The following is a 60,948-nucleotide window of genomic DNA, read 5'->3' as shown; positions in this document are numbered from 1 at the left end:
GAATGGTACACTGTCTCCCCGTAGCCAGTTATAAAGTGTAACTTACGTGCTATGGCTTATGTGGTAAGGACCTCTGACCACACGGGCTCCAGTCCTTCCAGGGGGCTGGGGCCTGAGAGACAGACTCAAGCAAAGAGGACTAGGAAAGCTCTTCTGGAGAAACTAGATCAGAGAACAGACTGAAAACAACAGAGATCTCCAATGTAAGTAAGGTTGTGAGGAGGAAAGACTCAGTGTACTAGACAATGAGCTTCTAAATACTGACCCTTAACTCTTATAAAGGCACAGAAGAATAGAGAAGATGGGGAGTGGGGTGGGGATGGGAGCTGAGGAGGTGAGGCACTAAGAAGCAGCAGCAGAAGGAAAGAAGGAAAGGCAAGAAGAAAAGACATCGTACACACTAAATTACAAGGAATGAACTCTGGACCAGAAGTCATTCTGACAAAGTAGGTCATCATGAGTTATATCCTCATGTTTCATCCCAGAGCCAAGGTGCCTGGTCCCAGGGCCTGACATCTCTGTCCAACACGAGCTCCAAATTCCTAAACTGCAGACTTTTAGAGCTGGAACAATCCTGAGTTCATCTTTCCCACTCACTGCTGTAGTCCTTCTGCTCTATCCCTCAATCTTTGTGTAAATGTCTCCTGAGATGCACAATCAATACCAGTGCTGTATTCCTTTGCTGGGCTACTCCAAACATTCAGGTCCTTCTTAGTGCTGTACTGAACTAAAATCCACCTCCCTGTGACTTCAGCCAGTTCTGTCCTCTACCAATCGGGGTTCAAATATTTCCTGGGGGTTTGCTGAGCAACAAGAGAGCATGCTAGGTCTCCCACATCTGGACTCTGGGACCTGCTTGCCTTAGTTCTGCAGGTTTAGCAACCTACAAGTTCTGTGACCATTGGCAAATTACTCAATCTCTCTGTGCCTCAGTTTCTCATCTATAAAATGCAGATTAGTAGTAACCACTTCAGTACTATTATTATGAGGATTAAATGAGATAATCTGTGGTGAATTGTACATGGCATGTACATGTACATGGCAAGATCATATTTTAGGTGCTCAATATCAGCTATGGAAATTGTGTAACAGATTATAGACTCCTCTAAGACAAAGACTGGATCTTATTTATCTCTGTAACTTTTTTGCCTAGCACAGGGTCTGGTTGAATATTTGGTGTACAATAACTATTTACTGAATGACCAAATAATTAATTGACAATAGTTCTATTCTGGTATACATCCCTACACTTGATCTTGTGTCTGTGACAACTGTCTTATAAAAACCCATCCCCCAACTCCTTCCCTGCCCCCAGTTTAGCCATTATTTATTATTACTTAATCCAGAAATACCAACTTCTCTTCCTATGGTGGGATGGAGAGCCTTGACTTGAGGTAAAGGTCACAAGAGTCACACTCCAGGCAGTAAGTCCAACCCTGTATAGGAAGTCATTGTTAAGTGCCCTGTACTGTCTCCCTGTAGCAATTATAAAGTGTAACTTATGTGCTATGGCTTATATGGTAAGGACCTGTGACCCCACGGGCTCCAGTCCTTCCAGGGGGCTGGGGCCTGAGAGACAGACTCAAGCAAAGAGGACTAGGAAAGCTCTTCTGGAGGAACCAGATCAGAGAACAGACTGAGAAATGAGATGGGGCAGAGCTGGGGAAGATAAAGCTGGGGAGAAGGAGGATGGGAGATAACCTGGGCCCTGAGTCTCCTGGAGAGATAGAGCCTTCAGGGCAGTCAGCGACCAGCTGGGAGCACATTTGGACTAGGGTACAACCTCCATTCACCAAACAGAAATGGCACAACCTGGGGAATGAAGAAAGGCACTAAGGGAAAATTTTCCTGGAGCAGGAGTAGGCAGCAAAATGTTCTGCTAGGAAATTAGGTATCACAGAACTGCTGTTACAAGTTCACAGCACTTTCCCCACCGATTAACACAGGCCCACCCCAGTCTCACAAAGCCGTAGCTCATGCCTGGTCAGTGCTGGGCCCAGGACTCAGAGTACTCCAGGTCCTTTAGGTAACTCCAACATTTCTTGGGCTGTAAAGGACAAACCAAACACCCACTCTGTTTAAGAAACTCAAGTGCAAAGAGAAAATAAGGTGGGCAAATTTTGACTTAAACACATTTTTTTCTCCTTAAATTCCAAGGTGGGGGTGGGGGGAAGCCCCAGAGTTGGCTACCCGGGAACCCCATTTACTAGGGACCCTCTCCTAACATTTGGTGCCTTTCCTCTCCACCTCTGGCACATGGGGTGAACGGCAGGGCACACCAACAGAGAGAGAACGTTAAGAGCTCCCTCCCCAAGCCACAGCATCCTCGGGGAAAGCACAGAGCAGCCCCACAGCCTTCACTGGAGGGGGCAGAGGGGGCGGAGGGGGAAGAGGATTGCTTATTTATTTGTTTTCTGGAACACCCTGTTAAGAATCTCAGCAATTGCAGTTAGTGCCCGATCGTTTGGCAAGCAGAGTAGCTTCTCTTCGTTCCCAGCTGCACGGGATCTAATTCGCAAATGCACCATCTTGCATTCAACACTTAAATGGAAAACAAGCAGCCCGGAAGGGAGGCAGGCGGTCTAACTCTGCAAGCCTGTTTTAGAGGGATTTATGTTTCTAGGTCGGTTGACTGGTTGGTGCCATCTCTGAAGAGGATTTCTTTGAGCACCGTCCCTCTCTCATCTCGGGTCCAGAACCCACGTCTGCGGATATTATAAACTGCAATTAAACATGGGGAGAAAGGGGGATTTGGCGGGGCCTTAGGCCTTGCCAGTATAAAACAGTGAATAAAATCTGAGAGTTCAGATTTTAAAGGGAGATACAGCCTATCCTTCCCCCTTCGAAACCTGCTTAAAGGAAATTAAGGCCTCTCTTAAAGGTAGCTAAGATTAGAGAGCTCGGTTTCCGTTTTCTGTGTTTCTGTGGGCCGAACGCCCAGGTCGGTCAGCGAGTTTTTCTCTGGGTGAAATGACGAATTCCTCTCGCCTGAATTCTAAAATCATAACTTTGCTTGGTGCTGCAGCTGCGAACGTCTGGCGCCCAGCGGCCCAATCCTGGCGGTGTTTTTGCGAGGGGGACAAGTGGGGCTGAATTGTTAAGAGGGAAGGAACCATCCCTCGGTGAAAAGTTGGGAACGCTGCAAAGGAGTGAAGTTAAGTGCGGCTCTTCCCGGCCTCGGCCCCTTTAAATGCTTCACTGACTCAGCTAAGCTTCCCCATCAGATCGCGTTTTTTATGAATGAAAAACGTCCTTACATTCATTATATAAACAAGCCTGCGCTGATTGGCTAATGGCCCCCGGTGCATAAATTATGTAAAACAACCCCTGAGGGAGTATACTGTTGCCCAATGGGAGCCGGAGTTGATGGGGCGGCTTGCCTGGATTTGCCCGCAGACAGGGTAAACAAGAAGTGAAGGACAGCCGCGGGAGAGGCCTCGAGCCAATAGGAAATAGGGTGGGCTAATGCCGCGGGCCAATGGTGGCGGACAGAGCAGCGGTCCTCTGGAGGCCGGGCCAGCGCTCCAGCCTGGTTGGCAGCTGCAGCGCAGAGTCCAGCCGCTGGTGAGCGGAGCACTTCAGCGTCCCCGGAGCGGTTCGGCCCAGCCATTCGCCTAGGCGCCCAGGCCCGGTGCGCGCGTGCGTGAGCGCGCCTGCGCCCCGGGGCCACTGCAACGGGAGGTGAGCGGCCACCTCAGGTGAGGGGACGTCGAGGGCTCAGGGGAGCATTGGAGAGGGTGTCCAGGAACGAGTCCGAAGGGCCTAGACGGCGAGTGTTCACGGGCTGATTCAGAATCCTCAAAAATCGGGGTGCACTTTTTGTCTGGGCTGAGCACCACCGGGGCTGGCTTCCCCTTCTTCCTGCGGCCCGGTCCGGTTCGGTTCCTGGGAGGCGTCAGGCGGGGGCGGCTAACGGTTCCGGAGCGCGGGGAGAGCGGTTTCCGCATGTAGCGGGGGAGGCGCGCCGGAGCGCGAGGTGCGGGGGCTCCTGGGTGGGGATGCGGTCGCGGGTGGGGGACGCGGAGTTGCGGGCTTTACAGTCTCTGGAGGTCTGAGAGCCCCGAGGGAACTTGGAGGCTCGCGAGAAGAGACGCTCGGCGGAGCTTTGCAGTGAGGAGGAGGGGGCGGGAAGCAGCTTCTGTGGGGATATTTTAGAGGTGATGCTACCCCTTGGAGCACCAGGAGGGGTTAAGTGACTTAGGCATGTGCAGCCTGCGGGGGTGGTGGTCGTCCGGGAACTTATGCAAGTCCAGGCCTTTCAAGTTTCAGGTTGTGTTAAGTGGACACCCAATCCCCCCACTCGCGCCCCCGGCATACTGAGGGCGCCGAGCTGCACGGCGATCCTCGAGAAATCGGGGAGCATCAGAACCGCGGCCTGGGGATGGTGGGGGGAAAAATGGGTGCGGAGGGGCGATGGAGAGATGCTGGAGCCTCGCGCTGGGTTAGGCATCTGACCGCATTTTCGGAGGGGAGGGGTCCTCTGGGGGAAACCGATCTCCTGGGTGAGGATGGGTTCCAGGGAGAGATGTTTGGAGGTTTTTGGTGTTTTTTTTGCGTTGAGGGTATTGGGGGCTGTTGGTACCTCCTGGCACCGCAACTTGGCTTTATGAATGTGAGTGACTTTATGAATGAAGTGGGTTTCTTTCGTTGGCTCGCTGCTCCCTGTGGCTTTTTTTTTCCTACTTTTTGTGAATGAAGCATTGAGCTTTCGTCCTAAAACGCTAGGGTGAGGGGCCTGCGTTGGGTGTGCATTGGGAGTGGGGGCGGGGGTGCATCTGAAGTTTTCATGAATGGGGAAGTCCGGGAATTGGGTGGAAGTGTGTCTTGTTTTGTGAATGGGGCCCAGCGCGAAGGATCCAGTTACAGCCTTTACCTGATGTTGCGGCCGCGGCTCGCTCTCCCATTCATAAAACCAGGACCGCTGCGCGCCGCGGGGGAGGGGCCTCGATCCGACTGCTGAACCGTGTTAAAGTTTTCCTGGGGGCACCGGGAAGGGGGGACCACAAAGGAAGTGGTTTAAACTCCTGGATGAACTCGAGCCTTCGCTTTAGGCTTTAAATATATATATATATTTTTTTGAACTCGATTTTTCTCGCCCTTGAACTCAGGGCTGCTTTAAAGATCTCAATGCTTCTTTTGGTTTTGCCTGTGGCAGCTTCTTTCTTTTATTTTTTAAAAAGATATTTCTCCTCTTCATGGTCAAGTATTCTATTACAACATATTTCATCGTGAAACTCTGAAAATATCTTCCTCTCAGATCTCCTTCCCGTTTTCCCATTTCCCCAACAGATGTTTACAGAATTCCAAGGCCACGATTTAATCTGACAGATTTTTTAAAGGCTACAGAGGACTCGTTATCCTGTCCCTTAACTCACTGATGATATTTCTCAGATTTTTGTGTATGGGTTGGTGATATTTGAGAAAGGTTTTAATTTGGACGTTTCAGTGTTCTTTGCAATGCACGCAGGCAGGCTAAGTGGGAGTGTTTTCCTAGGAAGTTATGAACCGTGTGCGGTTTTGCTCCTCTCCCTCTTTCTCTCTGACTTTGAAAATATCTGATTGCTTGGGCCAAAGTGCTGAGAGGGCTGGCAGTCAAGGGTTTTCTTGTATCCTGCTCACTTAAGAAAATTTGATATGCTCCACATAGTGTGAAAAACAAATAAATGGGGTGGAATTGCCCCCTGAGAAAAAGTTCCCTACTTAAAAATTTTGTTCAAGTTAGACAAAAGAATTATCCTTAAGTACTTTGCATTGCTTAGAGCTGGGGTGAGAAATTAATCTGGTCCTCATTTTGTCGAATTAACTGTGTTTTTATTTGGAAAATAAACCAATGTTCAGGAAAATGGTCCTTCCCTAAAGTAGTTACTTTATTCCTCTCAAAGTAGAAAAAGTTCCCTTCCTCTCCATTTTGATCCCCAACGTCTCTTCTTAGCCTCAAGACTTGACAGTGCTGAAACAAGTTTATTTTTATTTTGGGGGCATATTTGGGAAAAACTGACTTCACTCTAATAAACTGAATTTTCTTTCCATGGATCTTTTGCTTTCAGTGCTTTTTAAAAGATCTGTGGTAGAAACACATTTAAAATATGTGCAGTGGAATTTAGTTTCCTTTATTCATTTCTTTTCATAGTTATTCCTTTAGAAGTTGGAGATATTACTGATATCTCTGTGAGTTGCCAGGGAAATATTTGTGATATTACAGACACTACACCTAGTTGGACAGAAGGTTTAGATTTTAATAAAGAGTTGTGTGAAGATAAGTCTATCTCTGATCAATATAGCCCTGGAACTAACTATATATAGCATTTTACCACTGACCTACAAAATACTTTTAGAAGCACTATGTATGTCACATTCTTAATTGCCAATAATTTGGAATGTTTAAACCTAGTTTCTCTACTTCCTGTCACTGTAGTATCAAAAATTAAATTACCTCTGCAAGAGCCCTGGGGAATCTTCTGTTGGAGGAAATCTTGAAATCACCCATTTATAATAAAAATAAGGTTTTTTGAGGGGGTTAGAGAAAAGATAGTAGTAAACCTATTATCTTGATAAAAAAGAGAGAACAAACCAACAGAAAGAAAAGAATGCATAAATGGATTTGGCACTAAGTACACTATGAACCTTTGATGCCCTTTATCAAGGCCAGTGTTAATCTGTAAAGCTTACACCTCTAGTGGGCTTTAAGTACCTCAGAGAAAGGTAGTGATTTTGCACAGGCCCTAAAGAAAGAGCAGTATAAATTACTTCATTTCTCTTTTTCCGCCCCACCAGTTAAAATCTCCCAAATTCATATTACAGGAGGACCCCTTTACCCCCAGAAATTACTCAATGCTGAAACCTTTCAAAGTGATATTAGAGACGTTGGAAGCACCATGGATGGGTTTTATGATCAGCAAGTCCCTTTTATGGTCCCTGGGGTAAGTTTATGTGGCTTTTGGTTTGTATTGTTCTCCCTCTTCGAATATGACTCTTCTCCTTATTGGTTTAGTGGTACAACCCCCCTTTGGGCTCCTTTATTACACTCAAGTCTTCATTCTGTTGGCTTCTTTCAGAAATCTCGATCAGAGGAATGTAGAGGGCGGCCTGTGATTGACAGAAAGAGGAAGTTTTTGGACACAGATCTGGCTCATGATTCTGAAGGTAGTGAAGCTCTCCTCTGTGTTGTGGCTTCCTCAAATGGCTCCGTGAGAGCCCCGCTGCAGACACTCCTCCCTCTTCTCCCTAGCAGAGGAATTCTCCTCATTCTGGTGTCTTCTGTTTTCAATTCCAGAGTTGTTTCAGGATCTCAGTCAACTTCAAGAAGCTTGGTTAGCTGAAGGCAAGTTTCTTGGCTGTCCTGTTTTCCATATAAAACATTTTACTATGCTTTTTAATAAAACTTAAAGGTCTAAAATAAAAATCTCTTTTCCAGCACAAGTTCCTGATGATGAACAGTTTGTCCCAGATTTTCAGTCTGATAACTGTAAGTACCTTTCTGGTGGTGGCACATTTGTTCTGGGATCACCCATATCTAGAATACTCTTTCAGCTATCACCAGCATATTTGGACAGTGGCATGCTTTTACTTTTCTTTTAATAATTAAAAGTTAATCCCCCCAATTTTTATTCCCTATTGAAATTATTTCTAAAGAGCTTTTATTCTATTGCAGGTAAAACTTACTGGACATAATCTCATCCTAAATTTCTTTTTGCCTGAGAATATTGCAAGGGCCATTGAATATAAGATGTTAGACCAAACTTCCATTAACCAGATATTATCTTACAGTATTTTTTGTTTGATTTGCAAGTTAAGTTCTTGATCATGAAGTTGAGAATCATGAAGTCTCACTTTTTTTTCTTTTAAAGGTGCAGAAAATAGTTAATGGAAGATTCCAGTTAATTGTGGCTTCACCCAACATGTTGTCAATTTTGTTTCTACTTCTAAGTTGACAGAGGGTGAACACAGAGTGATCATTGATTTTCTCTTATTGTCCATGTAGTTGTCAGGATTCTTCAGAGAAGAGTAAAAACATTTTCTTAAAATGGTTATTAAGTGCTCATATCATTGAGATAACAAATGCACTAGGAAGCTCAAAAGATGGCTCTCTGTGTTGGCAGGGGCATGGTTAGCTTTGCACTGATCTTTCAGGGCTGTCCTCCACAGGTTTGGGAGCTTTTATGGCCCAGGCAGAGCTATCAAGGACAAAGCTGGCTGATGAAATTTGAGTAGCACAGGGCAGCTCTAGAGAGCATTAGTCACTGGTGAATGAGCAGGTTTAAGAGGGGCCTGGAGAAAATGCTGCCTCTCTTGAGAGTTGCATCATAGAGAAATTCATGTCTCTTAGTCATAGTTTATAATAGCAAGCACCTGAGCCAGGCAAGAATTCAATTTCTCATTTTGTACCAGCAAATTCTTCCCAGCTTTGTTTTATCTTGTGTGTGTGTGTGTGTAAGTGTGTAAGAATGCCATTTGGAAAGAGGATATCTGGGTCTAAGTAAAAGCTGGGTGTTCTAAATCTTTAATGAAAGAGCAGAGATAACCAGATAAACATTCTTTAATGACAGGCCTCATTCAAGGCACAATGCCATGAAACTTTAAAAGGGAATAAACTAACCCACAGATGCATGGTTTACCTTAGCTTTGTCACAGCTTGCTGTGGATGTTTTCTATAAGAAAGTAAATGAATGTTAATTATTGCCCTTTGATTGCTTTCAAATGATTGGGAAGCTTGCCACTGAAAGGCTAAATAAAGATAACCCAACGTGTGTGTGTGTCTGTGTGTGTGTGTGTGTGTCTGTGTTTGTAAGATAAAAGAGAGGATTTGTAATGCCACTTTGTTCTGTGTTGACAATTTGGCCCAGCCTTTCCAGTTCTTGCTCAGAGCAGCATAAACTGCAGTCTGTTTGGGAGGTGGCTTTCTTGGCAGAGGTTCTTTGAAATGCTTTTATGACACTTTCGTTTGTTTCTCTGTAACCCCGAAAGAGTTAAAAGGGAAGTGAGATGACTGCATTCAAATTGATTTCATGTGCTGAAGTAAAGGTATGTTGTTTAGAGGAAGATGTCAGGATTTATATATGCAGAGAGATTTATCTGCAGCAATAGGCTAACGTGAAAGAATCAATAAATGTGTTTTGGCTCCTTAGAAATAATTTCTGCTCGGTGAATAGAATGTGCTAAGTTCTTTAATTAAATTGCCATACCTAAAATGGAGGTGCTTTGGGAGGTGCTTCTGCTTACCAAGGGTGATGTGTTTTTTAGTTTGTTTTTGCTGTAACTTCTTAAGGTCAAGATTTTCGGTCTTTTAAGGATAAAACAGATGGTTGAATAGCCTTGAAAATTCTTTTAATAATTCTTTGTCCCTCTCTGATTCTTATTTCTGGAGATGAATCTTCGAGGAGGATAAATTCAAACAGATCCACTTGCCTTAAAAGTTAAGCAACACCCTTGTGGGGTGGTATGACCCTGAGCCAGCTGTCCTCACTGTTAGGTGTGACTGCTTTGTCTGCAGTTGAGACTATTGGTAGATGCCAGAGAGCTGGCAGAGAACCCCAGACTGGGCGGAATTTTCTGTGAGTGCCTTCTTGTCTCACAGCCATGGGTTAAGGATCAACTTCCATTCCAGTCACCTTGTAGAAGAGTCCATGATTATTCTAGGAGAGGGAGAAGCTCATTCAAATTTAATGAAACCTTACAAGTTGGTTTGAATCAACCAATCAGTGAGCCATGACCCAGACTTGCCGTTGCAAAGCAAACCTTTTCCCTATAGTGAGCAGCAGAAGCATTTCTAACAAATCCTCTTCTGTGGTCTGCCACTGGTAATAGTTTCTCTTTACTGTCATGATTTGGTTAATTTACATTGTGTGTGTGTGTGTGAGAGAGAGAGAAAGTGTTTAAAAGAAAAAGAAATACTAAATAAGATGGATAATTGTTTATTTAAGAATGTCAGTTTTGAAGTTTCTGATTTACATTTTTTGGTAAACACTATAAACTCAGTTTCTAAAGAGATTATATTTATAAATTTTCCAATTTGGGTACCTACCTATAGGCATCCATCCATAAGTGTGATTTGAATAAGTGAAGCCATTGTTCTCGTAAGTCTCATGTAAATGTCCATTTACTTGTAGCTGTACAGATTTTACCTTACCTCACATACACAGACATCAGCAAAGTATCCCCCATCTGGAAACTCTTAAAGGTTAAAGGTCAGATTCAAGGGAATAGAAAGTACTACCTATAGACCATAGTGGTTCTGCCAGTGCCCCGTATTGTCCATTGGTCCTGAGAAGTAACCCTAGAGATCCCAGGTTGTTTGAGCTGGAAGTCCCACGTAGAGAGAATCTTGTCCAACCCCTTCATTTTACAACAGATTATAAGGTCTGGATTAGCTGGAGAGACTGATTAGTGTTCCAGGCAAATGGGAGGGGTTAGGTGAAATGGGGGGAAAAAATTGTACAATAATATCCTTAAGGAAGTTCTCACAAAGCTGCAGAGCCAGGGGGTATGGGCATTTTAATGTGTCAAGGTTCTCCCTAATTATTTAGATACCTAGAGCCCATGCTGGGGAGATCACCAGCCTAGTCCCTACCTCAATTCTCTTCAATCCATGATCCTGAGAAATTCACTAAATATCTTGGTGCTTTGAATTTTTCTATCTAGGATTTGGGAGAGAGAGAGAAATTATAAAATGAGCGTTTTCTAGTAGACATACTTAGTATGTGTACAGATAAAACTGCATGTGTGTGTGTGTGTGTATGTGTATATGTATCTCGAACATTATAAATGTGTGTATGTCTATATAAATGTGTGTGTAGCTAACTATGTGTATTAACATAGAAAGCTACCAAACCAGGAAATCTGGGTCAGTAGATAGATGTGTACACATTTTTACTACACGTTTTCACAAAATTTACTGTAAATCAAAACCATGGATAAGATTGGAATTCAAAGTGCTTATGTTCGGGTGGAGGGGTTTGCATTTCTGAGCCAACTGGGCACTTAAGGGTATTATTACTGAATTTTAGCATACATAAATAGTCATTTTTCAAAAAACATTTCAGTTATGCTTTCTTACAATCTCATTTGTTTTCGATTGTGATATTATGAATGTTTACCTGTCAGCATCTGAATAACTAAAATATTTTATGCTGGGAGAAGGCATGATAAAATCTTATTTTAAAACCATGGTCTCCATTCCAAATATAATTTAGAGAATTGTTTAAAATCTAAATGACCTTATTTTCCCTTTGATCTGTGTTTCAAAAAGAATGGACCGACTGAAGGAAGTATGAGTAATTTCCTAAGGACTAGTTAATGAACTGCTAAAATTGATTTTTTCATAAATACATTGCAGGAGGCCGGGGAAATAGGATTAACATATGACAATCCTTGCGCCTAAAACACATGGATCTTAATCCTGTTTCAATATGAGATTATTCAGCTACATTTTCTTAACTATATATGAGGTTGATACAGTAAAGACAGTGTCTTCCTTTTGGAGAGGGCCCATCATTTTTGGACCAAGAGGTGGTGTAGCAAAACTCTAGCTTCACTTGCTCTGTGGTCTTGGGCCTTTTCTTTTGAAAGCATCATCCTAAAGCCTTTGTTATGCAAGGTAAGAAAGAAGACAGTAGGCATTTTAAAAATAAGAGGCTGGAGGGAGTCAAGGCTGTCAGCTTATCCTTTTCAAGAGCCAGTAGTTCTGAGGGTAGAAAAAGGAAAGAGGAGTCCTGAAGAAAGCTGGGAGGCTGGGGGTTGGGGGGTCAGGGGAGGTGCTGACTCAGGGTACTGGGCTGCCTTCCAAGCCTTTGTCAGCTAGCCCACCGCCTTACTACTGAGAAGGTGCTAAATGATTTGAAATCCTTCCCGTTTGGTAGCCTCCAAGAAGAGCCTTAGACCCAGGATTCTTAAGGACCCAAGGCCTACAGTTCTCATTTACCTAAAAGAGCCATAATTTTACACAAAATCTGTTTTCATCTAACTGTAATACAGTTAGGCTTATCGAAAACAATGGATTTTTCTCTTCCTCTTCAATGTCTCTCTACTCTTAGTTCTCTAATAAAACCCTTTGCAGTAACCTTTCCAGTACTTTGTGTTTGATGAGAAAGACGGGATAGGGATTACATCTGTGTCTGCTAGGCAGATCGCTTGTGTAGGTATCAGAGGTAACAAAATCCTGACATGATTCAAGAAATTACCATCTAGCCCCTGTTTTTCAGCATTCCATTGACAGGATTAAGACATGGATAGCATAAAAAAGCTGTAAATTTGTATTATGTGCCATTTCTACCATCTTGCAGTTATAATTTCCGTCCCAGAAAAATTGTTACTGGTGGTGGGGTTGGGTGGGGTGTCTGATTATCTACCAAGAGAATGTTCCTTCCACATTTTTCTCAGGTTTTAATGGTGGTGAAGTACATCCAGGCTCAGAGGCTGACAGCCCCCTCTCAGGCGCATGGCTGCCCTTGAGGCAGCTTGGGCCCCATCTGTGCCCTGGCACACAGTGCTTCTCCACTTGGAATCCAGGGAGCTCAGAGTCTTGTCATGTTGCAGCTCCCAGCTCTTGGACAAGTGCCAGGCATGCTGATGCCAGTACCGGATTAGGTTGCTTTTTTAAAAATTCATTTTGTGAACTCATCAGGCTCATTTAACAGAGGCTTTGGTCGTCAGTTTCTATCATTGTCCCATCCCCCTAAGCGGCTCAGCTTAAAGGAGGAGCAAAATACTAGGCTTCTAGTGTGTATGCAGGTGGGTGGGTGTGAATGTGTGTGTAAAACCGTAATGTAAGTACACCTTTGGGTTTGGCATGTAGATGACAGAAGACTAGCAACTCTTCTCAGGGGCAAGAGCTCCCACACTGAAGGACCCTGCATAGCAAATAAAGGAGGCTTCCCTGCCTAGAAAGAGGAAGCATGTAAGAGAAAGTTGCAGCAGAGAGTGCAAGATTCCAGGGAGCAGAATAAGACCCAGCTATTTAAAGCCCTGGAGTTTTGAGACTGATCTGCAGAGCACGCAGGGCGTTGAATGGGGATTCTGTGATCAGAAAGGCTTCAGAGAAATGCGTCCCGAGGCACCGTCTGAGTTCACTGGCAGTAGTATCAGGAGCAGGCAGTGAGAAGAGGTGAAATATAAGACATTTGAAAATAGCCGAATATGTTATGAAAAAGAGGAAAAAAAACATGATCTAAAATATCTCTCTTATTCGATTTTCATAAAGTAGCAGCTTCTCCTTAAAATATAGTCTGGTTGTCAGACGGTCTTCATTTGATCTCCTTGGGGTAATTATGGAAGGTTTGAAAAACATCTCTAAGAAACCCTATGAGTTTTCAGCCTTGTACTTTGCATTGTCCTCAGAGTAGATTTCACCCTGCAACCCCAGATCTCCATGCTCTTCCCTTTTGATGTTTCAGGGGCATTCAGGGTGGTATTATAAACCATTCAGGCCGGATGCGAAGCCAGGAAAAGGAGCTGTGAAACTGTTCATAATAGGTAGCTCACTTCCTCCCCGTCTGCAGCCCGAGAACCTTCAGAGATCTCCCTTGGGGAGGAAGCCAGGTGGCTCCCGACACAGCTATTGGCAATGAATGGAAAAGGAAAGAGTCTGGAAAGGCTGGCTTCCACGGAAAGCTGTCCTCTAACACAAACCAGCCTGCCCTGAGGGCAGGAGAAATACCAAGTTTGTTTCTTTCAGATTCTGAACAGGGCAGCACAAGATAGTTTTCTTTTGCCTTTCCCGTTTTGCCAGAGGGCACTTGCCGACCTCACTTGGAACTGACTTGTACACCCTTGCAGATTTCAGCCCTGCTCTTGGCCTTCTGAATCTGAGGGTGGGTGCCGAGTGCAGGCAGGCGCCTGCAGTGTCTGAATTTCTTACATAAACACAGCGTGCTGGGCAAGCAAGCCTCCCTGTGGAGACAGCTGGGCTCTGCTCTGTCTGCCCCAGCGGGCTGAGCTGCAGAGTCCCCCTCTTGTCTGAATGGAGCATTCCAAATTGGTTGTGAATGGAGGGCGGGGCTCCCTTGCAGACTTTTTCAATGAATAACCAGACCCCATTGTGCAGCCTGTGGAAAAACAACCAACTCAAACAACACTGGGACTGTTAGAAATATGCTTGTGATTGGCAGCTTGGAGAACCTCCAAAATTAGTTTCCTTTGGCTTCCCTGCTGCTCCCTGTTCTCCAAGCTTGGGCTTAATGAGCCTGGGCTTAATGGGGTTTGCGTTTTCTTTTAAGTGCTGACTTTAACTCTCCAACTACCAGGCTGATGGCTGGGCTTATTGGGGAAGGGCTGCTTCTGACCAATGAGCATGCCAGCCCTTTCTTTGTCTCCCATTTTAGACTGTAGCTGTCTAAGGGGGAGTGATAACCAGAGAGGGTAGTTTAGCTTCCCTGGAGAGAGAGGTGTTGAGACTTGATCTAAGGATATTACCCTTTTATCTTCTTCCCAGGGGGCTGTGGCTTTAGCTCCCCATTGAAGATTCCTGCCTGCTCTTCTATTCCAAGTTCCAGTCTCCTTCAGGTCTAAAGAATGGATGTTTGCCTGTCACAACGCAGATATTTCTTGCTTAGGCTTACATATTAACATGAGAGCAACGATGCTGTACCTGTTAAATTTCCCACTGTGGTCAGAAACATGTCATTTTTAAATGACACTTCCCAGACTGGTACTCAGCTATGGGGATGCCTCACTATGGCTGCAACCCTTTGACAAATCAAAAACTCTAGAGACTGAGATATCTTTGAAATAAAGGGTTTATTGAGCCATTATAGATGCAGCCAGAAAAAGGACTCTATCCTGTTTCACCAGCAGCAAGGTCAGTTAACAGAGAACAGCTTGCAGACTCAAGGGTCTCAAGGAAAGAAAGTTCTTTAAATTCCCAGTGGCTGTAGTTAAGGAAGGCGGGCTAGTGCAAAGTGGGGAAAATCCAGGGATAGGTGGTTAGTCCGGAGAGAAGGCTCATGGACTGGTTGTTGATGATGGTCAGGGACTGCTCAAGTACAAGAGGGATTCAATGGTTCTGGGGACCTTTTAAATAATTGATGAAATGACTTCATCCAGGAATGTGGAGTTTCTGGTTAGCTACAGCCCACGGCTATTGACTGATTACCTTATCTTGTCTGTCTCTCTCCCATTCTTCAGGTCTTATGCCACTTAATTTTAGAACATCTCAGGATTTTTCCTTATCACCCTCCACTGAGCACCCATCAGATGCCTTGCCTTCTTATGTGAACATCCCGGGAAATGCCAGAGAGAACCCAGCCCTGGAGCAACCCCAATACCAGAGTGGCCTCCTCACCCCAGAACAAGGGCAGGTTCTAGGGATATACTTGCCTCAGGAGCACCCACCCTAGACAGCTTCCAACATCTTGGCTGACAGCTCACAGACACACTCCCAAAGGGCTGTGTGGGTGAGAGCAGGGTTGTATGATAAACATAGAAAGGACACTCAGTTAAAAAGCAAAACAAAACTTAAGAGTAGGGATCCAGTGCAGTTTTCTTGGGGTTTTAACGAGCTCTTCTTTGTTCCTACTCCTCATTGTCACAGCTGAACCGAGGCTGCTCGCGTTTGGGTTTTGCTGTAAGGATTTTTTTTTTTCTTCTGAAATATTTCCCTTGCTATAAATTGGTCCTGCAAGAATGTCTTCCCTTCCCTATTAAAAAAAGAACAGGTCTGGGCAGATTGTCCTTTTGTGAAAGAGTCTGAAATCTCTCAGGAGGTAACCCCAGATATCAGCTGTGTTTGAAGATGCTGATATTCGTGCTTCTCCAGAGGAGCTGAGGAAGACCAGCTTACATAAACACTTTTCAGCTGAGTGCCTGGAAATGCTTTGTAATTGCTTAAAAGGGCACTTAATGAGGGTCTTTTATACTTTTCCCATAGAAAAGGTAGACTAGAAGAAGGGGGGTGGCTCTCCTCCAAGGCCGCCTGCAGTAAAGACCAGATCCTGGAATGCCTATGCCAAGTTCCCTAGTCCGAATCGTATCAGTGGAGATAAATTCCCTGTGCTGAGGGGTCCCTGAGTCAGAACATTTCTACTCCCCCTCAACCCCGTTTTCACTCCTTTCTTCTCCAGGAGTCATGGCATCTTATTTCTTGAGGAATAAGGGGAAAATAGCCTCAGGTTTTAATGTATTCTGATTTTGACAAATATTAACTTAGTTCCTGCTACCCAATATCCATTCTTGTTGAAATAGGAAGCAGTTTCTCTTCAGTTTTAAGTGTCTCCAGAAGCAGAGAACCCGTGTCTTCTGTTTCTTTGTAAATGCCCACCCAGGGCACCTGCTCTATACACAGCCAAAACTTAGTGAATATATTTGCACACCCCACATTTTCTGCCATCTGTCAACAACATCCAACAACAGCCTGTAGCTGGTAGAGAAGTAACTCTGGAGAGGATCTCAAAACCTGAGGTCTGAGCGTCCTTGGAATGGCCTTAGAGATAGAAAAAAACTAGTTAGGGCTAGTTCTCATTTTCTGATTCCTCCTTCAAGCCCGTAGACTAGCCAAGTCTTCTAGGCTACATTTAGACCTTGTGCAGCTAATGCTATGTTTCCCAGTCAGACTGCATGTGCTAGAGAACAAGTCACAGTTTAGGAAAACACACTCACTGAGTTTCTGCTTTTAGGAGGAGGAGGGCTATAGATAGAAGGAATGGTTCTCGGGAGAAGCCGATTTCTCTAGAGCTTGGATTTTCTGCTGTCAGATTTTAAAGATGAATTTTAAACTTGAAGTCAAAGATAAAATTTTCCATAGTGCTTAAATCCTATTTCCAGTATTGTTAATGATTCTCTTAAATGCCAGTTTAGATGAGAATTACGTAAATTGGGAATAATTTATAGGAGAGATGTTAAAGAAGGTTTAGTTTTACATTTTCTTCCCATTGAAGAAAAATGGCCTGTTTCCCTTCTCCTGACGGTGTGTTCCACCATAAGCAGCCCTTTGTGATAAAATCTGTGGTTAACGGAAGGTCCTCAGTTGGTAGAGGAAGCCCTTCTGTCATCTCTTACAGAAGTTGAATTGGGAGAATGCTCTCTTTAGACCTCTTTCTCAACTGTGAAAATTAAATAATTGTCTATCATTGGTAGAGATTGAATATTAGAATTCTTTGAACAGCTATCCCAGGAAAACAGATGGTATGAATAATACTCAAGTCCTCCTTTTGGTGTAATCAGGCCAATCTCTTTCATCTTGAAAGTAACGGGGTGCCCGAGGTGGAATCTGGCTCTCTAAGCTATAGGTCTAAAAAGACCTATCTGGTGGTAGTCAAAAGTGGGTGGTGCATTCAAAGCCAGAGGAACCACTGATTTTTATCTTGATTCTCCTCTGAGTCAGCTCTGTACACTCGGATAAACCTTTCATTTGACTGTCAAATGCATTGGTTTCTCTGTGACCCACGAGTTTAGGGATGTGACACTTTTTAGGCAATTAGAAATATTCATTCTATACAAAATATTTCATGGACAAGCCCCATATCTATTAATAGACAAGCCGTACCTCAGTCAAAGTGGAGCCAACTCTTTTCTAAACTCCTTTTTCTCCCTTTAATTTCTGGCTTGAATATGAAATAGTCAAGGCCTCTGGGTTTCCATGTTCAGAATTCTAAAGTAACAACAATCCTATATTGTTAGGATAAATGAGTCCTTTGAAGAAAAAGAACTGAACAAATTCCAGCTGTTTCAAAAATAATTCTGAAGTGTGGAGAAAGTGTGAATTTAAAGGAAGTAAATCTAAAACTAGTTCATCTGGGTAAAAAAAAAAAACAAAAAACAGCTCTACTATCATTGGCATTAAATTATCTTCTTTATTTGATAATAGAGGTTTTCTGTTTGGAAAAGATTATTCGACAGATTTGCGGTTTTATACCAAAAGCGAGAGGCAGCTATTCAGTGATAGATGCTCGTTCTTACCCCCAGGTCCCCATCTGTGAGTCAGGACATTCCTGATTCAGTACAGGCATCCCAAGTGAGCTCCTCTTACTAAGATGACCGCTTCCTTTGGGAGGACAAGAGAAGGAGCATTAATGCAAAGATTGTCTTTCCTTCTATTTTAGCCAGACTTAGAATAGAAACCTTTAAAAATCACCTGAGTCATTATTGTTAGTACTGACAGAGGTGTTGAAAGGACAAGGCTGTAATTCTGAATTCCATTTAGCCACCGAGCCTCCTAGTTGATGACCAAGGACATGACCAGACAACTTCTTTACCCTGGCAAACTTGCCCCTGGGCCATAGGTCAGCCTTGAGGACTCTGTTGCCCTGAAGGCCTACAACAGTCAAGTCTGTGCCTTGTACATATGTGTGTTACTACCCTGAGCTTTTTCCAGGGCCCTCACAGCCTTTGGAAAGCAGAAGCAGCTTCCAGCCCCTTGCAACAGAAGAGGCAAATACCCATGAGGACCACTTCTGTTCTTCCTAGCCAAAGCCCTCCCCTCACTGTCCTTTAGGACCTATGTGTCATCCTTGACTTGGATCATGATTTTCTCTTTTCTGAAGGGGGAGTGAAAAGGTATGGAAGCTTGAGCACCTGTGGAGCCTAGGGTAACCCCCCCATATTTTGAAAAGTCATCCTGAGTGGTACTATCCCACCTTTAGGTTAAAGTTGTACCTTATACAATGACTTTCCAAACTGACTTTCATGGACAAAATTTAGTTTTTCATCTTCTGACCAATAATATTTCAGCTGTTGATTTGATTTTGAGATGTCATGTGCTGGTTCTGTTGACCACCTGCTGCCATGCTGGAAGAGGCAATAGAAGAGAGGGGAAGGGAGGAGGAAATTTTTTGTGGAATGTAGTAATCATTGTGCTGGGCCTAGCAGAAGCAAATCACCCCCCTCCCCTTCCTATTGTGAAATCACTAGATAATAAAAACATTACAGTTGAAATAATACGATCCCAAGAGTGTAGGAATGCCCCCAACAAAGCCCTTTCCTATAAAGTATAACCTGTCAGGTCAATTCTCCCTTTCTCACTGAGAAATTACTCTTTTGTAAGTATAAAACCACCATTTTCATCATTTCCTGCCTTTACCCAACCAAGAAAGGCTTTGTTTGGGGGTCTACTGGAAGCTACAACCTGGGGCCCCCTAAGCTGGAACCAGTGATGTGCTTTGGCATTTTTGGAGCTGGGTTTCTCCATTGTTGAATCTGTCTTGTATCGTATAATCCACACCCCAGGGCGGGTAAGGGCATGAAATAACCACAACACTGGCCCTAAACAAAGCAAAATTAAGGAACACATCACTCTCCAGAGCCAGTGTGAGTGTCTTGTCATCACAGCACCATCCTATGTACAGCCAGCATTTCCCCAGAGAACGCAATGCTCTGCAAGCACAGTACATCATCTGTGCCGTCATCTCAACCCCTTTTGCTGTTGTCAGCTCACACAGCAGAGATTTAGGGCTATCTGAGGTAAACAGAAAATGGAAGAGGCTTACAGAGCATGTCCTCATGACTTTAAGTTCTTCATAGTTTTGATTCTGTTTTCTAGTTTTAATCCCAGGTAGAGGAGATTCTATCAATAACTCAAATTCCTGTATCCTGGGAGAAAGTACACTGCCTTCACAGGTGGCCTGTCAGAGATGTTTCAGATACCACTCTCTACTAATGTTTCTTACACATTTTCAAAGTTGGACCACTTCTGTTCTAAATGCCTTTTCTTTCCTTTAATTTCCAACTTGTACTCAAAATCTCTGGGTTTCCATTTTCAGAATTCTGAAGATAGGCTTCTGCTGTCACTGTCCTATATCTTCTGCTACCCCATTTGTGAATTGAGGGTGGGCTCTCTGGAGGCATAACCTCTGTACTATCTTTCAAGTAAGTATAGAGAACTCACTGACAGAGTTCCTGGGCTTGCTTCCCAAAAAAGGTTCCAGTTTCCGGATTTCCAAATACTTCAGGCAGCTTCGTCTATTCTTACGGGCAAGAAAGGTGTCTTTTTCCTTCACCTCTTTCCCACTGTAGCAAGACCTGGCTCTAGTTTCATTGGTTATGATTTCAATCTGGTATTCCCCAGCCATTTTCATGCAGGGTCATGAAGTCTTGAGTCTCGCTCTCAAGCTGCTCTTATTCCTGTACCAAAGTAAACTCTAGCCCTGTTTGTTGGATCTGGCTGTCTTTTCCCATAGTCCATGTCATGAAAATAAGTTCAAAGCCTTTTTTCTTGAGCTGATTATATTACCCCAAATTTCTAGGTCTAAATCATGAAAAATTAGTGGTTTTTTTTTTTTTTGTCCACACACCAATTCCTGAAGCTGCTCTTCTGCTGACTGTAGGTTTTCCCCACTGCATAGGAGAAATCTGATTCCTGGAGCCAGATGTTCCAGGAACTAGCATTATCAGTTCCCAATTTGGCTCTTGCGTTATTTATTGTACAGAAGATGATACTGGCTGTATAGGAAGAGCTTCTATAATTGTTAATTGATGAGTTCTGCTACCTTATGATGATCCTATACCCTGGGGCCCTGAAATACACCACCAGGGTGATAATCACTCCTTTGGTCCTTGCTGAGAAACAGGACAAGTAGGAAAAAAATAACCTGGAGCAATCCACACCATGACCCCGCCACCACCATGATTAATCACCATTCTGAAATCCTGAATACTGCTGCTATGCAAATCCTGAAGAGATCTTTCCCTGTATCTACTGAGGGCAAATTCTATACCAGAGCAGTTTTTCTTTCCTCATGTAGGACTTTTCCTAGGACAAATGCAGCCATTCTTGAAGAATGATCCTGCCCCAAAATCTCAGCTGCTGTGTGTGGAATGCTCACCTGGGTGGACGCTGCATCAGACGTTTGTTGTACTTCCCATGAGTTACGTTGAGAGCATAGCAAAGTCCTGCTGCCACCCTTGATTCCTAAGACATAAATATGTGGGAGATTTCTCCAAGCCAGAATACTTTCTTTAACACAATTTAGGTCCATAGCACCACATTCCTTTCTGGTCTCCTAACTGATAAGCTAAGTTGGACCAGTTGGAGTCTTCAGAAACTCATGCCTGTATTCCCTAAGCCTCAGAGCACCAAAAACCCAGACTACCCATTTCAAAATTCTTCTCATGTCCCTTGCCCTACTCAGCCTTTATGGGCAGAAGGAGCCAAATGTACTTGGGAAGAAAGAATGAAAGAAAACGTCAAGAAAGAGAGTTTAACTTACTTTTAATTCTGACAGTCTGCACAGGTTGGCAGTGGCTATGTTGTACCCTCTTGAAGACTGGGGATGAAATCTAAGGAGTTGTCTGGCTGTTCGGGTAATATTCTAAACCTGTTGTGCATGCAGATTCACAAGGAGTGAATGAACATTATCCATTTTTTTCCCAAGAATTCCTTGTGGTATTGAGTTGAACATATGTTTTAGTTCCTGTTATATGTACATTACTGATAGATTTTACTTTTGTTAATACTTTGTGCCTGTGTAATTCCTGTCTTTTTACCCAGGCAGGGGTAGAGGTGGCAATGAGCAAGGAGTCACGGGGATAGTATTGGCAGTTTTCATTTTGCCCTCTCCTGGGTATTGCCCATCTCCTTTCTAAGTGGGTCAGGGCCAAAAAATTATTTGAGAAGCACTTGTGGAGACTAGAGTATGATCAACACTTGTCCTTATATAATTTTAGATTCCTGGAGCTATATTATTCCAAACTATATTTACCATATTTACCATAGTAAAGGTAAAGGATAAACAGGACAGTATCCTTCCAATTTGATAGCAGGCCAGGAATGATTTCCATCATGTGTGAATGCATGTTTTTGAGGTTCCTCGCATGTCTCGTTTCAACCCGGCATTTTTTTTTCTCCAAGTATCTCAGATGAGATGAGATCTATTATCTATTTTAGATGGAGTAATATATATTTTACTGATTTATTTTTAAACCATATTGCTTATATTCTTCATTTCTCTGTGCATAGATTATTTTTTCTTTCTGAACCATTTGAAAGCAAGTAGTAGACATTATGACATTTTATCCCAAAATACTTCAGTGTGCATCTCCAAAGATTAAAGATATTCTTCTGCATAGCTTAAGAAAATTACCTTTACTCAGTAATATTCACACTTCCCTAGTTGTCTTCCAAATGTCCTTTATAGCTGATAGTGATACTATCTTTGATCTAGGATTCAGTTAAGATGACACATTGCATTTTTTGTTATGACTCTTTATCTTCTTCAATATACAACAATCTGCCTACATTACATTTTTTCTTTTTTCATAACATTGACTTAGAAGTTTTGTAGTCACTGACTTTTTAGGGGACTTTTTTTTTTTGAACACTAGTTCACCATGCTTTACTGTCTCACTCTACCCTCACAAAATTCCAGTGTTTGGGGGTAAGGTAAACATTATAAACTTTTTTTTTGTATTGAAGAAACTCTCCCCAGGATCACATGCTAGGAAGGAGTCAAGTGCAGATCTCATGAACCTAATCTTTAGGGGACATTTTTAAAGGATGAGTCGAAATGCAAACAGCATACAGAAATGCTGCTGACTTGAGGCCTGGAAATCTCTTATGTCAGTCTTCTCACCTCTCATATCCTTGTCACACTGTATTGGCCTTAAAACACTGGTAAAAACAGTGTGAGTCAAATGGAGATATTTGTGTGGGAGATAGTCCGTGCATAATTTAAAGGGAGCACTTTTGAGGGACTCACTAAAATTTCTTAGCATAATTTATTAAATAGTTGATTTTACTATTTATGGATGAATTTCACTATATTCACACTCTGAATTTGTGCTCACAAGATCAGCTGTGTCAGATGTTAAAACAGCACATTCTCCCATACCTCCTCCGATTCTGCTTTTAGAACTTGTGCTCCCTAACTAAATTTGATAGCATTTCAAATTTTTATTTTTGGAAACTGTTGCCAGGCAGAATTCATGTTAACCATTCAGGCAGGTTTGAGCATGTCTCTTACTTGGTTTGGAAATCCAAAAGGCATCTCTTTTCAGATACTCTTTTTTTAAGTGCCAGAACCTTTCCACTTATTTATCTTCCTTGAACCTTTTTCATTCCCAGAACAGCATATTATCTCCTGGCTTTGTCATTCACTGGTGCTGCTATAGCAATTACAGAGAATATTGAGATATTAGGAATATATTTTATGCTTGAAATGAATTTTTAATCTATTCAGCCCTAAAATAGAGACATACTTCTGACCACTTCTGGTAATATGGTAGAACTTAAAAAATAAGTTTCATCCTATGTACCTCTTTTTTCTTACTGTTTGTCTCAAAATTTGCCCAAAAAATGGCCAGGGCTAAGGAAAGGCAGCAGTATGATAGAAAGGAGGCCTTTTGGCTTTGTTGTGCTTTTCAAACACAGAACCCAAGAGACCCTGCATATGGAGACTTGGCAGTCCTCCGTCCTCGCCAGTGGGGTACTCTGATAAGAGTGAATCAGGGGAGAAGAGCCACACCTACTCTTTGTGGTGGCTTCTTTCATTCTGTTTTGCCAGTGTCATTTTTGTATTCATATGTCCCTCTGATTGGTAGTCTTTCCCGCTCTATCTCCTTTCCTCATGTTCCACTCACTGTTGTAATCAAAGAGTGTAGACAGATGTCTCAGCCTCTCCCCGCCCCACTCCCCTTCATGAACTAAACAGTACACATTCTTTACTATGGAGGAAATGAGGTGGGGTGGTAATGGTCTAAAAGAGGCACAGTGACCTACAGATTATTGCAAAGAGAATAGTAAGCTTAGGAATAGGTCTTCCATTTTGGGATTACCACTTCGGTATCCTGTGGAGTCTCTGGCCACAACTGTGCACATTCCACATCATACTCATTCAGAAGTGAGAGCTTCTAGAGACACAGACTGGCCACCTGAAACACAGTCTCAGGGACATGCCATTTGCAGGCAGGTGTTAGTATTCTGGTTAACTGTCATCATGAGGCACAACTTCCCATGTAAAGTAAGATCGTGGCTGTTGAGTGTGACCAAATAAGGTCTTACCCCAAGGTCATACCTGCATAGCTGATTTGGGAAAGATAGATCCACCCCAGATGAAGGTAATGAAATTGAAGGAAGGAGGAGAACCCCAAAACAAAACTTGAACAACAGCTGTTGGAAAGCAAGCAAATCCCTGTGTGAAGTGGGAGAAGTAAGGATGGACTTGGTCTTTCTTCTGCTCAGACAGCAGTATAATTGATTGGCAGTTTCTTGTAACTCTCAGCTTACATGAATATTTTACGTGTTCACAACAACGTCTGTAGCAAGTTGAAACTTTGGTGATTATGAAACAGCAAAGGAAAAAATCTTATTAGAAGACAAGGTAGTTTCTGACTAAAAAAAATCCTTTTGGATCAAACTTGCTCATCCTAACATTTGACAAAAGTGTTTTCCTTTGTTTTGATCCTCAGCGCTGTAATAGTGAAGCTTACTGCCAGCATTGGCATGGGGTGGGTGCCTTGGACAAGGTCCACAGGCCTGTACTTGTGGGCAGGAAACAGATTTTGTCAGCAGAGGGAATTATTATTTCTCTTGAATGGGCCAGTTTGTCTGTTTTTTCTATTTTAAAACAATTGGGTTATTTCTTTAGAATACTGCTTCTATACCATCACAGAAGAAAGATTTTCTAAAATTTGAGAAATCTTAGTATTAACTCAGTTATGCCATTTGAACAGGACAAGGACAAGGCTGCTTTTTTCATAGAAACTTAATAATATATAGCAATCATAAGGGTGCAGCTTAATACATTTTTACAAACTATACAAGTATTTAAATTAATACCCATAACTAAGCAGAATACAGAAAGACTCCTTGTGCCCCCTGAACAGGCACTACCCCTAGACTCGAGCAATTTCCGTCCTGACTTTAAATACCAAAGATTAGTTTTGTCTCCTTTGGAATGTTACATAATGGACTCATAGTATGTACCCTTTTGTATCTGGCTTCTTTTGCCCAACATGCTTGTGAGATTCTGTGTTGTTAAACGTAATTATAATTTCTTCATTCTCACTTCTGCATAGTGCTGAGATTTTGTTTGGGGTGACATTGAGTCTGTAGATAAATTTGGGGAAAATTGATAACTTTACAATATCAAGTTTTCCAACAAGCATGATAAATCCTTCCATTTATTGAGAGGTCTTTAATTTTCCTCAGTGTTCTGTAGTTTTCAGTTTAGGGATCTTAACGTGCCTTTTTTTTTAGGTGTGTTCCTAGTTATTTGATGTTATTTGTTGCTATTGTAAAATTTTTTTAATTTCACATTATTTTAGTTACTGTATATAGAAATAGTTCTTTTTACATATCAGCCTTGTAGCCAATAATCTTGATAAATTAGCTTATTGATTCTTATATTTGTGGATACTTTTGGAAATTGTTCTACAATGGAAATTGTTATAAGGTAGAACAATCTTCCAAGGAAAGAAACAAACTACCATAGACCAGGTGCCTTATAAACAATGGAAATTGTTATAAGATAGAACAATCTTCCAAGGAAAGAAACTAGTAAGACAAGCAACTACAAAGTTAAGTTGAATGATTTGTGAACTTCATATCTAAATTTTAAATGGTGTTAAGGTGTTTACAAAGCAATGCATTGTACTTTGTAGAGCATACCTACAGATGCAGACTTAAATCTAATCAACCAGCCGCCCTGTCTTCTTACCCCTGACAAGCAGAGACTCTCATATCTATCTGTGCTCACAGATCCTTTATGTGTTCACAGAGTACCTGTAGTCAAATAGGGGTCCAGACAGCTCACTCAAAGTGTCCTTGCCTCATAGGTGGCATTGAGAGGGAATTGTCAGAAAGCACTTTCAGGAGGAGCAGGGCATTTGGGCAGAGATGGTATCCATGGCGACAGTGTGGTTGGTGTCTGGCCAGTGAGTGACTGGTTGTAAAAAAATACTAGGTCTTCCAAAGTGCCTGCAGCTGTCTAAATGAGCAGATGATTTGGCTAACTAGAATATAGAAGGGAGAATGAGATCTCTTAGATGGAATACTAGAATGGGAGGTAAGGATTATAAGAAATAAAGGGTACTGGTGTCAAGAGATGTTAGTTGCCAGGAGTGAGGGAGGGATGCTGGGCATTTTGGTGGACTAGAGACAGGGGAAGATAAAAATCCTTAAGTGGATCCAGGTGTACCAGTTGTGCCTCCAGCTGAAGAGCACAGAGTAAATATGAAGATACAGACCCTGAGAGTGGGCAAAAAGCTTTTTTCACTCTCCTCTCTGGTCTTGTCTTCCTTCTCCATCTCTTTCCCTACTTCTTTTCATCTCTTTCTGATTTAGTCATTTTTTTCTCAGATTCCATCTGGGAGGTAATATGATAGACTAACTAAGAACTAACCTAAGGTAGGAATCCTGACCACTTACAGCTATGAGACCTTGGCAGATTACTTGTTTTTTTGAGCCTTAGTTTTCTCATCTATAATGAGGAAATGGAGACAGTGGAAGGAGCTTTTCTTGTGGGGTTGGGAATATCAAATAAAATAATGTATGTAAGAGCAACTTGGGACAAAGTAAATGCTAAGGCATCTGCCTGGTTGCCTCTTCTTGCTGTCTACCTTGTTCTTTTCCAGAGATATTAGTCCTTACCCATTTTTCCTTTGTTCTAAAGCACTTTCTCTCAACCAGGGGTAATGTGGTATTTTTGCTGTTTTAGTTGAAAAAAATATTGATGTCCTCTATTTTTAATGTACAGAGTAGGTGAGTGAAATATCTCCCATTTCTGTCAGGGTGGTAGAGTACTGAAATGACAGTGGGGAGCTCTTGCCTCCTCTCCCCTCTCACAGTAGCAACTCTGATACCTTAAGCAATTGTTCAACTCCTTTGGGTCTCACGGTCCTTATCTATAAATGTAAGGGCCTGAATTAAGTGGACCATGAGGAGCTAGTCTAACTCTAATCACATCTATGAGCTGATGCTAAAAGTCAAATCCCTCACTAAATTATGCACGCCATGAAGAAAGACCTTACCTGCTTTATTTACCATTGTATCCTCAGCACCTCCAGGATGCCTGGCCCATAGAAGATGCTCAGTGAATGAATGGATGGATGAATAAATGAAATCTTTACAACAAGGAGAGGTGCTCCATAGTCATCAGAGTTCTTGTTGGGGTACCACTGGCTTAAGGGGCCCATCTTCTATAACTCTGAGCTTAAACTCAAAATTTCTCATTGTAGAAAATGTTTATAAACTCACAGCTAGTTGATTTTTTTGGCATTTCTCTTGAAACTTCTTAAGGAGTTGACAATCCTTTTCAGTTCCAGTTCATTGCCATGCTTTATAATCTTAGGTCTCTGTCATTTGGTAAGTCACCTGTGCAAAAGGTAAATACTCTATTTTTGAAAGCACAGTGTATAATTACACAGCATCATAGCATCTACAAGGTGCTGTGCCTTTTTCTTCTCAAGGCAGCATTACATACCTCATTTTACAAAGGAGGGGACAGAGTGTATGCAGGAGCATTCCTTGGGCTGCTAAGTTTCCGCTTTAAATACAGCACTGTCTCTGACTAAGCATGCTCTAATCAGGCTCCTTCACACATCTTGTGGCCCAGCAGTCACTTTGGAGAATTGAACCTTCTTCCTTACCACTCACAGAGCCCCTAATGGCTTTTCTGTCAATGATCTGTGAAACCTTCCGTTCTCATTTCTGCCGTGTTCCACTCTTTTCTTTCTCCTCTGAATGGTCGATTCCTGGGGAGGAATATTTATGACTGACCTTTTGCCTTGTAGCCTTGTAGGGTAGATGTGGTCTCTGCTTTACAAGGTTAAGAATTGATTGGAAATATAATCCATTCAGTCTTAGTCCATTCAGTCTGCTCTAACAAACTACTGTAGACCAGGTGCCTTATAAACAACGGAAATTTATTTCTCACAGTTATAGCGGCTGGAAGGCCAAGATCAGGGTGCCACATGGTTGGGCAAGGGCCCTGTTTAGGATTATCAGCTTCTCACTGTGTCCTCACATGCTCTGCCCTCATGGCCTAACACTTCCCAATACCATCACACTGGGCATTAGGATTGCAACATAGGCATTTTGGGGAGACACAAACATTCAGACCATGGCACTCATCAGATATTTCTTGAACTCCTCCTATTCCTTTCTGGAATCCCCTCCTAGAGAACATGAGACTCCACCTATAAGACAATTTGGTGGTAGGAGAAGATACCATATAATTTAGAGCCAAAATGGCATGATATACACAAAGAGTACTATGTAGATTTGAAGAAATCAAGATATTAGAATTAGCTGCCAGTTTAGATCATCTTTCAAAATGGGTGTATGCTGTTCCTGAAGTCATTGTCTAAGTTTTTTTCTTTCTAGGCAACTTTGATTTACCCTCTGGTGTTAGTCTTGTCAGCAAAACTGTAACTTTTATATTAATACTCTGAAAATGTCAAGACATTTCCAAAACCTGAAATGAAACTATTGAATAATACCAAAATTGTTCATTTTTTTAAACTTAGGTAAGACAGTGATTTTGAATTATTTTCTTTAGATAACATAAGAAAAGTAGACTTTTCAAGGATATGTAACTTTTGTTTACACTGGGGTCAGATTTTCTCATTCTTTTGCCAAAGCTTCTCTGGCATAAAGCTGGTAAGAGGAATGGCAGAGACACCGGTGGTGCTGAGAACCACCGTGAAACCACCCCTACCCCTCCACCCCCGACCCCTGACCCTGCCCCTTGCTGGAGAAGTGGTTTTCTGTGTCAAGTTGTCTGCCTCTCCCTTCTCATCTGCTGACAGCATTCTCACAACAACAAACACAGCCATTTTCTGTGTCCAAATGTCTGAAAACATATGATAACAATTGAGGGTTGGCTGCTATGAGCCACCATCAAAAAAACTAATGACTTCTAAACATAACCTGCCACTTCTGAACTTATTTCATGTATTCAAGAAAAGCAGTTGGTGTTAGGTAAGAAAGGAATTATGAACCTTTCCTTTCCAGTCAGTTGCTGGCAGGACTTCACTTTATAATTGTCATCTCTGCTAGAGCCATCCATCGGTCTCATTTGTTCATTTCTGACACCAGAATTGGCTATAGGATGTCCCTGAGAAATTGGTGGGCCAGAAGGGATATCAGACAGAGAAGCGATAACTGTTTAGCTAATTCTACCTACTATAATCACTAAGAATTACCAAGCTCCTGAAAGTGTTTTGGGAGTAAACACTGAGTCAAAAAATTTTAGTGGGTCACCAGGGCACTGATCGTGGTTAGCTACTTAATGAAACTTTTGATACAGTGGAAAGTGACAGGCACAAACAGGTACATCGTTCTCCTTCCCCACCCTCCAAGGTAGCTGGACTAAGAGTAGCATTCTAACATGTACCTAGAAGACAACCCCGCTAGACCTCTCAAATGAGTTAGCTCCTCCTTAGTTAGATAAGAAAGAAAAGGCAAACCTGGTTTGGTTGGCTGTGGTTTTGCCACTATGTAAGTCACCTGGAAAACCCTTATTACTTTGTTTCCCAGGAGCACATATGGAATATGCAGTTGACTTCCAAACATAAAGCAAAAGCTCAGTGTACTATTTCATCGACTTAGGAAAAGTAATTCGCACCATCTATGAAAGAAAGGGTTGGTTGTGAAAACCTTTCCTGGTTGGTTACTAGGAAGGGCATACAGTAGACATAAGCACGAAGGCTTGTGGGGCTTCTTTGTGCACGTAGTCTTTCCTTGGTTGTGGCTTGGTCCATTGGTGTAGTTCTTTGCTTTTACAATTTTTGAAATGCTGCTAAAATTGAGTAGTTTACTCAGAGCTGCTATTTGGAGTTGCTTGAGGGAGACTCTTAAAAGTCATGTGTTTAATTTGTAAATATGCCTCTGAATAAGAAATGCATTTGCCAAAGCAATTTCAAACCTTTGATAAGCTAATGTGTAATGTCTACCAATATATTTTTAGCTGTTTTGTCCTTTCAGAAACAAAATTCTCCATGTCTGCAACCCTTGGTATTCTATCACACCTGCATTTTTTTTATTTTTAAGAGCCATCACCTGCAGGATTTTTAAGTGTTTCAGGGCCTCTGGGAGGCAGACCCAGCTCCAAAGAAATTTGGAGAAAAGGACTAATGAAAAGTGTCAGATGATTTCTGACTTTAAAAGAACTTTTCATTGGTTGTAGATGGAAGGCTCTATGTTTAAGTGTTTGGCTTTTTCTGGCCATGTGACTTCACAGGAGTTCCAAGAATAATCAGCTAGTTACAGGGTCTGCAGAAGGAATGACTGTGCTCCCTATTCATCGGCCATCCTGCCCCTGTTCCTCCCTCATCCCTCTTCTGATTGCAGTGGTGCTTCATGCCCCACCTCCAACCAAGATCAAACGGGAGCTGCCCAGCCCCTCCTCTGAGCTGTCGTCCTGTAGCCATGAGCAGGCTCTCGGTGCTAACTATGGAGAAAAGTGCCTCTACAACTATTGGTAAGTGGAGCCGGGAAAGTAGCCTGTTGCCACTGTTATTCAGCAGACCATACAGGGTAGTATATCCCATCTTCCATGATAATGGTATCCTCTGGGTTTAGGCCAGTCCAGTAGGGCCTTTGTGCTGCACATAAAATGTTAACACTGGTAAACCGGCTCTTCAGGGAAACTGAGTTTAAGGAGCACTAAGCCCTCCTAAAGGAAAGAACCTTGAAGACTGGGATATTTGATCTGTGGCTTCAAGGGAGGGAATATGTACTTCTTCATGTCTATCATATGTTAATGTGAACTTTAAGCACCAAAGAACTGATCTTAAAATCAGAATATATGAAAAAGTCCTGATGCTTGTGCCCTTTACTTAAGAATATCCAGGCCTCAGGAATGAAGCTTTAATTTTAAATCATTCTTTGCTCTAGAAGATAAACATAGATCTGCCCAAAGGGGGAGGAGAAGAGTTGTTAATTCAAGTGATGTTACAGCAGAAATTTGTCTCCAACAAAGATTCTAATTCCTGGGAACCCTGAAATACTTGGGGAAGGGGGCCAGAAAATTTCTCCCAAGGCATAAATTCTCCCCTCATTCATCCACCCCTACACACGTGTACAGGGAGGATTCTTTTAGAAGGGGGAAAAAAGGAAACCGGAAGCAGAGGCTAAAATTATCTTTGAGAAGAATCGCTAGAAGTGTTAAACAAGTCCCTGTGACGCAGTGTGTTTGTCACTTTCCAAAGGTACAGATATTCCCTTGGGGCTGCCAGCAGTTTAACTATGTTAATACCGTCATTTCCTGGCAACCGTGGGCTGCAACCTAGCGGTGTGCTGGACCTGTGACCAGCTAATGGCTTCATTGTAGTAGCTTACTGGTTCCTTCTCTTTTTTTCTGTTTACAGTGCCTATGATAGGAAGCCTCCCTCTGGGTTCAAGCCATTAACCCCTCCTACCACCCCCCTGTCACCCACCCATCAGAATTCCCTATTTCCCCCACCTCAGGCAACTCTGCCCTCCTCAGCTCACACCCCTACAGCTGGTGCAGTACAAGGTGTGGGGCCCACCCCTGCCCCTCATTCGCTTCCAGAACCTGGACCACAGCAGCAAACCTTTGCGGTCCCCCGGCCACCACATCAGCCCCTGCAGATGCCAAAGATGATGCCTGAGAACCAGTATCCATCAGAACAGAGGTGGGTGCTGTTCTGGGCTTCCTTCCCCACCTCCATCCTCCTCCCCTTTACCTCAAGGGGTGAGGTGGGGGCAGGTAGTCATATTTACCTATAAAGTTCTCATTGCATTAGAGCATCTTGCCAGGTAAGACTAATAATAATAATGTGAATATGACCTGTTTGCATACTGTCCTGTTCCTGAGGATCTGCAGCTTGCCCAGGGTGCACGATCTGTGGACACCTGCTGAGGGCGGGTTTTCCAGCTCCTTACTGGGTGCTGCTGCCTACTAGAACTGCACCTTGGTTTATGCTACCCATAAATGCCTTATTACTGTTTTACTTACGTATTAGAGAAGATTGCTGAGTTACAGGAGGTATTATTAGTCATCTGGTTTTAACAGTAGGGGATTAGCTAAAGACCTTACTTATAATCACCTACTTTGGAGATAGAAATCTGGTTTCACTCCAGGTGGTTCTACTTTTGGATAAGGAAATTGAGGTATCGGGAGTAACTTGCCCAGAGTCATTCACTCATCAAACAAATAAGGTGTGAAGGGAGCCTACTCTGCAAACAGCAAACTTAACCTTGTAGGTCCCAGCCTTCTAAGTCCACTATCTGGTATTCTAGAATTTTAAATGCTTGTAGCCTTCCTTTATTTCGGGCGTTCTAGGGGCCAGTCTCTTTTATTTCAAGTCGGTCTGGGATGAGAAGATAACTTATGTGGGTAGTTGTCAGTGATGTTACCCAGGGCTGCAAGATAGTGACAGCTATATTTCCTTTCCATCGTCCTGGCTCTGCACCGGTGTGGGTGTGAGGTGCAGGAGGGGTGGATGTGTGAATGTACCTTCCCCAGGCCTGGTCCACCCACTGCCTCCCAGGATTGACTCAGAGGTCACTTTCTTTATTTCTAGATGAAATGCAGAAAAAAGCAAGCCCTCTTGTCTGGTTTTGAGCCCCTCTTCCTCCCTCTGTGTGAAAGTCAGCATAAAGAACGACATAATTCCCTTGGTGGGGCCGAGGGCCACATCACCAGTGGCGCATAATGAGCCATGCCTGGGAGGTGCGGGCTCAGTGGCGGGCCCTGGGTTTGATAGGGAGCCCCTCTGAAGGCAACAGCTATTGCTAAGCGTTTCCCAGTTATTTCCTTGTTAACAGCCTTGCAGTTTTCCTGGAGAATTTGGAATGTGGATTTTTATGTAAAAATTTCACGTTGTTTTTTTTTTTAAGCTGGCAACTAATTCGAACTAAAAACAACAGCAACACTTTGCAGACTAAACAAAATCTCTCTGTGGACAAAACCACCATGCAGGCCTGCCAGTTTGTGGACTCAGACCTGGATACCATTTTTATTTCAATAGTTACCTGATTTTGTGTGTTTAAACAGAATCTTCCTGATTTTCTGTAGGGATTATTAATTGTGGAGGGAGGGTAGGATGGGGCATATATTTGGTATTTGAAATACTTAGAAAACTTTGTATTTATTAGACCATCTTTAGAGGAAAATTACTTTGTGTTAAATCTCTTTTATTCATATTTTTCCAATCCTTGTTTCTTATCCAGAAGGGCATGTGTAAACAGATTGTTGTGTCAATGGTTAACTGAATTGGGGAAGCAGTACCCTAATTCTGCTGGGGGCTATTCGTCCTCCTGCAGCCCTACCAAGTTTGGAGCCTTAGTCTCGGTGATGACATAGATTTGTCTCCAGACTACCCAGCCTCCTCCGCAAAGGAGGAGTTTTGATCCCCAGATTTATGAGTGTCTGCTATCAACTGTCCAAAGAGAAAGAGGCAGGAACCAGGCAGTAGGTCTTTCTTTTGGGGAATGATTGTTCCCTAAAACTGCCTGTCCATCTCAGACTCACTTCCCCTTTCACTCTCTCATTAGCAATGATGGGTCTAAAACAAAAAGACCTCACACACACAATGGGGTGATAACAGAGATCCATGAGAGAATTGGGGTGAAGGGCAAAGTCCAGAATCAATAAAATGAAAGCAACACTAGGGCCCTGAGGCTTCTATACGGGAGCTCTTTAGTCACAAAATTGAAGGTGCACAGGCATTCCCTCAGGGCTTATGAAATCTGTAAATTCCTTGTTCCACCCCAGAGGTGGAGTTGGTGAGTCTGAGGCAAGGCCCTGTTATGTTACTGTCACACTTTGAGGAATCACGATCCCGCTCTCTTTTCAACCCCCATCTGTGTTCCAGCCACCTGTGTTTTTAAGCATCAAGTAACCCAGCACTCTGAATTTTGTTCTTACTGCTTTTGTCTGTTGTTGACGAAGTATCTGAGTGATGCAAAACACATAAAAAACATGGCAAATGATTTTGTTTATAGATACTGGATAGCACACAGAAAATGAGAGAAAATAAAATCCCTGGTCTGGTTTTGTAAACATAATAGTAATTGCAGTTATGTATGGTAACAAGCTTAGTAATCACCTATTTAGTAACTTTCATGCCTGCCTAGAAGTGGAGCAGATGATTTGTTAGTAGCTGTAGCTTGTTCCTTGCTTACTTTTTATTTAAATCAGATGGAATATTACTTCAAAACTAACCCTCACAAGAAATACACAGTATTTTGCAAGACAAGGAAATGCCACGTTTTTGAGTCTTTTGACAGTTCTGTAACCAAGGCAGTGTAAAAAACCCTATTTTACAAATCAAAAAATCAGGTCACAGAACAGTTAAAGAACTTCTAAAGGTCATTTAGGCAAGAACGGGCCTACATTAACTTGAACCAAAACATTAACTTAAAGCCACACCATTTGTTGTGGTTATGATTTTTTGGGGCCGGGTTTTGAATGTTCTCATAGACTACAGAACTTCATCCATTCTTAAACTACAGTCTTACTCAACGCCCATATCACTTACTTAACCCGACAGAGTGACATCTTTTTGTTTTGCCCACACTGTTGCCTTGTCTCTTCAGTTGACTAGAGTAATAAACTCTTGAGGTTTTAAAACCATGACTAAGACCCATTCTTTTAGACCACATTTAGACTAGTACCTTACTTTTCCTTCATATTTATTTATTGATGGTGACAGGAGTTCACTAGGATTTTATACCTTACAGAAATAAAATATAATCTAGTCAAAAGTGTACATTCTTAAGTTTTTATGTAATCTTAGTATATGATTCTTCACAACTCAAAATTTATTTTTAGATGATAAATGCTGTGTTTGGAAGCCATGATTTGTATTCATGTGATTTGGCATGTTCAGACATGTTCCATTTATCCTTAAAGACCAGCTGCTTCTGAGGAGGAGGAGTGCTTTTATTCAGCCATCCCAATCCTGAACATTTTTTCATCATGCTGTTTATGATGTTTACATGTGCTGGGTGGAGGGACTTAGGAAATACTGCTGCTATACCCACTGTAGTGGCCAGATATGCTTTTTATGATACCGTTTCTCATTACATCTCTAGTTGAAGGAGTCCCCACAATTCAACTGAAGAGGCTCCACTAAGAAATTTATCGTCTAAGAATTTTAGAAAACACTGCTCTTAACTCACTTGGTATTAAGAAAAGACAAAATTGAAGAAAACACTGCTGGTGGAAAAAAACCTGTGCTTCTTGATGCTTCCTAAGGGCATCAGTTTTGTGATAGGCTATCATGCTGAAATTGATAGAATAGAGTGCCTGAGTCATCAAGAAAAGGGTCCCTTACATGGGGCACCTTCTAAAAGAGCAAAACAGGTAAAGGAAATAAAGACATACAAACTTGCACTTATAAAATAAGTCATGAGGATGAAAAGTACAGAGTAGGGAATATAGTCAATAATACTGTCATATCTTTGTATGATGACAGATGGTAACTACACTTATGGTGGTGAGCATTTCATAATGTGTATTATTGTCGAATCAGTATGTTGAAAGCAATATAGCATTGTATGCCAACCATACTTTAATATACTCAAGTTTTTCTCTTGTCTCTACTTCCTGTCTTAAAGCCCATCGCCAATATTCATTTTTGTCCTTCAGATTTTGAAGTTTTTAGAGGGAAGAACTTGACTGTCATCACATTCATAGCCCAGCCTGGCACGAAGTGAACGTGTCTGACACATGCCTTCTCCACACACTTGTATTCATAAACTCCTTCATGTTACGTATGGCAGCAGAAACTCACTTGGGAATCTGAAACAGTGTTTCATAGATGCCTAATGGAACTTCCTTTGATAGACTGCAAAATGTACTTCTAATGGTTTAGGTGTGAGGTGTTTTCAGTTCTGGCTCTTAAAGGGCTTCTTTTCAGCATTTCATGATGTTCACTGTAGGTTTTTGGTTATCTTTCTTCAAGCTAAAGGAAATTTCCTTCTATCCCTAGTTTACTGAGAGTTACTCATATGAATGAATAATTGAATTTTATCAAACACCTTTTCTCCATCTATTGAGATAACCAAACAAAATTTCTCCTTTAATTTCTACATGTGGTAAGTTAACATTGGTTTATATGAAACCAACCTTGTATTCTTGTAATAAACGCAACTTGTTTGTTAGGTACTATATTCTTCTGTACATTGCTGGACTTGGTTTTCCAGTGTACATTTAGGACTTGCTCATCTGTATTTATGAATGAGAATAATGTATAATTTTTCTCTCTTATATTGTCCTTGTTGGCTTTTAGCTTTGAGGTTATTCCCATCAAATGAATAGTGGATATCCTCCTTTTTATATGCTCTGGAATAGCTCATGTGAAATTGAAGTTCTTGAATTTTTTTGAAGAATTTTCTTATAAGCCCATTTTGACCTGATTTTTCTCTGGGGGAAGATTTTTAATTACCAGTTCAACATCTTTGCCTTTTATAGACTTGCCCTGAATTTCTATTTAGTTGAGCAAATTTAATAAATTATTTTTTCTTAGGAACTTTTCCATTTTATGTGAGTTTTAAAATTAATTGGCCTAGAGTTGTTCCATAATGTCCTTTTTAAAATCTCTATGTATACAATATCTGTGGCATCTGTACTTACCCCTTTTGAGACTTGATATTTATCTAGACCTTTTCTTTCTTAGTCTTAGCAGACAATATCATCTGTCTTTTCAACTAAACAACTGTGGCTTCATTCATCCTCTCTTTTGGATGTTTTCTGTTTCATTGACTTCTTTCTGCTCTTACTAGAATATTTTCTTTCTACTTTCAGTCTATTCTGTTTTTCTAATTTCTGTGGTTGGATGATTCACTCATTAATTTTTAGCTTTTTTCTTTTTAGTATAAACATATAACCAAATAAAACTTCTCAGAAGGCTGGAGTGACTACACATTCAGTTTTTTCTTGGTCATTTACTGTTTATGCCTTATCTGGAAGTCATTGTTAATAAATTCCCTTTATATTTCCCAAAAATATCCTGGTTTGGACAATCAGTTATTTGAGCTCCCTACCCAAGCCCTGCTTTAGCTGCATCCCACAGGTTCTGATTTGTTGTATTTTAAAAATTGAGTTCCAAGTGCTTTCTATTATTTCTTTCAATGCTGGAGTTCTTTAAAAATATACTTCTTAATTTCCAAACATATGGAAGTTTTCTAGTTGTCTGGATCATATAATTTTTATTTAAATTTCATCAAGAGAGTTTTAGAAACTGATAGAAACAATTGTGGAAAAGTATAAGCTCTGTAGCTGGACCTGGGATTGAATCTCAGCTCTACTTCCTGTCTGTGTGACCAAGACAGGCATTTAACTTTTCTAAGCTTCGGTTTCTTCATTTGAAAATGGGAGAGTAGTAAATACCACACAGAACCATTGGGTGGATTAAATTTTGAAATCATTTTGGCACTTAGAATGTAGTTAGCGTCTATGACAATTTTACTTTCTAAAAATCACTTTTATTTCCCATAAAGAGGACTATACTAAAGGAATCTTCTTAAAGTGATGTAGATTCCACAACTTAGAAACTTCTGTTCCTTCATTTTTTAATATTAAATTTTTTAAATAGGAAGCTCTGTTTATCCCTAATCTTTTATCTTCACTGCCAGACTGAAATAGTGTTGTAAAACTAATACTTTGACCATCTAATATCCTGGGGACATCTCATATTTCCATCACCTTCCTTCTTCCATATTTGATGTTGAGAAATCAAACATCTAGGCCTATAAAGGACATATTTTGTTCCTCCTCTCTTCATGTTTTTATCACAGGTCAGTGTACCACTGAGCAGTGCCAATAGGCCTCAGAGGGCCCTGGGAGCTGTTGCAGAGTTCTCTGGGGCGCATTTAGGGCAGTGTTTGGGTTTTGCTTGCAGCTGTAGCTGATTCTTGGTAAATGGCAGGAAAATAAACATTAATGTGAAATCAGTATGAATAAAAATCAACATTCTTATTTGAGTAAGAACTGATACCAGGTAGGCAACTAGTAGACTCTGTTTTGTGTGTGTGATACTTTTCTCCCAATTCCTTAAGATCTTCCCTTACATTTGCATAGCTTCTGAAATTCAATTTGTTGGGGGTTGGAGAAGGAGGTAGACAGCTGATGGTAGTGTTTGAAGGTGATGTCTATGGAGAACTAAACAGTTTGCTAGGCCCTGGGCCCTGTTTCATGCATTATCTTATGTAATCTTTACAAAAGACCTTTGGGTCAGGTATCCTGGTTGTCCTTTACTGATGAGGAAAATGAGGCTCAGATCTGTTAACATAACTCTCCCAAGGTCACACAGCTAGTAAGTGGTAAAGATTGGATTTCAGCCCAGGATGTTCTGCCTTCACAGCCAGAGCCTCTTTCCCAGGTACGCTGCTTCTCTACTTTATATCTTCTGTTAGACTTAATGGAAATACTACGTATATGGTGTTGGTTTCTCGGCTAATTTTATGTATCATCTCTCAGCTGGCCTCTGAACGATCACTATTTCATCTGGCACCCATAGCCACTGTGTAGCCTTCATTGAATCCACACTTTTCTCCTTTTTTTTCTAAGCATTGTGTTTACTCTGTGTGTTGGCAGCAGAAACTGAAAAGGAAATGCAGAAAAAGCATCTAACGGTTTTCATAATGTAAACCAAATGTTGGTAGTGTGGGTGAGCTCCTGGGAAGAAAAGCGTTATATAAATCCGACAAATAAATAAATAACTTGTTCTTTAAATAAACTGGCACTGAAAAAGCCTTTATCTGTAACCTATTGAATTTAGGCTCGCTTGATAGTCAGAAGTCTCCTTTTGCTCACCAACTGTGATGGCCGGAGCTCTGTTGGGAGAACGGGAAGGGCTGGAAGTGGGAAGGGGGATGAGCAGAAGAGGTTTCTAGGAACCAAACCACTCCTCCACTGAAAATGATTGCCTGCCTCAGTAAACAATGGGCATCTTGTCATAGCCATATTATGTAAACAACACATTCTTAGATACTTCAAAAGGATTGCAGAAAGGGGAAGGGGGTTCAAATAAAGATCAGTGAGTAAAGTTCACAGAATGTATTTTGAGGACTAGAACCAAATCACTTTACTAATCTCTGCAAATAAAAGGCATTATCAGCAGCAAGCCCAGAGAGAATCTCTCTTTCAATTATGCTGGCTTTGTAACCTGCCCTCAAGGTTCCCTTTTGCCATTCTTAACTCCCTCAAAATAAACCAAGACTGAACAATCCCAGTTATAGAATCTCTTGTGCAGATCCCAGGCTCCTAAGCTTTGTGCATCCTCAAAGTTGTGGTGATGGGGAGGGAATGGGGATTGCTGGCTGGTGCCCATATGGAAGTACTTTCCCTGACAGGGCCGTATCAGACTGACTCTAGAGTTTCAGTGTGGAAGGTGAGAAGATAGCACCAAGCGGACATGGTGGATTGGGCCTGCCAGCTGCAGAAGCTCTGGTTACAGAACTGAGTGGTTCTGTGCCAACTTGGAGCCATCACAGGAAATGATTTGTGAGGTCACCTTTGAAGGTGCTGAGATGGTGACAGAAGGGAAAGGGGAAAGAATATGAAAGATGGGTGCCCTTGTTCCTGTTCCTTTCTGCCAGCATGAGGTTTGGGTACTTTATAAAAATAAGGCCTTAAGAATATCTTCATCTTTCTTTTCTGCCCACTTCTTCAGAATTTTCTTCAAAAACACAGGTTTACAGCAGGCTGCTGGTGCCTGCATTCAAAATATCAAGTATAAACCCAAGTCTCAAATTTACACCTTTTGAAAGACCATGGAAGGGTTTCCCTAAAAAACAGCAACCTTGAAAATCTGTATCCCTGCTGACGTTCACTGTAATGCATGCAGCATCCCAAGTAAGGCTCTCAACCCAGTGAACCTTATAAAATTTGTAAAGACTGTGTAATACATGGCCAGGCAGATTCTGATGCTTCTGGTGTGTGAAATAAAAGGATAAGTGTTTATAAAATTGTTTGATGATATTCATGTCATAAAATGATCTTCCGGTGCTGCTTTTCATAGGGTAGCAAAGACTCACACAGAGTGAGTACAATGCTATACCCTAATCAGAAGAGTTTTATCTGCACCCAAATCTCTTCAGTTTAAGGTTTTACATCTTGATGGTCTAAAAATCTGTTGGCCACCTGTTGCCACAGATTGATTCAAATCAAATTCAAATTATTTTATTAAAACTATTAATAGGAGTCAAACTAAAAGTATAGAGTAAGACCTTAATGTTACAGGACTATGTTGTTGATTTTTTAAAAAATTAATTACTTGTTCTAAATCCTTTATTTTTCCCAGAACTTTGGCTCCTACTTTCTACCTGAGGGCATATATATATTCACAAATGCTTTTCTTTACACACATAGAGTAGTGCCTGATACATATTTCTTGGATAGAGGCCTCTCGCACTGAGGGTGACCATCTCTAACTTCTATACTCACCCTGAAATCTATGCCAGTCTGTCTGTGATGACAGCTGCAGCAGAAACCGTGCTTGTAGACATGATTTCATTTCATCATTTCAGTAGCATTGTAATGGATAATTTACCCCATGTTACAAATGAAGAAACTGGAGCCAAGAATATTTGCCCTTGCTTCTGGACTTCAGCCTGCCTTTATTACACTGCCTCCCTGAGTAATAGGAGTAATTGCCTGTACAAGGGAAGTTGGCATACTGCTGGATTTTTCTGACAGCTAAAGGATGTTAATGCTACCAGTTGATTAGTAGCAAAAGGCTTTTATTGTTCTTTCTGTAAAATAATGCATATTTGTTATTACACTGTAGATGAGGATTAAAAATCACCTAAAATCATAACCACCCAAAGATAAGCAATATTAACATTTCAGCACAAATATTTCCAAGATTTTATATGACACCATAAATACTTTTTTTAGTTTTGCAAATATTTGATACTCTTAACATCGTTTCACAACACCTAGAAAATACTTTCCAGATCCTTACATATTTACAGATTACATTATATTTGATGGTTGTATTCAACTAAATGGCTCTATCACAGTGTACTTATTAGCTAGTTCCCTTAGACATTTATAGTGGTGACCATCTAATCATATCTATGATTTTAGTGCTTTTTATGTGCTAGGCACAGAATTATTAGCTGCTTGCTTATCTTCCAAGTAATCAGGAAAACCTTTTTCTCTCTTAACTTACTACTTTTTTGAGTACTGATGAAGTTAAACTTTTTGTTTATAACCCTTAGTATTTCTTCTTTAGTCATTTTCCTGGTTCTGTCCTTTACCCATTTTTTCTTTGGGATGTTCATCTTCTGTTGATTTTTAAAAGCTCTTATGTCATTGATACTGACATTGCTCTATCTGTCAGAGACTTTTCCCTGGTTTGTTTTATTTTTGGTTTTGTTCCTGGTATTTTTTAACTTACAGAAATTTGTATAATCGGGTATATCCATATTTATCTTGATGATTCTGATAATTACACATAAAAGATTGGTACGATTACATAAAAGACTTGGTAATTGTTGGTATGATACATAAAAGATTTCCTCACTCCAAGTTTTATACTTTTCCTATGTTTACTTTACCATATGGTTTCATGTTGAAATCTTTCATTCATAGGAAATTTATTTTGGCATGTGGTACAAAACAGGGGTCTAACTTTTTCCACCACTAATTTGAAATGCTAACCTTGAGTAGGAAATTTTTGGAATATACCTGACAGTTTTTAACTTCCCCTTCAATTCCTTTGATATGCCTATCTTTCATTCCCTGTATTACTGTTTTAATTATTGTAGTTTTACAGTATTGCCAATATCTAAATAGATCCTTATTTCTTTTCAAAAATTATTTGATCTTTTAAATAAAATTTAGAATTATTTTATCAATGGCATTGGAAAGCCTTGCTTTTATAGAACAATTTTCAGTGAATCAGTACCTTCAAACTCCTAAATACTTTATCTTTAATTAGATCCTTTTTCCTCAGAAAAGTTTTAAAGTTTATTGTTATATTGCCCACATTTCCTGATTATTCCTAGAGATTTTATATTTTTGATTGCTATTATGAATGGGATTTTTTAAACTAATTTGTACCTCTTTGGTCTGCAAAAATTGTATCTACAGGTGCAAGAATGAACTAGCAAACACATGTATATGTTACTGCTCTTTGCAAATAAGTGATTTTATATATTCAGATACATAATCTGAATTATGTATTCGCAACTGTACAGATAGACTGTGCATGAAAAAATACTCAGGAAGATAAGAGGCTACCATGTCATTGTTCTGATAGTTTTTTTGCCACTCCCCGACTCAAGGGATCTGAAAGGTGCCATATGGTTTTGGGAAGACGGGTTAAATTGTTCAGAAATAAGCATTAAAAAGTAATTTGCAAATAATTTCATTCATGTGAACTTCTAATCCCCAGTACTAAATCATAGTAGGTATTCATCTTGTTCTTAGTTAAAAAAATGTAACTACTTTCTTCTTACAGATTTCAGAGACAGCTGTCTGAACCCTGCCACCCCTTCCCTCAGTCGGGAGTTCCTGGAGATAATCGCCCCAATTACCACCGGCAAATGTCAGAACCTATTGTCCCTGCAGCTCCCCCGCCCCCTCAGGGATTCAAGCAAGAATACCATGACCCACTCTATGAACATGGAGTCCCAGGCATGCCGGGCCCCACAGCACATGGGTTCCAGTCCCCGCTGGGAATCAAGCAGGAGCCCCGCGATTACTGCGTTGATTCAGGTTAGTATGACATCATGCCATTCCTTACTTCATCCTCTCAGTCATCTGTCTGATCATTATGGAGTGCCTTCATGTATAGGACTTTAGGGAATAGTTTTATAAAAGTTGCCCACAAAGAACTTAGGAGCTATTAGACATGTTTATGCAGAACTGAATATAAAACAAAATAGAGAAGCCTTACAAATGGTAGGCAGTACAGCAGGCATTCAAAAGTGGTGTGCAATACACCTCTAAGTCTAGTCTTAAAGATTACTAGGGTCCAATCTTGGTGATCCCTTCTTTTTAAGATCTATTATCTTAGGGCGACTGGACACAGGAAATATTTCTGCAATTTAGTCCTGCCCTTAGTTCTACAGCACCCTTTTTGAATACAGTAAACTCCTAAATTCCCAGTGTAAGCGTAAGGAAGAAAGGCCACGTGTAGGATGGGATTCTTTATATTCTTGAAGTGAATGGTGATCCAAGAAAGCACCTGGTGTGCCCTAATTATATGGGGTACTGGGCACATATGGAAAAGGCTGCCCTGTTGGTTGTGTCATGGAATTTACTGCTCTGTTGCATCGCTTTGCTCTGGTGAAGGTCCTCTGTCCTTCAGTGCCTGCTAGTGAACACAGGGAGATACATAACTGGACACCCATTGTTTGGTTATAGATTATATTTTGTCTACAAACTTAAGCATTTCAAGAAGTTTGAGCTATGCTTGGGAACCCTTGTCCCCCATCCCAGACACACACTCATTCATTGACTACATATCTTATAGGCCAGGCATCTTAAATGAGATCATTAGGGGAAAGGAGAGTTGGAATTTTACAGTTTGCACATTTAGAAACTCTTTCCTCCTCTTTATTTCCCCTTCTTACAGACATGCCTCAAGCTTGTTCATTCTTTTTTTGCAGTTGGTGTTAAAGGAATTTGAGGGTGGCAGATAGGTTTTCATCCTTGTCCGTGTATGCTTTTTTTGAGGATGGTTGGGGGGTCAGTGTGTACTTTTAATGGCTTCTGCAAACAATGGAGTATAGAATTTGCTCATGGCCTTCTGTGAGATGATACATGAATCACTCAATTCAGGCAGAAATTGATTATGGGAAAGGCTGGGGAGGCAGGCAGAAGGGAGTCATCCATTGCTTTATGATAGAAAACTACCAAGTGTAAGTATTGATAGCTTGTAAAGTGTTCCACTTCTGAAGACTTTGATGAATTTTCTTAGGAGCAGGCATGTCTAGCAACTTTCCTCCTTTGGGACTGACATTTCAATCTGTCCCTGATGAATTTTCACCCCACCCCACTCCCTTAAAGCAAGATACTCAGTAGATGTCACTGTATCTGTGATTCATGTGTCCCACATAGGTCCAGCTCAAACTCACTGTCTTCCCTCTGGACAGACACTTTGTTGACATGACGTCTAAAGAAGAGAGCACTTGAGTGTGGGTTTCTGTTCCAGCGTGGCAAAAATGTACTTGCCAGCTGCCCACTCTTGCTCGCTCTTGTCCTAGCTTCGTAATTTCAAATGCCCTAATGTCGCTGTCTTAAAAAACACCCTCACCTCTTGGAGCAGAATTGGATGAGACCATCAGCTATAAAGGAGAGTAAACTGGGAAAGATCCTCCCCCACTCCAAACCCCAAAGCCCCGAGTCAGTATGGGGCCCAAGTTTGGCCTTTTGAAACAAAAGCTAATTTCTTTTCTACCGTTAACTCTCTCACCACATTAGATTTCCAAAAGGAGCAGCTTATTGAGAATGAGGCATCATTGTTTTCCTCCCAGTTCTCTTGATGAGTCAAGAGCCCTACTTCCAGATGGTGGGTCATGGTGCTTCCCATCTTGCTTATTGGGGTGGTACCTCTTTCCCAGGAAAGACCAAAAGACATGACCTTGGAGCAGGAGAAGGTTTGGGGTCTTAAGACCAAAAGACATGACCTTGGAGCAGGAGAAGGTTTGGGGTCTTTAGTGCAGAGCTGCAATTCAGCTGGTGTGCTGATTCAGCTGCAGAAACTATTGGCAGGAGTGTGTATGTCGGTGTTTTTCTCTTTCAGAAGTGCCTAACTGCCAGTCATCCTACCTGAGAGGAGGGTATTTCTCCAGCAGCCATGAGGGTAAGTAGTTTTGGTTTTTTGTTTTTTTTTAAATAATATTCAAGGAAGGTTAAAAGTACTCAGTTTCCAGGCTAAGATTTGAGATCATAGGTTAAACCATCCTTAGCTCCAGAGTAGGAGAGCTAACTGATGATAATCTGCAGTTATTTTGCACACAGGGTTTGAGGCACGCTCCTGAACACTTAAGGCAGCCATCATCTTCAGTAGTAATGACCTTAAACTTTCAAGTGTTCATGGGATAATATGAAGACAAAGATGAATCAACCTGGTTTCCATACGAGGAGGTTATATACTTGTATATATAAGACTGTCAGCCTAAATTGGCACTTAGGAACTGTCATGACTTGAGATGGTAGACTGAGGACTTTTCTGAATACTGAAATGGGAAAAGGTTTTTTTGCTTAGAAAAGGTTCCCCAAAAGCATATACTGTTTTCTGTCATATTAAGGTTTTTGTTACTTTAAAATTTCTGGTGTCCAGGCCTCACCAGAGCAATTAAATCCTTGAAATGCTGAAACAGGACTCAGGCATTCATAGTTTTTAAAGCTGCTCGGGTGATTCCAGGGTGCATCCTACATTGATGACCACTGTTCTCTAGAGGAAGGTTTAAGGAGCTAATAAAACAGCACAAGAAAGCATTGGTGGTGTTTGTGATTGGTCCACAAGAGTGGTTTCTGTGGGTAGCTGATACCCACTGACTTCGTTGGAGGGGAGACCAAGTGTGGGTGCACTGGGCATGCGGTGATACTCTGATGCATGTCCAGCCGTGGGGCAGAAGGGCTGTCCACAGGACCTCTAACAGTGATTGGCACAGCTGTGTGGGGCTCTCTTCCAGGTTACCAAATGTTTCTACAGCAGCAATTGATGTGTGCAGCAGACAAACTAGGAGGGAGTGAGGGAAGAGAGGGAGGAAAACATTTTGCATAATTACAACATTTAGAAAGGAGCATGTTCTTAAAGGAAATATTTTTAGTAAGGCATTGGGCTACTTACTACACAGAGTATCTGGCGAGTTTAGATGTGTTTTTTCCTCTCCCATTCCTTTCCCTGACCCCCCACACATCAAAGAAGTGAGTTTCAAAGAGACCTGCATTCTTAATTGCTCTAACATACCCCGACATGGTTTTTCTCTCCTTCCTACACAGTCTTGACCACAGAGGCCAGCTAGTGAAACAAGTGTTTCTGATTTGCATCTGTGATTACTAAGATAGCCATCCTGCCTTAGCGCTCACCTGGAGTCTTCGCATACTGTTTTGAATCTTTCATTTCCACTTTGCTCCTCAAACAGGTTCTTCCTTCCTGCCACCTTTATTTGAGTGATTAGATGGTTGTGGCCACAACTGCTATAACTGATAGTGCAAATTCAACTGACTTAAATTTTACTTAAACCAACAGCGTCTTCTAGATGTTTTCAAGAAGCATATGTGGTGATGCCTGGAAACCATGAAACACACCAACGATACACATGGGCAGGCCTTCATCTGATTAGTTTGAAAACCAAACCTAAAATTTAATCTAGATTTACATTTTTCCTTAATACTGTGAATGCATTATCCTTATCTTAGAGAAGAAAAGCTTTAAAAATAACAGCAAATTTGTCAGGTGTGTGAAACTTGAAGTAGTTTATATAAAGTAGTGACTTTATATAAGGCTATTAAAACATCAATGGTGTATCAAAATCCACATGGAATATAAAGCCTGGCAGCCAAGGCAAAATGCATGAAGCATGAAAGGTTATACAATTCTTGCTGATCATACAAAATATAACAGTTTGTCATAAAAATCAGTATCCTAGGACCAAATTGGAAAATAAATTTGTCATAGGAATCACTGAATATCTGACTTAAAAGTTAGCATTGTATTCTTAAATCTCTTTTTTAAATGGATACTACAGATTCTCTCATATCCATTTAAATATTTAGTGAGCACTTACTATGTACCAGTGCTATGAGGATACTAAGGTATTCAGAACATTGTCCTTATTCTCAAGCAATTTAGAATCCATGACAGAGAATATAAGAAAAAGCTCTCACATTATCCAATTAATTTCTTATTAGTACTTAGCACAATGTGCACTTACTATCTTTTTTTAAACTATCTTTTGTGATGCACTGATGTACCGGGAGCTATTCTTGGCACTCTGGTATAAAAGTAAATAAATCAATGGAACAGAATAGATATAGATATACCTCATTATATTCTTACAACAACCCTATAAGGTAGGAATTCTTATCTTCCCCAGTACTTAAATGAGGAAACTGGAGCACAGAGAGATTAATTAACTTGTTCACAGTCACACAGCTAACCCATGTCCATCAGCCTGACTCCAGGGCCCACACGTTAATGTTCCACACCATGTCTCATATTTTCCCCCTACTTTATTGTCTGTCTCCACCAGTTGGGACACAAGGTCCATGAGAGCAAACGCCACGTCCGTATTCTTCTCATTATCTACCCCCTTCTAGCACAGTGCCTGGCATAAATATTTTTTGGATTAAATAGTTAATAAATGTCAATAAAATATACTTCCTTTGATACAGTGAAGCAAACAGAGCAATAGTGCTTGGGGCTGAGAACACAAAAATGAATACTACAAACCTCAGAATAATCTCAGTTTCCTCCAAGTTGGGCAGTGTCTTGCCAGTCCCACGCCTCTTAAAAAATGGTACTGGTTCTGCCAAGAAGAACTTGATCTAGGCTGATTGTGAAGAAAGAACAGCAAGTTATTTTTTGGTGCCTTTACTCAGGGACTTTTTTTTTTTCAAGTCATAGTGAATCCCTCTGAAAATCTAATGATAGCCCTTCCTTGCAGAACAGCTTCCCCTGCCTGTCCCCACTGCACACCTGACATGCATACGTCTGCACTAACTACACAGCAAGATCACTAGACCAGAAAACCGAGCACAGGGGCGTCATTACCAGACAGGAGCCCCTGGTACTTTCTCTGGAGCAACATAGTCTTTTTGAATTCTCCTTCAGGTTTTCCATATGAAAAAGATCCCCGGTTGTACTTTGACGACACTTGTGTCGTTCCTGAGCGACTGGAAGGTAAGCATCCTCGTCCAGTTTGTGGCTAAGTGGGCGGGTTGGAGACATCAGAGCCCCTCAGCCAGTCTTTTTAATGCCAGATTGGCATTCACAACTCCTTTTTGCCCAAATCACTGAAGAAATTTGAGACTAAAGTATTGCCTATGTACTTTACCCCAAACAGGCAAAGTCAAACAAGAGCCCACCATGTACCGGGAGGGGCCCCCCTACCAAAGGCGAGGTTCCCTTCAGCTGTGGCAGTTCCTGGTTACCCTTCTCGATGATCCAGCCAATGCCCACTTCATTGCCTGGACAGGCCGAGGCATGGAGTTCAAGCTGATAGAACCTGAGGAGGTGAGCACTGGGTGCTGGACTCAGGTGGTTTGTGGTCCACTGGTGGTAATGATGATGTTTGCTCTCCTTTCGCTCCCCATTGAGGCTTTTTATTGTGTTAAATGTGCTCTTCCTTCTCATCCAGATTCTGGCCTGGCCACTGGGCTTGGCACTGCCCTTCCTATCCATAGGACAATTTACAATTCATGGACAGGCAGAGTTCTCCACTATAGAATACATAAGAACTATTAGTAAACATACACCAAGTGTGGGGAGCCCATGAAGATTTACATTCAGAAAGGGTCTGTTTTCCCTCTTGGGAAGGCTTTTTATGGGTTGTTTCAGTGATAACCGACTGGTTCTGTTATGTTGTGGCCTGTATCTAGGCTGCATGAACATGCTGTATGACATTTTGGTAATATGTTATAAGATGCAACTACCCCACTGTGTATGCTCAGTGGCTGTACCGTAGAGAAATAAAATTATCAGAGATGGCTCAATCTTATGAGATTAGGTTTTTTTAAGTGTGTTATGCAGTATCACAATGGTTGAAAGAAGACCCAAACTATTATTTTGTTAATAGGAAAAGAATATTGTTACCGTCTGTTTGCCCAGAACTGCTGATAGAGTGCCCCACCATTCTTTCTACCAGACAGAGCCAGTACTGTTTCTGCAATGGAAAAGACACATAACAGAACCCCTTCCCTGAATATCAGGCCCTCGGTTTGGCATGTTCCAAAGGGGTTTATTTTTCATTTCTATTTCACTTAGAATCTAAAGAGATTATGGATGGAAAAGCAATAAGCACCTGAAAATCTGACATACGCTCCTTTTGATAGCATGTATGTAGGCATTGTATATTAAACCAGAAAACCAAAAGGTATCTTTGGGTTGGGTGCAATTGAAATGGGAACAATACTCTTGGGAAGGCATTTGAGCAAGAACGGCAGTTTTAGATGTTGTTCGATTAACTCCAGGGCTCACTTCAGCACACCAAAGGGATAAGTTGGTATGTAAGTTAACAGCAGGAGGTAACAACCTCGCATTTGGCTTGGAAGAAGAAAATGGTCTAAAAGTGAAGATGGGAAAAGAAGAATATGTGAATTGGAAGCGTAGGAAGAATCCTGACTGGTAGAGAATAAGGAAGGCTTCATTAAAGGAAGTTACAAAAGAAGTACATATGGTGTTCCCTGTCTGGCGTCATTCATGAACATGGCAATGAGCCAGCGTCTTACTTTGTAAATAGTTTCTGTTAAGACTCAGTCTACCTTGAAAGCCAGGGTTTGGTACTGGTGTGTTTTTACAAGGTTTCTTTGTAGCTAACTCATGTAGAACTGGAGCCATGTTTTAGGCTTCCAGCTATACTGGAGAGCCATCCACCCGACCTCCTTCTCGTAATGTGGCCTGGTTTATTTGAGGCTTGAGGAAAGCATGTTGCCGAGACTCACTAGGCTCTTTGAAAGTAAATCTGTCATGTGGGCAGCCCTTATTGATTTACTGCCTTTCACAAACAGGAGCTTTTATTACTTTATTGCCACTGCCTCAGGCCTAAGCACAGGCTGTACAGCTGCAGGTAAACCTGGTTATGACCCTGTGTAAAGCTGTTATTGAATCTTCTGCTCTCCCGCCAGTGGTAAAGAAAATGATGAACAGATGGCAAAAGGTCCCTGCTTTCTTACTTAATAAGGAAACTAATATTAATCCAGAACGTTAATAAATGCCAAGCAGCCATGTCACGTGAGAGGCCTGTGGTGACCTTGAGCCTCCCTGTGCCGACTGGACAACTTTGTTTCTTCCAGAAGTACTCCTTTCCATCCCACCTCGAAGTCCCCAAGGTTTCTGTGAACTCTGAATGTTCCAGAACCAGTTCTGTTCCATGTGTGCACTTTGGTGCCAGGACATGCAGCATTTGCTAAAGGTTTTTTTCCACTCTACTCCTTGTATAGCTCTGCAGGCCCTACTCTTTGTCAATGTCAGGAAGATATCAACTCCTCAAAAAAGCTGTGAGAAGTTGTCGTGGGGGGAGCTTGAAGGGTGAAGCAGAGGAGGAAGCTGTTTGGGACGTAATTGTAGGCAGCTGTGTGGCTGAGTAGTGCACTCTGGGTAATTATCCATAATATCCATTACACTGTGCATGGAAATTGTGGTTTTAGAACTGCGTTTTGGCAGGCCCCCTAATCAAATGTCTTTTGATAGTCATCCAGCTTAGCACCCTCTCAATTATGACTGACTCGGCTTTAATCTGGAGCCATTTTAACTGTGAATCTGCATTAATGAATATTTTGGGGGGTAGGGTTGTTTGTTGAACATGTGGCAGATAACTGATGCCATGGGGATGTTTAAAAGGATGGGCTGCTAGAAAGAGCCGCTCCCTGTGCTCTGGTTGTTCTCTCTTGAAAAGGGAGGAAGAGACATGTGAATTTTTAACTCCTTCAGCCTCCACCCTCAAGATGCGTGCTATCAAAGGCACGAATGGGAAAGATGAAAGTAACAAGCTGTTGCCTGCTCCCCTCACCCCAGAAATGGGGCAGCCCTAATTTCTAGCTGTTCTGCAGTTGTGTAACATCACACATCACCGTAGAAGCAGCAGCCCTGGTGAAGGCTACTGAGTCATAGAGCTCTGGCCCAAGAGGATGAGTCAGTAGCTATGGCTACAGGCAGCTCGGCAGTCTGTGCAGATACAGAACCCCCTCCAGTAAGCTGTTACATATGCAAGTGACAGCAAAGGGAGGTCATAGCTAACGTTGAAGAATATTCAAAAATTGTTTTCCATCACTGAATATGGTAAAATGCTGAGGCTAGGCTTCATTTAAGGTGCTCTGCATCCCTGTGACTGACAGTTCAAGTATTAAAACTATGCTTTTCTTTTAAATGACTGTAATGCCATTTCTTTTGAACAGGGTAGACAGACATCCTTGGTTTAGCAGACTGCCTTCTTACTATTATTTCTACTGGTTTAAAATGTTCATCTTCTCTAGCCAGGGGGTGTAGGTTTGGTTAATGTTGCTTTTTTCGCTATTTTGAATGGGTGCACTGTGGAGAAAGGAGGAGGGCCAAGGACATGATCTGTGCCATAGAGGCATGCAGCAAATGAATGGGAAATTTAACTTTCACACGGTTTCTTGCAAAGCAGAGTGGAATTGTGGCTATTGAATTATTCTAATGTAATTAGGACAGATGCCTTCTTCCTTACTTTTCAGATCATTTCTGGTATTTATTAAAGGTCATTTAGAATCCTGAATTCAGAGATGTTGCTTTCCTTCTGCCCAGATATTTAAGGAAATACTTTAAGTGAAGTGCTGTTTTATGATCTGCTTTTCCACTTGCAGTCTCCCTACTTCTCATTCCTTGTTTAACATCAGCTTTTTCAAAGATCAAAGGAATTTGGTTCTTTTGTTTTCTTAAAAATGTTCCCTACAAATTGACCTATAGTGTTCAAAACATGACCCCTGGCTTGCATACATTTAAAGACCTCTGAGAAGACTCACATTTTCAGGGTTGTTATTCTCCTACTTTGACAGTCATTCTTATAGGTAGGATTTTGGATGTTGAGTTACTGAAGAACAGAAATTGCTTGGCCATCATGATAATTGGGGGAACTCCACTAGGAAGCTTTCTTGCTATGAGGATTCTTTGCCTGAAGCTCCAGTTACAGCTCCCCATTACTGCACCTCAGGTGGACTGGGTTGGATATAATGTACTTCAGAACTGTTTGGGAAGCCCTGTTAATTTTTCATTAAGTGGATAATGGTGCTGTATGTTTTAATGTCCATTCTGCAAGTCTGCTGGGAGCAGGGGATTGGACGGCAGCAGGCTGAAATGATCTGATTCCCCCTTACTCCATGCACTGCAATAAGTAAACATCTCCCAGCCCCTCTCCAATCTTATTAGAATTGAACTTTTGCTCTGCTGGCCCATTAGCAGCTCACTAGTGTGTTTCTAATGTTTCAGGAATGACCATTCTAATTATTCCTTATTGACTGCTACAGAAACCATAGCACTTAATGGCAACATGCTAATGGTCTATGGGTATTGGTCAATAATTCATATGTGGAGAAACAGTAGAGAGCCTGCTTCCTTTGGGACATGAGCCAAGCCTTCTGCAGTCTTAAAGTGCTAGGATTCTTCAGACTCGAGGTCTCACCTCTTAGCAGTTGTGACTGAATCATCACCTTTGTTGTATGTTTGGTCTTGAGGGAACTCAATCCTTTTGCTTCCAGGTCAAGGAAATGCATCATTGGCCAGAGCAGCCAGGTCACAGAACTGGCTCTCCTCAAACTGGGAAAAGGCCACTGGGCCTTGGGAATAGGCATCCATTGCTCTCTGTTTTCCTGTCTCTCTAGGTTGCTCGGCGTTGGGGCATCCAGAAGAACCGGCCAGCCATGAACTATGACAAGCTAAGCCGTTCTCTACGCTATTACTATGAAAAAGGCATCATGCAGAAGGTGAGCAATTACAAGAGACAGACCATTCTAACCACTTTTTAAAAAGTGTCAGGGGCTTCTGTAGTAAGACCGTTCATAAAGGCTGAGAGAAAATGTTAGCTTCATAAGTGATTCTGTGGTCAGAAAAAAATCTCGAGAAAAACTTAAAACAAGAGTCAAAAGAGATCGAAAGAGCACCTTTAATTGCTCTTGGGTATGAGAAAACCAAAGGTTATGTGCCAAACATGCCAAAGGCTCCTCTGCTTTATTTAAAGTGCCTATAATTATTACAATGTCTAGAACCTTAGGCCAACTCTTATATCCGTAAAGGAGCATGTGAGGGGACCGACTTGAAGGTCTCAACTCCCACGAGGGCTTAGTTGAAGTCTTTAGTTGTTAAAATACCTAGACCCTTAAATCTGTAAGTGTTAGAGGAGTAAGGAAATCCTATTTCTCTTTCCAAATCCAAGAAACTGGAGGTCAGGTTAAAAATCCAAGGCAAATTTTTGTTTGGTCTTTCTAAGCCATTGTATTTTATACTGTTACCAAGGTGCTAGTATTTATTCAGTCAGGTAGTCTGCATGGAAGAGGCCACCGAGGTGCACTTAGAAAAAGCATACGGTCATTGCTGCTGAGAACTTGTCGGTTCTGAAACTAGGTTTACCTTTCTCATAGGCAAGTAGTAATGTGACCCCCATATTCCTCTCACCTCTTTAAAAACCATTAAATAGCTTTTCATGGTCCTCTGGATAAAGTCCAGACTCCTTAATGCTTCATACCAACTCAAAGCCTATCCCAGTCTGGGTGCCACCTGACTCCTCTGTTTCTTCACTGCTGCTTGACTGCTTTCACCAGCATAGCCATCCACCTCCTCATTAATCTAGTATTTGTTTACCAAAGAATACATACCACATATAAGTTACCAAGCATATAATGGAAAAACACCTAGTAAATTACCATTGTACTTAAGAACTAGAATATTCCTAATGCCTTCACTACTGGCCAGCCAGTAATCACCTATTCACTCCAAGAATCTGAAGTCCTCAGGCTGGGTCACATGGTCCCCTTTTCTGCTTCTGATAGCACCTGTTCTTGTCTCTCTCACTGCCCTTCTCTCAGGTTGTGAATTACCTGTTTCTTTTCAGTATCCTCCACCAGAGTGTAAGCTCCTTTGGGGCAGAATTGAGGGTTTGATTTTAGCGCTTGGCACAGACTTAAAGGATACTCTAAGATTAGTGGTCAGCCTGCTCTCCCTCCCCTTGTTTTAAAGGGTACAATTCAGCAGTTTTTAATATATTCAGAGTTTTGCAACCATTGCCACAATCAATTTTAGAATATTTTATCACTCCCAAAAGAAACCCAAAGCCATTAATGGTCACTTCCCATTTTCCCCCAAACCTCACACACATGCACACACACTCCCCTTTTAGTGTTAATAATATCAGGTGGAATCCTAAATTTAAGGAGAGCTGTTACTCCTTTGGTTTTCCCAACTTCAGATACAATTTGAGAGAATGTAACCAGACACAGTAACATGAACCAAAGGCAATGAGTTGTCCCTGTGACTAGTTCCTACATTCTCTGAGGAAGTAGAAGAGAATTTTATTTCTGAGACTAAAACAGACAAAGAGTAAGAAAGGCACAAGGAATGAGGCTTGGATGGGTTCAGATCTTCATACTCCCATTTATGGGCTGTATGCTTTGAGGAAAGTAGCTTAACCTCCCAAAGCCTCTATTTCCGGTAAAACTTTAGATAAAAATCTCTGCTCTAATCTCATAGGGTAATACATGTAAAAAACTTCCAGAAATAATAATGTGCTGTTCAGTGTAAGGGATTGTTACATTTATTAGATGGCCCATGAGTAAATGGGAATTAAATAAAAGGTGGTTAAAAGCATACCAGTGTGGGAGAGGGACCTAGAAAAGCTGTAGTTCCATATTCTCAGTTTTTGAAAGGGAAAACTGAGAGTCACAGAGCTTAAGACTTGTTAATGACTGAACCAGAACTGGAAGCTTCTGATCCGGGATTTTTTTCTATTGTACCCACTGCCTCACTCTTCCTCAGACATGAACTGACTTTTGGGATAGGGAACCAGAGGTTTACTGTAAACCTGTAGCTTAAGAAAACTAGTCAGGGATGGTTGACTGTATACCTCCTGCCCTTAAGACTTGCTTTGGTGAGAATGCTGATCAACCAGTTTCAGACATACAGCCCTTAACTCCTCATGTCAGAGCTCCAAAGACCACTGAGGCAGACACCCATGAAGACTAGACATAGAAGTGTCCCTGTAACATAAGCTATAAGATCTCTTGGGATAATTGGATAATTGTAGTATAGCCTCTGTACCTGCCACTATGGCTAGCAACAGACTTCTTCAACCCAAGATTTGGAAGCAAAGCCATATTTCTATAATTAAAAAGATTTTAGAGTCACAACAGAAGGACTGAAGGGCACAGTTAAACTCAGTGTTTCCAATTTTGAGTCTAAAATGTTTATTTTATCAGTAATTTTAGCTGCTTTCCTGTACTCCTTTGCCCCATCTGAACAAAGACAAGTATCTGGTTTGATTTTCAGTAGTGTGTGTCCTCCCCTACAACTGGCAGGGAAGGGATGACCCTGTGACTTAGATGGCTCATCAGCTACACCATGAGGTCTTTGAAGAATCAAGACCTCTTGGCTATTGTAATATGGTAATGCATAAAATCCACATAAAGGTAGTCAGTTCCTTCAGTGTAGCAGAACCATGGGATGAGTAATTTAAAACTGCAGGCTAGCCAAGAAGCAATTCTGTTTGGATTTGGAGCAAACTTAAAATTCCCACTCTCTGACCCAATCCCAAGCCCTTCAAAATAACAAAGCCATACTACAGTAGAGACTGTAAACTTTGGAGGTGCTGAAAACGCGGCCTGACTCTTCTGCATTGGACCTTTCAACCCTTACCTTCTTGGCACACCAAGCCCCAGCCTCAGCATACTATTATGTCTAAGCTGAGTGTGACACTGTGAGGATTTTCTTCTCAAAGAGCCTATCAAGTATGAATTTGAAACTAAGATACCATCGTTTTCAACTGCTGAGCAGTGGTGTCAACAAAACACTTGTCAGGTAACCAGTCCCCAGGCATATCAAAATACATCTTAATGATTTGGATAATCACCTACTGACGAGCCTCCTTTGGTCCCTGCCTCCCTGAGGATTTGGTGTTTTATAAATATCTCATTATTCCTCCCCTGGCACCCTCATGCCCTGCTCCAGCTGGGCCTCATAAGGAGTATTTTCTCTTATAGGTGGCTGGGGAGCGATACGTCTACAAGTTTGTCTGTGACCCGGATGCCCTTTTCTCCATGGCCTTCCCTGACAACCAGCGCCCGTTCCTGAAAGCGGAGTCTGAGTGCCACCTCAGTGAAGAGGACACCCTGCCACTGACCCACTTTGAAGACAACCCTACTTACCTCCTGGACGTGGATCGCTGCAGCAGCCTGCCCTATGCCGAAGGCTTTGCTTACTAAGTTTCTGAGTGGCTGAGCGGCCCAACCGTAGAGCTAGCAGTTCCCATTCAGGCATACGAGGGCAGTGGTTTTGTTTGTGTTTTTGGCTGTTCCTAAAGCTTGCCCTTTGAGTATTATCTGGAGAACCCAAGCTGTCTCTAGCTCGGCACCCTTAAAGACAGATGCCTTGGCTGGGGGGCGGGAACAGGGAGGGCAGAAAAACCACCAAAAGGCTGATGCCTCAGCTCTGATCCTGACAAGGTTTCTGGGAAGAGATTGAAATGGAGCCTCCTTCCCAGGGACAATATATGCAAAGCAATACCTTGTTCAGGTTAATACCCAGGACAGAGTGTGTGACAATCTGCATTGATCATGGACTACTAAATGCCTTTACCTAGAAGGGCTCTGATTTGCACAATTTATTGCAAAAGTAATCACAAACCCATAGAACAGTCGGTTGGCTAAGTTGGGGAGACTTAAGACATGAAGGGTCAAAAATACATCTTAAAATTCAGAGAGCTCTTCTAGCTCAATCTGAAATGGTTTCCCTTGGTCTAGAAAGAAGGGGTGGGTGGTCAGAACAGCTGTTACCCACTCCATGGTTCTCAAATAAGAAACGATTGCTTCTCTTGGGAACCTTCTGGCTAGGTGGTCACCAAGAACAAGCCCCCTTTCTCTTCCCCATCACATGGCTGTGTGTGGATGGCTTTAATGTTAGGAGAAGGGTGATTAACACTTTTGACAGTATTTTGATTTGGGGGATTGTTTTGTTTTGGTGGTTGTTTTGGAAAAACAGTTTATAAACTGATTTTTGTAGTTTTGGTATTTTAAAGCAAAAAAAAAAAACCCAACCTTTTGGTAACTGCACCAACTGCATCCTTTTAGACAGGGCAGTGCTGACTGATGAAGATGCTGCAGCTTGAAAGGGGCTTTGCTGGGGGCTTCCCTTGGCCATGTACAAGCCCACTTTATTGCCTGCTTTGTGCTTTCTGCACCAGACAGCCTGATGGAACATTTGCACCTGAGTTGTACATTTTTGAGGTGTGCAAGGGAGCCTGGACACACCGCTTAGATTCTATGTGTATAGTACCCCATGTTCTCTAACATGCCCTCTCTGGAAAGCATATGTACATAATACACGTCCTGTCCATCTGACACCTGGTCACTTGGTGGGAACCCTAGGGATTCTTCCCTGGGCACAACTGATGACAATTTCCATTTCATCGGTTTGTTTTGTTTTCCTTTTCCTTTATTTCTTGGACTATAAACCCTGCATATGATTCAGTGGGGTTTGAGACACACATGTGACACTGACAGGTAACACAGTGCTAGCATATTAGTCTCCTGCCACCTTAAAAAAAAGTTTACTCTGATTGCTGTATTATATTGGAAAAGTTTTAAACAACTTAGCTAAAGCTGAGCTCAGAGTGGAGGAAGAGCTGTTGGAAAGTGGCAGTGCCTTGCTGCCTGCTCTGTTGGTAGGATCCTGTGCTCCCATGGCACTTGGCACATTAAGAATGACTATGCTGTTCTTCATATGCCAAGGACGGTGCTGACTTGGCAAGGGTAAGACACGTACTTTGGATTCTTTTTCTATTAATGGAGTGCTCATAGTCTCACAGTCCCCTTATGACCAGCAGCATATTTGTAACGGGTACACAGGGGCAGGGTGCATTTTATAGCTCTGAAAACATAAGGTTTTCCTCTGTTGGAAGCTAATTAGCCCACAAAGGTATTAAACCCGTAGCTTGGGCCTTAATTAGCATTGTACTCTAATCAAGGGACTCTTTCCAAACCATATTTATAGCTTTCTAACCTACACATAGTCTATGCATAGACACATATTTTGCCCCCAGCTGGCTAGAGATCTATTTGTTGTAAATGCTGTATAGGATTTGTTTTTCCTTTCTTTACTTATCCTGGTTTAGGGTGTTTCTTCTTTGTTTTTTGATGGATTTGTGCTGCCTTAGCAAGTATGAAACTAATCCTCTGTAGCTTGAGCTGCCCCTCCCTTCTGTAACCACGTGGCCTGTGCTGTCATGGGACATAGGATGGCGCTGTCACTGTTGCATTCCCATCGGACTCATGCACCTCCCAGATGGTTTTCGTTTTTTGTTTTGTTTTTGCTTCTTTTCCAGAGTGTGGAAGTCTCCAGTGCAGAAAGGCTTTAACCTGCCAGTTGATTTGAGATGCTTCCCCCCTGCGCAGGGCCATATGCATCCTGCCAAGCTGCATTATATTCTGTACTGTGTACAATAAAGAAGTTTGCTTTCAGTTTACCAAGTCCCTGAAGCATGCCTCTTTCTTGCCATCAGCGATCTAATTTTAAAGTGAGGAGAAACTTCCTGTCTTCCCCTCTCCCTCCTCTCTCTCCTCCATCCCTCCTTCAATCCCCCCTCTCTTCCTTCCTTCCTCTACTTCTCCCCACCTCTTTCTCTTGCCCTCCCTCTCTCCCTCCCCTCCTCCCACCTATTTAGCCTTCCCGTGGACTGTGCAGCTGAGAGCAGTTTGTGGAACTGTAACCTGGAGACAGAAGTACATAGCTGCTCTTTGGCCTCATGTCTTAAAGTCTGGCTAAAAATTTGATCCAAAGGAGTAGAAGGTAGAGAGGTGGGCAGGGCAGTTTCCCAGCCAATGGTGAGCTGAGACCATCCTATCCATAAAGCCCACCTACTCACCAACTCTTAAGTAACTATTTTTTTAAAGCATAGTTCATGTTTGGACTTTGGGTTGTATGAAAAATTACTAACTAAGCTAGGACTGCTAGTTCCAGAATGGTCCTAGCTCAGCCCCTTAGATGGATACTTGGAAAACCAGTGAGAACTTAAGACCATTCATTTCCTAGTTGTCCCCAAGTTTTAGTCTTAACAAGTAAGAATCTTACTATAAAGGTTCCCTGAAAAACGACAACAAAAACGTAGGAAGGTCTTGCCTTTCTTTGTTCTAGCTGTGCAGCAGTAAAACTTCCACGTTTCTCTTTCTCATGGGTTTATGTCACTTGGGAAATGTGTAGAAGAAAATAAAGTTTGCAAGGCTGTGCACAGTATTGTGCCTTTCAGGTGTTCTTATTTCACTGTTTTTCTGTATCTTAATCTGGGCTTATCAAGACTCATGTTACAGAAGAGAAGGAAGTCGAGCCTCTTTTCAAGCTTATAACAGAAGGCTTTATATAAGTTTATCTACTGTCTGTCTTTCACTGTGTTACAAGCCCTTAAGTGCAAAAACATCTGAGACTGAATCAGTGCACAGCCGCTTGAATCAGAGCATGTAAGGAATGAAAGTGCCACCTAAACCCATTAATTTCAACAGATTAAGATGCTGGGTGAAGCAGGGGGAGCCCAAGACAAAGAGCCCTGCCTTGGCTTCACCGCGATAAGGCTTCAGCAATCGGCTCCCCACTATTCCCAGGCCCATTATCCAGCGTGGGCCCAGACCCAGATGGTGAACCTAATGCAGGAGGTCACCAAACACTGGGCCACCCTTCTGGTGTTGGGCACTAAGAGAAGGAAGCCCAGAAATGGGAAGTTTACTCTTCATCGAGGTCCCCTTGCTCAGCCAAGCCAGAAACAATACTCATTCAGTTGTTAGATAACAAAGAGGTACTGTGAGGGCAAAAGAATGTGGTTTTGAGAGCCAGAGTATGTGTAGAATCTTAAATTGTAATGCAGCTGGGACAAATGTAAACTGATGTAGAAGAAAAATGCTCAGGCACCCAGATAATTGGGTCCCGGGAAGAATCCACTGCCCAGTGGTGCAGGTGGCCAGGCTCGGTGTGTGGCCTCTAAAGCAAGCAGAAGGAAGAAAGCCAGGAAATCATCAGTTTTAACACAACTATATAATGTAAGCATTGATTTTATTCAGTATAAGTGTATTGTACTTAAAATAGGGGCCAAGGGTGAGAGCAACACACAAGCCAGTGTGTCATTCCAGTCCCAGCAAAGACACTGGTGTCCCGTTTGGGAGGGACCCCGTGAGAGAACAGCCTTTCTTCAGCTCCTTCAGACTAAGAGCTGGCTTTATACCCAGGCCTGGGTTTGTGGCCCTTGGCAGTGAACCTCCAATAGCTAACCTTTGGATAGCACTTTACACAGCACTTTCTCATCCCCATTATCTTTTTGGCAAGCTTTTTAAAATGTTAACACTTTGTTGAAATTGAACCTGCAAGTCAGTTGTTAGCCTCCAAAATTACTTTCTTGGAATGTTCACAATGGCTACTGTGGAAAGAAGAATGGGAAGGCAGGACATGGGTTCTGGCGGAGCAGATTCACTAGATGATGTCAGGGCCACCCTGGCCTAACCTCCTAGGTCAGTGAGAGCACCGATGACCTGTTATTTCTCAGATCTTTTAGGCTGTAAAGGAGAAAGTATAGTCTCCTTGGAACTCAAGAGGTGTGTGAGTGAATGAGTGAGTGTGTGTGTGTGTGTGTGCGCGTGTGTGTGTACATGCACAGGTTTGACAGTTAAAACACCCACAGGTCGCCACCTTTAAGCAAGCTCTGACGATTGCTGTCCCACTGTAACAGGCATCTGTTCATTTCCCAAGCATCCACTGAGCACCTCCTAGATGTCAGGCACTGCTGGTGCTAGAAACAAATGATTCAAGGTGACATTTTCAAATAAAGCCCTATTCATGAGTAATATATGTGACAACTTCTTACTTGTTTAAATGCTCTACTCACCAGCTCATAGCAGCTCATACTTAAAATATAGTACTGCCACCATCTCATTCTGACGACGTTGGCCAGAGGCTGTGGAGGCGGGGGTATTCGTCCACCAACTCCTGGATAACCAGCCCCAACTAGCTGGGGTTTATCCCCAGGGGTATTAACTCTTCGATGTGCTTTCTACCAGGACAAGAAGGTACATACAGGTGTCAGTGTTCCAGGAACGGCCTGCGGATGCAGCACCTCAGGTGGGCTGAGGGGCCTGGAGCAGGCATCACAGTTTTTACCACACCTACCTTCGGTGCCCTGGTCTCTTTGTCTCCAAACTTAAGGTGGGTGACCCTTGCCTCCGTCCTTCTGTT

General features: G+C 41.9%; 1 protein-coding gene across 2 annotated transcripts; it reads left to right on the top strand.

Annotated features, from left to right (window-relative positions):
* Nucleotides 1–3,467: 3,467 nt before the first annotated feature.
* On the top strand, nt 3,468–58,201 carry ETV5 (ETS variant transcription factor 5). Of its 2 annotated transcripts, none has more exons than XM_036875200.2 (13): nt 3,468–3,681; nt 6,802–6,920; nt 7,056–7,143; nt 7,274–7,321; nt 7,415–7,465; nt 30,212–30,341; nt 31,231–31,518; nt 42,304–42,560; nt 44,593–44,652; nt 47,632–47,700; nt 47,864–48,033; nt 52,356–52,457; nt 55,722–58,201. In XM_036875200.2, the coding sequence occupies exons 2-13, from the start codon at nt 6,876–6,878 to the stop codon at nt 55,941–55,943; spliced, it is 1,530 nt and encodes a 509-aa protein (XP_036731095.2). In that variant the 5' UTR covers nt 3,468–3,681; nt 6,802–6,875; the 3' UTR covers nt 55,944–58,201. The 2 variants fall into 2 exon arrangements, with proteins under 2 accessions (XP_036731095.2, XP_036731093.2); XM_036875198.2 differs by having other exon boundaries at nt 3,468–3,698.
* Nucleotides 58,202–60,948: the final 2,747 nt, after the last annotated feature.

The sequence above is a fragment of the Manis pentadactyla genome, chromosome 1, assembly GCF_030020395.1.
Source record: "Manis pentadactyla isolate mManPen7 chromosome 1, mManPen7.hap1, whole genome shotgun sequence".
NCBI classification, from domain to species: Eukaryota; Metazoa; Chordata; class Mammalia; order Pholidota; family Manidae; genus Manis; species Manis pentadactyla.
Note: the sequence above shows the minus strand (reverse complement) of the source record. Positions and strands in the feature narration are given on the sequence as shown.

Excerpts from the sequence above, each read along its gene's own strand:
- ETV5 (XM_036875200.2), top strand. The coding sequence starts at position 6,876 with ATGGATGGGTTTTATGATCAGCAAGTCCCTTTTATGGTCCCTGGG. Across the intron at positions 6,921-7,055 it reads TCCCTTTTATGGTCCCTGGG|AAATCTCGATCAGAGGAATG; the intron begins GTAAGTTTATGT and ends GGCTTCTTTCAG. Across the intron at positions 7,144-7,273 it reads TCTGGCTCATGATTCTGAAG|AGTTGTTTCAGGATCTCAGT; the intron begins GTAGTGAAGCTC and ends TTTCAATTCCAG.